Source organism: Brassica napus, chromosome C9, assembly GCF_020379485.1.
Source record: "Brassica napus cultivar Da-Ae chromosome C9, Da-Ae, whole genome shotgun sequence".
Taxonomy (NCBI): domain Eukaryota; kingdom Viridiplantae; phylum Streptophyta; class Magnoliopsida; order Brassicales; family Brassicaceae; genus Brassica; species Brassica napus.
Genome location: NC_063452.1, coordinates 33397921 through 33470009, shown reverse-complemented (window position 1 = coordinate 33470009; position 72089 = coordinate 33397921). Strand labels below are relative to the sequence as shown.

Sequence of the window (72089 nt, the reverse complement as noted above, 5' to 3'; positions counted from 1 at the left end):
CTCCCAGTGGAATCTCGAAGTTCCATCACGATCATAGGCTCTTTTTCCAAACTATGGACGTCTGTTGATCGATGTTGGGTCTCCAATGTCGACAGACGGTCGAGTATGCTGTCGATACATTGGCTTGAAACGATCATCTACTTCACCAGCTGTGTTGTAGAATTCGTTTGTAACTCTCTGTTGGTGCTCTGGAATGCTGCGTTCTGCTCTTGGCTCATGAATTGCAATTTCTACTGCATAGCTCTCGTGATAACGATCATGTGCCCAACTGCCAATTAAGTAGTTTCCTTCTTGTGAACGGTCGAGTCCTTCGTCGATCGATGGGTAGTAGGCAATGTCGGTTGATGCTCGTTTGCGGTTTGTCTGATGATGATGAGTGTCGATCGATGTTGGGATGTTTCTGTCGATCGACGTCGCATTCCTTGACCGATAGGAATGGTGGAGAAGTCTATCTTCCTCAGTACGAATACCTCTATACTCTGTAGCTCGTTCCTCCTCATAATACTCATTATACTCCTCTGTATGCAGGGCATCTTTGATGGGTATCGCAGTGTGTACCGCCATGGTCGGCTAGTAGTATTCATTCTCCCAATCGTCTGGACTACTATCGATCGATTCTTCTAGGTGATTTTCGAGCGATTTCTGATTGCAACCGTCGATCGATGTGTGGGTGTGAGTTTCGATCGACGCGGAATACTCTGTCTCATACTCAGCTCCAAAGTGGCATGCTGGTTTGAGTCCTGGATCATCAATTCTTTTGGAGGAGGTATGTGGCTTCATGACTGGAATAGGATCGTAGTGGACATGTGGGTCTATGAGCGTCAGGCACAACTGGTTGGTTTGAATGTTGTACACTGCTCCTACTATTCACAAGAAGGTTCTTCCAAGCAACAGAGAAGAGTTCCAGTTCAGCATGATATCCAAAACATAGAAATCTACTGGAACTAGGGCATTACCAGTCTGCACCTCTAGGTCTCTGACAATTCCTCCTGAGCTCCGCTGTGAACAATCCAAAAAAGTGAAAGATTCCTTGTAAGGCTCCACCTTCAGACCTAGATGGTCTGCCATAACCCTAGGTAGGATGCTAACTTATGCTCCTGTGTCATACAGTGCATGTGGGAACTCAATACCCTTCACCGTACATGGTATTGCAAACCTCCCAGGATCACTCTTCTTCTTCAGTGTAATCATATTCTTCATCTTCTCTCTGGCCTCATAGAACATTCTCCTAATGTCCTTTCAGTCTTCTTGGTCTCTCTGAAGAACATCCACAATCTGTGGGTAAAGTAGGCCCCCTCGAATGGTTTCTCTAGAGGAATCCTAAAGACTCTCTTTCGAAAACTTTCCATCTCCTTCTCATTAGCTCCCCTCTTCAGATGCTTAGCAACCTTTTCCTTTCTTTTCCTCAAGGTTCTCCCAATAGGAGTTTTATCAACTTCCATAGGCTCTGCTGCATCCTCTGAATGTGTACTGGTGGTCTCTGGTGGGTTAGAAGAAGGTTTGGGTTGTGGCCTGAGTGCATTGATTCGGGCGACGTCTATCTTTGGTAAATACACTCGGTATGTGAGAGGTGCGCGTCACTCGATGGGCGCTGGAGGTTGTCCATCGCCGGTGGTCTCACGTTGTTGATCGATGGCGGGATCAGTTTGTCGATCGATGTTGACATAAACAAGGCTGGGCGGATGTGGGTGTCTTGCTGCAAACTTCTGGTGAGTCATGATCCTCACGGCATTGCATGATGCGGTCGACTCTGTAGGTGTCGTCGATCAATGCTCTGGAGAGGCTGTCGATCAGTTCTTGTTGAAGTCAGTCAATCGATGTTCGAAGTCTGACGTAGATCGACACCAATGCGATCCGCCGGAACTCATTGGTATCACTAAAATTACCCTAAGGAGTGATTTATACTCTCTCAAATAAGAGGTCAAGTGGTAGTACTTAGGGATCGAATCCAGAGGGAGCTAGGGCACACAAAATATCTAATTAGTTATATGATTAAGCTAGGCTAATAAATTATAATGCAATAAATATAAAAAATTGCAGGGGTGAACAAGGTAGTTGTTCTTATGGAACTGAGAGTTGTTTGGTGGAAGGATGGTTTGCTAGATCTAGGGTTTAGGTAATCAGGATTATAGATGTATAGAGACTAAAGCATGTGATACAAAAGAACTCAACTAATAACAATCTATCACCTTTTGTTCGTTTAGTTTATCTATTGATAGGATCTCGGAGTCTCAGCTTTCGCTTGTTGAGCCAAGCAAGCGTCGATTGATGTTACCACTTGGTAATCGATCGATTTGCCTTTTAGAACGTCGATCGATTTATCTATAGGATAATCGATCGATGGCTCCTTCCTATTAAGCTTTACGAGCAGGTTGGACTAATGTTCCCTAGATTGGTAAATCAACTCTCGTTTGTTTCTAACATATCTAGCTCAATAAGGACTTATTTAGGTTTATAACAACCTAGATCAATTTTTTTAGTTAGCTACTCTAGAACAAGCAATAAAAACAATCCTATTGATGAATATCAGAACTTAGCAATTCTGTATTTTGGGCTAATCCCTCATGAACCCTAAATCTAACAAGTGGATCTATTCAGACATGAAGTTTGTCACAAACTCATAGATGAATAGATGAATAACATAAAATATAAATAAAACCAAAACCATTGGAGTTCCAAGAGGATTCTAAAGGAGTTCTTCTCATCTCTCCAATCCTAAAACTAAGAAATAACAATAGAATAAATCTTAGATAGCATAGTCGTCAACAATGGCTTATAAATAATATAAATAGGGTTTCAAGTCGTCCATAGGCATCTTGGTAATTTATGGTTGCTTCTGGGCTTAAGTCGGTCTTTAAATATACTCGGCGCGTATTCTGGCGTCACCGTCGATCAACACCTAGGGTGCACCGTCGATCGACAGTCCTTCATCTTTTCGACAGCTTTATCTCGCGAGGCAGACTGACCACTCTTCAGTAAAACAGACATAACTTATGCTATAGGATGCTGAATGACCTCAAACCGGTGGAATTGGAAAGCTAACTCAAATATATATCTTGTGTAAAAATATGGGCTCAATATTACGGAGAGAAGGTCTCAATCCATAGCTAAACATCTGATGCATCTCTGCAGCTCTACACTCAAAAGGCTCCAAAAGACACCAAAATCACCACATTCCTCCAAATCGTCACTGAACCTGTAAATACTCAAAATAGACTCTATATCGTAGTAAATATATATTAAAACACTTATAAACCATGGCTAAAAGTGGGTAAAATCTATGGCTTATCAACTCCCTCAGACTTACCCTTTTGCTTGTCCTCAAGCAAAACACACAGAACAGTCTTATGAAAGAGGTTTGAAAACAGCAGGGACTCACATAATTTAAAATCACAACTCTCACTTCTGCACATATGATAGGTGGAAGTGAATCATTACTAACCTTGGTTGCTTCCAATATACTACACACTAGCTTAGTCACCATACCATACAATCACACAACACTACTGATACCGCCTGACGTACCCCTCTGCTGACCTAATTTCTGCATAAATATAGATGTGTAAGCTACGTCTTGGGAGCATCGATCAAGGGACATGAAATCTTACTCAAGCAAGTTTTTGAACACCTAGGTAGTCTTCTCTTTTTCCTCTCTTCCCTCTTTTTCTCTCTTCTCTGAATCTTTATAGTTTCAATTTCAATGTATGTTGATGCTGATGCAGTCCATTTTGTTCATCTTATTGACTTGTCTACTTTTCAATGTGGTTTATGGGATCTTCACGAAGAAGACTCTGGAAGGGGTCTTGATCTACCCAATCATACCATTCTCGGCTCAGATAAAAATCATTCATCTCAGCAACAGTAATCAAATCATGGATCACATCACCTTGGGCATTAATCATCTATCATGCGTTGTTGTAAGTGCGACCTTCTTTGTCTCTTAACATCTCATTCTCATCGACCTTAAGTATGAGCACTTCGACCTTCTCTGTCTCCACACAAGTGGTGTCGGTCATCGGATGAACAGTACCATGATGAACAGTACCATGATGAACAGTGCCGTGGTGAATAGTGTGGATGAACAGTGTCACGATGAACAGTGTCGATCGACAGCAGATAATCAATGTCGATCGACGGCGGATGAACAGTGTTGATCAACGGCCGATAAACAATGTCGAGGTGAACAGTACCCAGATGAGCAGTGTCGGGATGAACAGTACCCGGATGAACAGTATCGATCGACACAAGATGAACAGTGCCAATCGAAGTTCGGTAAATAGTGTCGATCGATGTTTGGATTTCTACGCTGCCAATCGCTGCTTGGAGGGTGTCGACTGCCCTCTTAGAATTATGGATCATGCGTTCCAAATCCAGTGGCTCTACTAGTAAGAGCCATATTCCCTTGCTGCTTCAGGTACTCATATGTATGTACGTGAAACAAAAGAAAAAAATTTATGAGTTTTTTTTTAGTACAGTAGTAAAACCTAGAATAAATCTAACTAGACAAGATCTAATGGCGATCAAAACTCCCCGGCAACGACGCCAAATTTGATATCAGTCAAAATACCCTAAGCAGTGATTTATACTCTTTCAAATAAGAGGTCGATTTATAGTACTTAGGGATCGAATCCACAGGGAGCTAGGACACACAAAAGATCTAAATAGTTATATGATTAAGCTAGGCTAATAAATTAGAATGCAGTAAATATAATAAATTCCAGGGGCGAACAAGGTAGTTGTTCTTATGAAACTGAGAGTTTTTTGGTGGAAGGATGGTTTGCTAGATCTAGGGTTTAGGTAATCATGATTATATATGTATAGAGACTAAAGCATGTGATATTAAATAACTCAACTTAATAACAATCTATCAACTTTTGTTTGTTTAGATTATTTATTGATAGGATCTTGGAGTCTCAGCTTTCACTTGTTGAGTCGATCAAGCGTCGATCGATGTTACCACTTGGTAATCGATCGATTTTCCTTTTAGAACGTCGATAGATTTATCTATAGGATAATCGATCGATGGCTCCTTCCTATCACGCTTTACGAGCAGGTTGAAGTAATGTTCACTAGATTGCTAAATCAATTGTCGTATGTTTCTAACAGATCTAGCTCAATAAGGACTTATTCAGGTTTTTAACAACCTGGATCAATATTCTTAGTTAGCTACTCAAGAACAAGAAATAAGAACAATCCTATTGATGAATATCACAACTTAGCAATTCTATATTTTGGGCTAATCCCTCATGAACCCTAAATTTAACGGGTGGATCTATTAAGACATGAAGTTTGTCACAAACTCATAGATGAATAGATGAATAACATAAAATATAAATAAAACCAAAACCAAAAACATTGGAGTTCCAAGAGGACTCTGAAGGAGCTTCTCTTCTCTCCAATCCTAAAACTAAGAAAGAACAATAGAATAAATCTTAGATAGCATAGTCGTCAACAATGGCTTATAAATAATATAAATAGGGTTTTAGGTTGTCCATGGGCATCTTGGTAATTTGTCGTTGCTTCTGGGCTTAAGTCGGTCTTTAAATATACTCGGCCCGCATTCTGGCATCACCGTCGATCGACACCTAGGGTGCACCGTCGATTGACAGTTCTTCATCTCTTCGACAGCTTTATCTCACGAGGCAGACTGACTACTCTTCAGTAAAACGGGCATAACTTATGCTATAGGATGCTGATTGACCTCAAACTGGTGGAATTGGAAAGCTAACTCAAATATATATCTTGTATAAAAAGATGTGCTCAATATTACGGTAGGAAGGTCTCCATCTATAGCTAAACATCTGACGCGTTTCTGCATGTCTACACTCAAAAGGCTCCAAAAGACACCAAAATCACCACATTCCTCCAAATCGTCACTGAACCTGTAAATACTCAAAATAGACTCTATGTCGTAGTAAATATATATTAAAACACTTGTAAACCATGGCTAAAAGTGGGTAAAATCCATGGCTTATCAACTCCCCCAGACTTACCCTTTTGCTTGTCCTCAAGCAAAACACACAGGACAGTCTTATGAAAAAGGTTTGAAAACAGCAGGGACTCACATAATTTAAAATCACAACTCTCACTTCTGCACATATGATAGGTGGAAGTGAATCATTAATAACCTTGGATGCTTTCAATATAATACACACTAGCTTAGTCACCATGCCATACAATCACACAACATTAATGATAGCGCCTGACGTACTCCTCTGCTGACCTCATTTCTGCATAAATATAGATGTGTAAGCTACGTCTTGGGAGCATCGATCAAGGGACATGGAATCTTACTCAAGCAAGTTTTTGAACATCGAGGTAGTCTTCTCTTTTTCCTTTCTTCCCTCTTTTTCTCTCTTCTCTGAATCTTTATAGTTTCAATTTCAATGTATGTTGATGCTGATGCAGTCCATTTTGTTCATCTTATTGACTTGTCTTTTTTTGTAGCTCTATTTGACAAAGTGTAGCGAATACCGGGGTCATAGGAGACACTCCTACCCCTCGTTTCCACAATGTGTGATCATTCCTTTCAGACTTAGAATAATGGGGTCGCAGGAGACACTCCTACCCCTCTGCCTCTTCCAGGAAATCATTTCAATCTTTTGTATCTTAAGATGCCGAAGAGAGAGAGATAGAAGGGAACCAGAAGCACACATACTTTTACCTTCCATACATGCAGGAGGACTCCTATCCAATGTATACCAAACCCCAAAACAAGCAAGTAGAGTAGATTAAGGTTGGAAGTCAGCTTTGGTTTCTCCAGACATTCTCAGCAGGTGTATATGTTAGGATTACGTGATAAACTGCAGTGTTTCTATCTAATACATCCTGCAAAATCTAGATGGTGCTAGAGAGTGATTAGAGTAGCAATCAAATTGTATTTGATCATAATCCCCTTTTTGACTCGATAAAAACTTTTTTTGAAAACATTTGATAAGACTCACAATAAACTAGATATCAGTAAACATCGACAAATTTGATATCACTCAAATTACCCTAAGGAGTGATTTATACTCTCTCAAATAAGAGGTCGAGTTGTAGTACTTAGGGAACGAATCCACATTGAGATATGGCACACAAAAGATCTAAATAGTTATATGATTAAGCTAGGCTAATAAATTTTAATGCAGTAAATATAATAAATTGCAGGGGCAAACAAGGTAGTTGTTCTTATGGAACTGAGAGTTCTTTGGTGGAAGGATGGTTTGCTAGATCTAGGGTTGAGGTAATCAGGATTATAGATGTATAGAGACTAAACCATGTGTTATTAAAGAACTCAACTTAATAACAATCTATCAACTTTCGTTTGTTTAGATTATCTATTGATAGGATCTCGGAGTCTCAACTTTCGCTCGTTGAGCCGAGCAAGCGTAAATCGATGTTACCACTTGGTAATCAATTGATTTGACTTTCAGAATGTCGATCGATTTATCTATAGGATAATCGATCGATGGCTATTTCCTATCAAGCTTTACGAGCAGGTTGAAGTAATGTTCACTAGATTGCTAAATCAATTGTCGTATGTTTCTAACAGATCTAGCTCAATAAGGACTTATTCAGGTTTTTAATAACCTGGATCAATATTCTTAGTTAGCTACTCTAGAACAAGAAATAAGAACAATCCTATTGATGAATATCACAACTTAGCAATTCTATATTTTGGGCTAATCCCTCATGAACCCTAAATTTAACAGGTGGATCGATTCAGACATGAAGTTTGTCACAGAAATCATAGATGAATAACATAAAATATAAATAAAACGAAAACCAATGGAGTTCCAAGAGGACTCTGAAGGAGTTCCTCTCTTCTCTCCAACCCTAAAACTAAGAGAGAACAATAGACTAAATCTTAGATAGCATAGTCGTCAACAATGGCTTATAAATAATATAAATAGGGTTTCAAGTCTTCCATGGGCATCTTGGTAATTTATGGTTGCTTCTGGGCTTAAGTCGGTATTTAAATATATTGGGCCCGCATTCTGGCATCACCGTCTATCGACACCAAAGGTGCACTGTCAATCGACAGTCTTTCATCTACTCGACAGCTTCCTCTCGCGAGACTGACCACGCTTCAGTAAAACGGGAATAACTTCTGCTATAGGATACTGATCGACCTCAAACCGGTTGCATTGGAAAGCTAACGCAAAGCTATTTATTTTTTCAAAAGATGGACTCAATATAACGGTGGTAAGGTCTCCATCAATAGCTAAACATCTGACACGTCTGTCCAGCTCTGCACTCAAATGGGTCCAAAAGACACCATAATCACCACATTCCTCCAAATCGTCCTTGAACCTGTAAATACTCTAAATAGACTCTATATCGTAGTAAATATATATTAAAAAACTTATAAATAATGGCTAAAAGTGGGTAAAATCCATGGCCTATCACTCATCGAACTCTCTTGATACGGCCTTAGTATGGCGGTCTTTGTCCGGATCACTTGAAGATAATGGGATGTCTTTATTTAATATGGAAATGAGGGTTTGTAAGTGATTTGGATGGAATCAAGTTCGTTTGAGCTTGATCGATGGGTGGTTTCTTCACGCAAGGAGTATGGATTTTCCTTGTGTTGTTGCGTCGGCTATCTACCAGTGTAACCTCGCTTGTTGATGCCTGATGGTGGTTCACGTATTCAGAAGGGTAACCTTCCTGGTGATCGAATGGAAGCTCAAGAAAGATGAACTTAAGAGTCGAAGTTGCTCAAGGAGACTTTAGGTTTGCTAAAGCAAAGTTTATAAAATTCAAAGTGTACCTTCGTGCAATTGCACTTACATAAGTATATAAAGAAAACTTAAGCCGACTTAAAACACCAAGTCGATCTAGAAAAAAGGAAAACTAAAAAAGGAAAGTTTTAAACCAAATTAGAATATCTCCTTCATGATTATCTTCTTTTAATCTTCTAGATAATAACAAACCGAAAGGTTGTAGATTATCTTTGGATCCTTCACTTGATGATTATCTTTTTCTTGAATCAGCCTTATCAACACGCCAAGTGACTTTCTCAAGGCTTTGGTTCGAGCCCTTGTAATTGGTCCGGTTGAGTAAACAATCAGATCATCGGTCGAACCTTGGTTGTTTGGTTCGTGACTCCTTGTTTGGTTCATTTGGGTTGTACCGGATCCACCAAGATCACCCGCATGTTGACTCTCATTCGATCATGCATTTGGTTCGTCCAAGCGTCCTGAGCTCTCTCGATCAGACTCGTCTGATGAGTCTTGGTCAATGATGGCCGCATCATCCCCTCCTCCTATAAAAGGATTTGACCTCAAATCCAAGTCACCCGCCACAAAAAGTTCAAGATCAGCAACATTGAGGGAATCACTGATTGGATACTTACCCTGGAGATCAATCTTATAAGCATTGTTGTTGATCTTTTCCAAAACTGTAAATGGTCCATCCTTGCGCGGTAATAACTTGGACTTTCGTTCCTCAGGAAACATCTCTTTACGCATGTGTATCCAAACCTGATCACCCGGGGAAAGAAGCAACTCACGACGCCCTTTGTTTGCCTTCCGTGCATACATCTCAGTTCGTTCTGCAATGTTTCGCCGAACCTGTTCATGTAAAGACACCACAAACTCGGCTTTGCTCTTGCCATCAAGATTAGCTTGTTCTTTCAAAGGTAAAGCAAAGAGATCCAATGGAGACAAAGGATTAAAACCATACACAACTTGAAAAGGAGTTAACTTAGTAGCAGAATGCACAGAATGGTTATAAGCAAATTCTACATGTGGTAAACAATCCTCCCAAGTCTTGATATTGCGTTTTACTAAGGCGTGCAGTAAAGTAGACAAAGTCCTATTTACTACCCCAGTTTTTCCATCAGTTTGTGGATGACAAGCTGTAGAAAATAGTAACTTAGTACCTAGCTTAGCCCATAAAGTTCTCCAAAAGTGACTAAGAAACTTAGTATCTCTATCAGAAACAATGGTTCTAGGTAATCCATGCAACCTAACAACTTCTCTAAAGAATAATTCAGCCACCATTGTAGCATCTTCTGTCTTATGACAGGGTATAAAGTGAGCCATTTTAGGGAATCGATCTACAACCACAAAGATACTATCTCGGCCCTTCCTAGTTCTAGGCAATCCTCAGACAAAGTCCATAGACACATCTACCCATGGTGCAGTAGGAATAGGTAAAGGAGTATACAAACCTTGAGGTTGAACCTTTGATTTGGACTGCTTGCAAACAACACATCGCCCGCAAACACGTTCCACATAAGCCTTCATGCGCGGCCAGAAGAAGTTTTGTTGCAAGGAACTGAGTGTTTTGACGACGCCAAAGTGTCCCATGAGTCCTCCTCCATGGGCCTCACGAACGATGAGTTTGCGTAAGGAACAAGCAGGGATGCACAAACGGTTGTTGTAGAAAAGGAAGCCATCCATCTGATAGAATTTATCAACTGCTTGCCATGTTGTCGCCTGATAGGTATCATGGAAGTCCGGGTCTTGATCATAGTAAGACTTGATCTGCTCGAATCCTAGTTGCTGGGCTTCCATGGATAAGAGCAACGCATATCGCCTGGAGAGAGCATCGGCAACAACATTCTCTTTGCCTTGCTTGAACTTAATAACATAGGGAAAATTTTCAATAAACTCAACCCACCGAGCATGTCTCTTATTCAACTTCTGTTGCCCCTTTAAGTGCTTGAGAGATTGATGATCTGTATGAATAACAAACTCTTTTGGCCATAAGTAATGTTGCAAGGTCTCAAGCGCCCTAACCAACGCATATAGTTCCTTGTCATAGGTCGGATAATTGAGAGTTGCCCCTCCCAGGTTTTCACTAAAGAAGGCAATCGGCCTCTTATCTTGCATAAGCACGGCGCCAATACCAATTCCAGATGCGTCACATTTGACTTCAAACGTTTTGAGAAAATCAGGTAAGAACAACAATGGTGCATTAGTAAGTCTCTTCTTTAGTAACCGGAATGCATGATCTTGAGCTGGTCCCCACGTAAAGCCGACACTCTTCTTGATGATTTCGGTCAGTGAAGCTGCGATAGTACTAAAGTCTTGAACAAACCGCCGGTAGAATCCAGCAAGGCCATGAAATTTCCTTACTTCAGCCACGGTTTTTGGTATAGGCCACTCCTTGATAGCTCGGACCTTTTCTTCGTCCACTTGCACGCCCTGTGAGGTCACTACAAACCCCAAAAAGACGAGACTCTCAATACCAAAAGCACATTTTTTATAGTTAGCATACAACGTCTCTTTGCGGAGACCATCGAGTATCTCCCGAAGGTGGATCAGGTGGACGCCCATTGATTGGCTGTAGATGAGAATGTCATCGAAATACACCACCACAAACTTCCCAATATAGGCTCGAAACACATGGTTCATCAGTCGCATGAAAGTACTAGGAGCATTAGTAAGCCCAAAGGGAATAACAAGCCATTCGTACAGGCCATGTTTAGTCTTGAAAGCAGTCTTCCACTCGTCTCCCTCTTTCATTCGTATCTCGTGATAGCCACTCTTCAAATCGATCTTAGAAAAGATGGTCGATCCATGTAATTCATCAAGCATGTCGTCCAGACGTGTAATGGGATGCCTATATTTCACAGTTATGTTGTTGATTGCCCTGCAGTCGACACACATACGCCAGGTACCATTCTTTTTAGGCACCAAGAGAACAAGAACATCACAAGGGCTCATGCTTTCACGTATATGCCCCTTTTCCAAAAGCTCATTGACTTGCCGTTGGAGTTCATTGGTTTCGTCCGGATTCGTCCTGTAGGCTGGTTGGTTGGGTATTGAAGCTCCTGCAACGAAATCTATCTGATGTTCAATACCTCTGATGGGTGGTAACCCTATACGACTGTCTCCTGGGAAAACATCAATGTATTCTTGCAAAAGCAACTCAATTTCTCTCGGTATGACCGGAACATTGTTAGAAGAGGAAGTCAATAACTCCCTAAAAATTAGTAAAACCATAGATTTTTGATAAAATAGCTTGCTTAATGTCAGATGGTTGAGTAAGGAGACTTAAACCTTTTACCTTAACTTCCTCAGCGGTAGCTTCGGCTCTAGTTGCTCTGTCTGCTTCCCTTCGTTGCTTAAGCTGTATCTGATCTTTGTGAACTTCCGCAGGTGACAATGAAACCAATGTAATCTTCTTGTCATCGTGCAAGAACGTATGCCTGTTGGAGAACCCATCGTGGACGGCTCGTTTATCAAACTGCCAAGGTCTGCCAAGCAGGATGTGGCTGGAATCCATAGGTAGTACATCACAGTCGATTACATCCTTGTATCGTCTAATGGCAATAGGTATCTTACCCTTTCTAGTAACACGTAATTCCCCTTCTTCGTTAAGCCATTGTAGGTGGTAAGGCTTCGGGTGTTTATGAATCTGAAGGCAAAGTTTCTCGACCAGTACTTCGCTGGCTGCATTGGTACAGCTACCTCCGTCTATAATAAGACTGCACACTTTGTCTTGAATGAGACAACGCGTATGAAATAAGTTTTCCCTTTGATCTTTCTCTTGTTCTTCTGTCTTTAGTTGAGCACTAACAATTCTCCCCAGACAGGATAGTCAACAGCATCCTCTTCATCCTCTTCCCAGAGCTCCTCACCGTCGGACACAACCTCCCCACTAGCTAGGACTAGCATTGTCTTTTTGTTGGTACATTCATTAGCATAGTGGCCAAATCACTGGCACTTATAGCACTTGATGTTCCGTGACCTGTTTTCTGTCGCAGGTCCCTTAAGCTTATCATCTTTGACTGGTGCGGTATTGCTCTCCTCCTCTTTATGTTTGTTTTGTGCTCTCTCATCTCGATTAAAAGTGTTCCTGGAGAAACCGAATTGATTCCTAGAGATCCCTTTTCGTTTGTGTTGTTGTTCAATGAGAGAAGCTTTATGAAGCATCCCTTCGATATTGTCAAACTCTTCATCTCCATTCTATCCTGAATATCTCGGTTGATTCCTCCCTGGAAGCGCGCCATAGTAGCTTCTTCATCTTCAACCACGTCAGCTTTGATCATCAAATTGTCCATCTCTTGGTGATACTCGGCCACGCTCTTAGAACCTTGTGTTAATCGCCTGAGTTTCTGATGAAGTTCCCGACCATAGTAAGTAGGTACGAACCTCTTGCACATCACTTCTTTCATCTCATGCCAAGACGAGACTTGGTTCTGATCATGACGCCGCCGAGTGTTGCACACATGTTCCCACCAATTGATAGCATAGTTGTCGAATTCTGTAACTATTATCTTCACCTTACGTTCTTCAGTGTAGTTTTGACACTTGAAAAGATATTCGATCTTCTTTTCCCATTCCAGATAAGCATATGGGTCTATCTTTCCCTGGAACGGAGGTACCCTCAGCTTGAGTTTTCCCGTGATCTCCTCAAATTGATTGCACCTATTATGTCGTTCATATCGTCCATCGTCGTCATCTGAATTGGCTGGGTCATTGTCCACCCTATGCATTGGTCGACGAGCTCTTATTGGCTGTCTAGCAAGGCCATCTCCCTCAGCACCGGCCCCAATAGCTCCGACTTGTTCATCTCTAGCAGCACCTGCAACTTGCATAACATTATGAGGTGGAACGTTAGCATACAACTGTTCATTCTGTCGGGATAACCTTCTCGTGATTTCAGTAATCATTGCTTCTAACTGAAGCGGATTGATGTTCACCACAGCTGGTGCATCCACATGTTCTTCTCCGTCATGTCCGTCCACCATGTTTCATGAAAGTGGTTAGAAAATAAACAGGAACAAGTAAACTCTCAATCTCACGTGTGTCTCTCTTGGTTTTCTGCTGACTCCACAAGCAACTTTTTCTCTATAGGTTCAGCAGTGAGCAAAGTTTCAATCACCTAAGATCTCGAAACCCCAATCCAACGTGAACAAGATAGATAGATTGCAAGATTTTTGTCGTCAGACCGTATTAACCAATCCTGACCGGATTTCTCCTCGGTCGGCCGGATTTCTCTTCAGCCTCTTTCTTGGTTTTCTATTTCTTTTGTGGATTTTTTTTTTTTGATTATAGGATGGCCGGATCTGACTAACGCACGAGATAGAGAGAAAAGAAAAGATGGATGTGATGAGCACGAAACACAAACCCTAAACCCCCTTCAAGTAGCTCTGATACCACTTGATACGGCCTTAGTATGGAGGTCTTTGTCCGGATCACTTGAAGATAATGGGATGTCTTTATTTAAGATGGAAATGAGGGTTTGTAAGTGATTTTGATGGAATCAAGTTCGTTTGAGCTTGATCGATGGGTGGTTTCTTCACATAGGGAGTGTGGATTTTCCTTGTGCTGCTGCGTCGGCTATCTACGAGTGTAACCTCGCTTGTTGATGCCTGATGGTGGTTCACGTATTCATAAGGGTAACCTTCTTGGTGATCGAATGGAAGCTCAAGAAAGATGAACTTAAGAGTCGAAGTTGCTCAAGGAGACTTTAGGTTTGCTAAAGCAAAGTTTATAAAATTCAAAGTGTACCTTCGTGCAATTGCACTTACATATGTATATAAAGAAAACTTAAGGCGACTTAAAATACCAAGTCGATCTAGAAAAAAAGTAAAACTAAAAAAAGGAAAGTTTAAAACCAAATTAGAATATCTCCTTCATGATTATTTTCTTTTAATCTTCTAGATAATAACAAACCGAAAGGTTGTAGATTATCTTTGGATCCTTCACTTGATGATTATCTTCTTCTTGAATCAACCTTATCAACACGCCAAGTGACTTTCTCAAGGCTTTGGTTCAAGCTCTTGTAATTGGTCCGGTTGAGTAAACAATTGGATCATCGGTAGAACCTTGGTTGTTTGGTTCGTGACTCCTTGATTGGTTCATTTGGGTTGTACCGGATCCACCAAGATCACCCGCAGGTTGACTCTCATTCGATCCTGCATTTGGTTCGTCCAAGCGTCCTGAGCTCTCTCGATCAGACTCTTCCGATGAGTCTTGGTCAATGATGGCTGCATCATCTCTACTTCCAAAATCTCCTTCTTGCAGCTTCTCATGGTTCACCACTTGCCAGAAATCATCATCTATGATAGCATTAACGTGGTGCTTCATTACATCATCTCCCACCCCCCTTTTTAAGGCTTTTTGCCTCTTAACAGCTTCTCCTGTCTGAACTACAAGAGATGTTGTTTACATAAGTGCTCAAAGTTTCAAACTTTGTATTCAGGTTGTTGTAGACAGAATCAATCTTCCCATTGCTTCAATCTTGATTTGCTGTCCTTCAAGAGCTCTATCAAACATTGCTTCAATCTTGTTCTCCTGAGTAGGTGGTGGCGGCTTCTTGTAAGATGAGTTTCCATAACTTTTGTTGTTGTTGCTACTGTAGTTCTGGCTGTAGGGTTTCTGGTACTGCAAACTCTGGTTGAAATTACTCCTCTGCCCATTGCAATAGAAGTTTCCACCCTGGTTTCCAGACATCTGAAATCCAGTTCCACCGATGAAGTTCACATCCTCCTCTACTCTATCCTCTGTGTCTATAACATCTTCATCCAAGCAAGTCTGCTTCCTGAGAAGATTGTGAACACTGTCCAGCTTTGCTTTCATCTTATCCATCTGGTCCTTCCCAAGGATGGCTGCAGATCTCTTTCTCTCAAAATCAATGTTCTTGGTGCTATTGTTGGATGCCAAGTTCTCAATAACTCTCACAGCCTCTTCTGGATTCCTTGTGTTGAAGTTCCCATCGTTGGAAGCATCAAGATCCATCTGATACTGCACTGCGATGCCTCAGAAGAAAGTACTTAGCAGCTGTACTTCATTGAATCCATGGTGTGGACAGTCTCTCTGGGAAGACTTGAATATGATCCAGGATCTATTGAAGGATTCTGTAGGCTCCTGGGCGAATGTAGCAATCTTGCTCCTCAAGTCTTCAGCACGCGCCTCATAAAAGAAGTTACGCAGGAATGCGTTCTTGATGTCGGCCCAGGATGTGAGAGATCCTGGTGGTAGCTGGGTAAGCCAATGCGAAGCCTCTCCAGCAAGTGAGTACTTGAAGAGCTTGCAGAGTAGGTAGTCCTCAGGGACTCCATTGTCTTTAATAGCAGATATACGATCCTCGAACCTTTCCAGATGGTCCAAAGGATGCTTATGAGATAACCCACAGTAGGGTGTCTGTCCCACGAGTGTGTAGTACTGCGGCTTCAACTCAAAATCGCCTCTCTGGATAGATGGAGGATGAATAGCTGATCTGTTGGCATTGAACTAATCTGGACGGTTGTAATCAGCCAACGTTCTGGGTCGATCAGCCTTATCGATAGGTTGAGCAGCTCATGTATCATCAGTATTGGGCTCAACGATTACAGCCCCCTGAGAATCTATCCTCTGACCTGCTGCATTACGCAGATGACCCTCATGGTCATGCAGGTCTCCATTATTATCTCGTACAAGAATCAAGGTCGCAACCATGTCTCGCGGTTCAGTATCAATCGATGTTCGGACTGAAATATTGATCGAAGTCGGATGGAAGATATCGGTCGACGAAAGGGTAGCTTTGGTCGATGGTGGTGAGCGAGTGTCGAGAGACAGAATCGGTGTATGGGTCGACGGTGGTTGGTAAGAATCGAGCAACGAATTAGTGTTGTTGTCGATCGATGAGGAACGTCTTTCTTTGCGGATTGAACGTTCCAAACTTGTAGGAACTGATGAGAATAGTAGTTGAGTTTCCTTGTTGCTTCTGGTACTGTTGTGCATGCACCTGAAAAGACAAGAAAAAAAATTGTGTCAGAAAGTGGTTTTAAGAAGTAACCTAGACTAAATCTATAGGCGATCAAAGCTCCCCGGCAACGGCGCCAAATTTGATCTCACTCAAATTACCCGAAAGAGTGAATTACTCTCTCAAATAAGTGGTTCAATTGTAGTACTTAGGGATCGGATTCACAGGGAGCTAGGGAACCTAATAAATCTAATCAGAGTGATTAAGGTAGGTTGATTATAATTAAATGTAAATAGCAGGTTTGTGAGCAATTCAATTGCTCGATTGATTTGATTGGGTTTTTGGTGTTTTAGATGAAATAGCTAGACTTAGGGTTTCTATTCAGGTAATCAGGATTATAATCCTATAGATGCCTAACAAGTTGTATGCATGATATTATAGAGCTCAAATACTTATAAACAAACCGATCAGCGTTCACTTTCTAGGTTTTTCTATTGACCAGATATAAGTGTCGAGCAATGATTCTATAGGAATATCGATCGATACACTTGTTGTACCGTCGATCAACTATTCGATTGGAATGTCAATCGATGCGTTTAGTCAAGCTTTATGCGCGGGTTGAATTGTGCTCACTAGGCTTCCTAGACCAGCTCTCGCCTTACTCTAGCAATCCTAGCTCAATTAGGATGGATTCAGGGTGAGATGCAAGTTCTAGCTAGCTACAACTCCTAGATCAAGTTCTAGCTAGCTAAACTAGAAATAAGGTTTAATGACAATCCTAATGATGAATATAACAACTTAGCAATCTATAGTTGGGGCTAATCCCTCATAACCTATTTAAACCATAAACCTAATAATAGAACTACTCAGACATGGCTAAACAATTCATAACAACAATCAAGTATAAAAACTGCATAGATAAATAGATAGATATTATTGGAGTTCCAATCACAAATCTTTTTGGATCTTCTCTCGAATCTACTAAAAATCCTAGAAAACTTTTTCTGTGAAAAAAAAAAAACAAGAAAGCCCACTTTGCCTCTGATATATGGGCAAGCTATATATATTTGGTTACAACTCGTCAGGGGTAATCTGGTAAATTGGTGAAGTTTTGGGCTTTAAGTCGGCTGGAACCAAACATGCTTTTGTGCGCTTTGCCATCGATCGAGTATGAAACCATGACTAAAAGTGAGTAAAATTCATGGTCTATCAGATGGTCTGAATAATACTTAAAATTAAATGAGTATGAAAATGTAACAAGACAAAGTAGAGAAATAAGGGAGTTCAAAATGTTCTCTGTTATGAGGTTCATATCTCTCTTTTTGATATACCAAGGATTTTATCCATTATTAGCCATGATATATAGGTGTTTTAAGATATACTAGATTTTGATCCGCGCTTTAAAAACGTTGGTTTGTTTATATTTAAAAAACTATTTTCATGTAAATATTTATGTTGTTGATAATTTAAGATTAAAATAATTTGAAGAATAATTGTGTTAGTTGATTTTCTTTTTATACATATATTATGTACTTTCTAAAAATACTTACTTTAACATAAAGACCGTTTATTTTTTTCCAATAAGACTCAGAAAGAGAAAGTTGAAAAAAAAAACATGATAATCGAGATCTGTTAATTTGAACTTATATTCTGATCAGAAAATATGCTCTCTGGCATCTCACCGGATTGTTCTGTGTTATGCTTCCAAGTATAAAAGAGTCCAAGATTTGATTGTCTACCCAGTTTTAAACGGCTTGACTTTGTTGACGCTAGTAAATGTCATGGCCATTGATTTTCTTAGATCTAGCTTGAACGGGATCTAATATTCCCATATTTATCATTTGTTTTCTAGTAATTAAGATTTGCAGTATATGTTTCACTATGCGTGGAGGATAAATAATTAGGATTTGCAATATATATTTGTATTATTATTTAAGAAGTGATTTTGCTTATTTGTCAGCTTCTCCACGATATTAGGTGATTTTGCTTATTTGTCATTGCTTATTGTTTATTTGTCATATTTTTCATAATTTTAGGTAATTTATTTATTTGTATGTTTTAATGATTTTAGCTTTGCTTATTTGTCATATTTTCCATAATATAGGTTATTTATTTATTTTTCATGTTCTTCTTAATTTTAATTGGTAATTTTATTTATATTTTTATATTTTTAAATAATTTAAGGTGGTAATTTTAATTTTGCTTACTTGTCATGTTCTCTATGATTTTAGGTTGTTTTGCTTATTTGCATATTTTATTATTTTTAGAAGCTTATTTGTCATATTCCATGATTTAGGTTGAGTCATTATTTTTAATAAAAACTTTTTGAATTGTTAGTTTTTAAACATTTTTAATGATTATTTAATAAATATTTTTATTATATTCAGAGATAATTATTATTAACAAGTATTATCAAATTATTGCAATAGTTTTATAGTTTTGTTCATCTTATGTTTACTTTTGTAATATTAAATAGTTTAATTTTTTATCTATCATTTTTAAAAGAAATATTTTTCTCTTTTATGTCACCGAATTATCTTACCAATAAAAAATAGAGCAAATTACATTTTTACCACATTTACGCTACCACTTTTCATTTTTACCACTTTTCATTTTTACCACAACTAAAGTGACATTTTCAAAAACACATTCTTCATTAAGTGGCAAAAGACTCTTATGCCCTTGTTCTTTTTTATATATAATAAATAAATATATAAATAAATAAAAATCTAAAAAATTAAAAAAAAAAATTTTAATTTTTTTCGAATTATGTTATTTCGAAATTCAAACCCTAAACCCTAAAACTCAACTCTAAACCCTAAACCATCAATTTTAAACCCTATTTTTTTTAGAAATATGAATCCTAAACCCTGAAACATCAACTCTAAACCCTAAACTCCGAAACATCAACTCTAAACCCTAAACCCTAAACCATGAACTCTAAGCCCTAAACTATCAACCCTAAACCCTAAACCCCGAACTTCAACTCTAAACCCCTAAACTATCAACACTATACCCTAAACTATCAACACTAAACCGTAAACTCTTAAAAGTAAACTCAAAACCCTAAACCCTAAAAAATTAACCCTAGACCCTAAAACATCAACTCCAAACCCTAAACCCCAAACCTTCAACTCTAAACCCTAAACCCTAAAATCTAAATCCTAAACCCTAAACTCTAAATCCTAAATCCTAAATCCTAAACACTAAACCCTAAACCTTAAACCCAAAAACCGTAGAGTTGATGTTTTAGAGTTTAGATTTGAATGTTTAGGATTTTAGGGTTTATGGTTTACGTTTAGTGTTTAGAGTTGATTTTTTAGGGTTTAGATTTGAATGTTTTAGGGTTTAGAGTTCGAATTTCAGAAAAATCTAGGGTTTAGGGTTTACGTTTAGGGTTTAGAGTTGATGTTTTAGGGTTTAGATTTGAAGGTTTAAAGTTTAGGGTTTAGAGTTGCTGTTTCGGGGTTTATGGTTTAGAGTTGATGTTTCATAGTTTAGGGTTTAGAGTTGATGATTTAGGGTTTAAAGTTGATGTTTTAAGCTTAGATTTATGGTTTAAGGTTTACATCTAGGGTTTTAGAGTTGATGTTTTAGGGTTTAGATTTGAAGGTTTAGGGTTTAGGGTTTAGGATTTAGAGTTGATGTTTCTTGGTTTAGGGTTTAGAGTTGATGATTTAGGGTTTAGAGTTGATGTTTTAAGTTTAGATTAGTCAACCATATGTTTTTTTTTGTCAAAGTTAATCAAAAGGTTGTTAATGTATTTTACCCTTCATTAAAGATGAGAGTAAAAATGATTAATATAAACATGAAAAATGGTATTTTGAAAATGATATTTTTGGCAATTTCCCTAAAAATATATGATTCTAAAGAATACAATATCTCGCCATTATAACTAAAAAATTCAATTTTACTAGAAATATATAATCTATCACTTTTAGTTTATAAAATTATAGTTAAATAAAAGTATTTTTTTTAATTATTATGGATAATAGGTGTAACTATAAACTCCGAAAAAGAAAATTCATAAATACAATTAAGACTTCGACGAAGAGAGGTTTGATTTCATAGTTTTCCGTGAAAATTGGTAATTGTGGTTTCTTTTGTAAATTTATCTTTGAAGTTATTTTAAAATATTTATAAAATCTTATTAGGTTATTATGAAAATATACTTTTACATGTGTGGTTTAGTGATATAATAAATAAATATTTTTGCAAGTAGTAATGATGTGTTGTAATAAAAAAGATAAATTATATCTTCTGTCTAATTTAATATTTAAAACTAATTAGATAATATAGATTGAAATTAAACATTATGTTAAAATTTGAATTAGTTTGATGTATATTAGTCGGTACAAATGTGCAGGCCATAATCTAGTTTTTAATCTAATTAAGATACCCTTTTTTTTTGTAACAAATGATAATATAATCAAGATACTCATATCCCGTAAAATGCTAAAAGTTATTAAAGTTCCTATATTTGGTGGATAGCAATATTTTGAAAGTTAAATACAAATGTTAAGTAATTAATGATCCCCTATATATTAATTGAGAAGCATTTGAAAAATTAGAACCTTAATTTTGTATTAATTAAAAAAAACCTCAAATCCTAGGTGGCACTCTAAATGCCTTCTAAATTCCATTTCAAAGAATTCTAGAGCATCTAATATAAAGTATAGTTTAATCTAATGGTGTCACATTATTTCATAATTATATAACACTAGAGAACATTATATTAACTTAAAATATATATGAAGTGTGTATTCTTTCCTTAAATAAAAGCTACGGAATTACCTAATATGATTTACATATATACGGAAATTAATGATTATGAATAATAGAGATTTGATAACAATTTTTGCATCCTTCTTCATTTTTGTTTAAATTTATATTATTAAAAAAACTCAAACAATCACATTAACCATATAATAAAAAAATTAGATTTTTTTTTATATGTTATATTTTGAATTTTTTAAAATGACTTTAAATTACAAAAAAGAAAAAACCTTTATATGTTATATATTTTTTTAAACGACTTTAAAATACAAAAAATAGGACACTTTATATGTTATATTTTTCTTATATGTTAGAATTTTCTTATATATTATATTTTGAATTTTTTTAAAACGACTTTAAATTACAAAAATGTAAGTTTTCCTTAAGTATACGACTAAAAACATTAAAATGACATGTATCAATTCGATGGTTGATTTGAAAGTTTTCAAAACCATATAGAAGATAAAAGTCAAAATAATTCAACTGTGAAAACAATACTGTTCACTTTTTTCAAGAATGTGTTCTCTGGAAAAAATAAGGTTTTTATGTCATAATTTGTTCAATGTCCACTAGAGAACATTATATTAACCTAAAATATAAGAAGTGTGTATTCTTTCCTTAAATAAAAGCTACAGAATTACCCAATGTTCTAAAACGCGGCCGTCTTGGCGAGTACGCGTCCGACTATATGGTGATCGGAGACTCACCGCCGCGAAGAGGGGCAAATCGGAGGCTTGAGGTGGTGCGACGAGTTTCTTCCGCCTTTACCGTAGAATAGGAAAAAGCGCCGAGTAATAGCTCCGAACCGAGTCAACCCAATCTCAAAAATCTAGCATTTCAGATCTTAATCTCACATCCGAGCTAGCTCCGACCACCGTAATACCGGATTACGGTGTTCACACTGCGTTTGGGCAATAGAGAGAGGATAGGTCGAAGAAATTTACAGATGTGTAGAAACTGTAATAAATATTTGAGGAAGAAGAAGACTTATTTACAAGTCTACCATCCATTAAGAACAAAAATGAACATAACACAATTCGAAGTTAGAATGAATTGAAACCAAATCTCTTTATTGTCCACTACGCCACGTTTACAAATTAGTTATCTAACCAAATTTAAATTGATTAATTATATAATTATACATTATATCGAAATGCACCTGTAAAAAGCTTAAAAACTAGGTTCCGCGTATACGCCGCTTAATCCCCGATTTTTTAGTAACTCGCTAGGCCCGAAGTTGCCGCCCGACTAACGCCTAGCGTAATTCCGAACAGGGGAATTACCTAATATGATTTACATATATATGACAATTAATGATTATGAATAATAAAGATTTGATAACAATTTTTGCATTCTTCTTCATTTTTGTTTAATTTTATATTATTAGAAAAATAAACAATCACATTAACCATATAATAACAAATTAGATTTTTTCTTATATGTTATATTTTGAATTTTTTAAAATGACTTTAAATTACAAAAATGAGGAAACCTTATATGTTATTTTTTTTTTAAAAAAACGACTTTAAAATACAAAAATGAGGGCACCTTATATGTTAGATTTTTTCTTATATGTTATATTTTGAATTTTTTTAAAACAACTTTAAATTACAAAAATGTAAGTTTTCCTTAAGTATACGACTAAAAACATTAAAATGACATGTATCAGTTCGATGGTTGATTTGAAAGCTTTCAAAACCATATGTAAGTTAAAAGTCAAAATAATTCAACTGTGAAAACAATACTATTCACTTTTTCAAAATTGTGTTCGAGGAAAAAAATAAGGTTTTTATGTCATAATTTGTTTAATGTTCACTAGAGAACATTATATTAACCTAAAATATAAGAAGTGTGCATTCGTTCCCTAAATAAAAGCTACGAAATTACCTAATATGATTTACATATATATGGCAATTAATGATTATGAATAATAAAAATTTGATAGCAATTTTTTGCATCCTTCTTCATTTTGTTTAATTTTATATTATTAAAAAAAAACAATCACATTAACCATATAATAAAAAATTAGATTTTTTCTTATATGTTATATTTTGAATTTTTTAAAATGACTTTAAATTACAAAAATGAGGAAACTTTATATGTTATTTTTTTTTTAAAAACGACTTTAAAATACAAAAATGAGGACACCTTATATGTTAGATTTTTCTTATATGTTAGATTTTTTCTTAGATGTTATATTTTGAATTTTTTAAAACGACTTTAAATTACAAAAATGTAAGTTTTCCTTATGTATTCGACTAAAAACATTAAAATGACATGTATCCATTCGATGGTTGATTCGAAAGCTTTCAAAACCATACGGAAGATAAAAGTCAAAATAATTCAACTGTAAAAATAATACTGTTCACTTTTTTCAAAAATGTGTTCGATGGAAAAAATAAGGTTTTTATGTCATAATTTGTTTAATGTCCAATCCGATCAACCCATGATGTATGAATTATAGTTTTATTCCATTATTTTTAATAAAAATTGATCCGATCCATCGGAAAGAAATTATATAATACCAACAAAAAATATTTTATATATATAAATAAAATGATCACATATATAAAAAAAACTATCAATAATATATACAAATAAACTCACCCTGCGCAAGGCACAGGTCTTATCCTAGTTAATTTAGTGTTACACAAGTTATTTCTAGGAATATAAGTTAAAGAATGTCCAATATTTTCGGAATGAAAATTTAATATACTACATCGTGAGTATTAACGAAACCTTCCTAATATCAAATTTGTTAGAAAGATGATAAGAGTTACCATGAAAGTATATCTCGTATAATTTGGGAAAAAATATTTTTCTAACGATTTGGTTAGTCTTCAAAATAAGATAAAAGTTAACACTAAATGGAGAATATTAATAGAAATTATATCATCTCTTCCAATTGAAAATTAATTCTATCAAAATACTGTAACAAAATACCTAAAATTCAAAATCAATCATAAATATCGTATTTTTTTTAACAAATTAATGTTTTCGAGAACTATTTTATTTTTATGGAATTTAAACAGATGTGATGATTTTTGACTAAATACATGGTATATGGTTTATGTTTTAGGGGTTGGAGTTTGATTTTACGGTTTACAAAAAGTCTTGTTTTTTTTTTTTGACGTCAAACGGCCATTCTATTACTCAAGCTTGAGGTGGTCTGGGTAACCAGACCGGAATAGAACAACCAATGAAAAGTAGCTCCCTATGAAAGCTCCTAGCAGTCTTAGCTAAAAAATCAGGAAACTGATTGCACAGACGTGGTACATGGGTGATTTTGAAATCCGGAAAACAAATCTGCAGCGTCTCTATCTTCTCCAGCTCTGTCGCAAATCTTGGCCACTTCTGGGGTTCATTTATCATTGCAATCAGCTCTTTGCAGTCCGTTCCAAAGCTCTGGCACGGCGAGTGTTGAAGCATGTTCTCCATCGCCCATCGCAGCGCTTCTACCTCCGAATGCAACGCTGATTCACATCGAGTAAAGTTTCGTGTTCCCATAAGTTGTATGTCCTTCCTACTATCCATCCAGACCCATCCACATCCACTAAAGCGATCAGAAGCTGTCCAAGATCCATCTAGCAAGCAGATATTACCCAAGCTTAAGACTTGGTTTACATCATTATTGCTGTCCCGGACTTGTGGCGGTATCATCTCATTTGCGTTAAACCAGGCTTGGCATTCACTCTCTGCGTATCGAACGAGTTCCAAAGCGTCTCTATCTATACCCCTGAAAAGCTTATCATTGCGAGCCTTCCAAATATACCATATTATCCAGGGATAAGGATCCCTGTCTTGGTCTGGTACAAAGATATTATTTTTCCTCCAGAAAAGATAGTCCATGTTTGTGTAGACGCTCGCCACTGGGAATATACCTGGACTTGTAGGAGTTACCGATAAAGACCATACTTGCAAGGCTGGAGGGCATTCAAATATTGCATGAGTTACAGATTCCTCTATTTCCCCACACCTTGGGCAATAATTATCGCACCTCATATTACGCCTTACTAGATTCCTCGTTACTGCTACCTGACCCGTGATCAATTGCCATATAGGATGGCACATCTTCCTTGGCGCTTTCAACTTCCAAGCAAATGCTTGAAGTTTAGTGATACTTGGCTCTAATATTTCCTTTTCCTCTTCTTGCTTCAACAGGTTCTGAGCAACCCAGTATCCAGACTTGACTGTGTATTGGCCATTTCTCGTGTAGTTCCAACAAAAAGTATCTCGACGGTGAGTAGAGCTTATAGCCATACTGCGGATGAGAGGTATATCATCAGGATGTACATAATCATCTAGTAATCCTACATCCCACTCCTTTGATTCCTGATTAATGATGTCACTGACTCTCATGTTTAGGTTCATCACAGGGGCTATAGGTCTAGCCGGTCTAGCAGGTGTCGTTGGAATCCACGGATCCTCCCACACCCTGACGTCGTAACCAGAGTGAATCTTCTGTCTGATTCCTAGCAGTAAAAGCTTCCTTGCTGCGGAGATGCTTGTCCACACATATGATGGGCTGCTAGTAGAGGTTGCCCTCAATGGCGAGGTCATCCTATAATATCGCCCCCTTAATACTCGGGCAACCAGTGAATCAGGGTATTGGACCAGTCTCGATAATTGCTTTGCCAGTAGTGCTAAATTGAACTCATGAATTAGCCGGAAGCCAATACCGCCCTCTTCTTTGGGTAAACAAACCTTGTCCCATTTCGCCCAGTGTATCCCTCTTTTTGGAGGATTCGAGCTCCTCCAGAATTGTGCAATGGCACTAGCGAGGTTTTCACAGTTCTCCAATGGGAGCAGAAACGTCGACATAACGTATGTCGGAAGAGCTAGTAAAATGGATTTGATCATTACTTCCTTTCCTCCTTTTGAGAGCCATCGACCAGTCCATCCATTGACTCTGTGCATCTGATTATCCTTTAGAAATGCAAAAAGTTTACATTTAGAGCCACTAATATCCTCTGGGATCCCCAAATACTTTCCCATCCCTCCATCATTGTGTATTCCAAGTGTATCTTAAACCTCTTGCCGGGTGGCTGCATTAATCCTCTTACCAAAGAGTAAGGAAGACTTGTCAAAGTTTATATATTGGCCAGATGCTTTACCATATTTCCTGACTACTTTCATTACTTCTTCACATTCACGGGGCTCCGCCTTACAGAAGAAAAGGCTATCATCAGCAAAGAGAAGGTGGGATACCGAAGGACATGCGCGTGTAATACGCATCCCCGTTATCTTCCCTTGGTTCTCTGCATGATTGAGACGGCTAACGAGCGCTTCCGTGCACAGAATAAAAATGAAAGGAGACAAAGGATCTCCTTGACGCAGACCTCTACCTGGAACAATATGTCCTCTTGGCTGCCCATTCATGAGAACTTTGTATTTGACCGACGTAATGCACCTCATAATCCAGGTTATCCATGTCTCAGAAAATCCCATCTTACGCATCACAGCTTCGATAAACGACCATTCCATCCTATCATATGCTTTACTCATATCTGTCTTGATGGCCATCCTCTTATTACGTCCACTCGGCTTTCTTCGTAGGGCATGAAACATCTCTTGAGCAATCATGATATTATCTGAAATCTGTCTTCCAGCAACAAAGGCTGACTGGGTTTCTGATATCAAACCTGGCAAGACTTTCTTTAGTCTCTGGCATAAGACCTTCGAGACGATCTTGTAGCTAACATTGCACAAGCTTATGGGTCGGAACTGAGCCATATCATTAGGCTTAGTTGTTTTCGGGATAAGGCATATGTTTGTATCATTCAGACTATTGGCTACATGTCCTTCAAACAAGAATTTATTCACCATAAGAGTTAAATCCTGTTTGACTATATCCCAAAACTGTTGGTAAAAAAGCGAAGTCATCCCATCTGGTCCCGGTGCCTTATCTGGATGCATAGCAAAGAGAGCTAATTTAACCTCCCATTCTGAAACAGGAGCTGTGAGGCTGTCATTCATTGTTCCTGTAATCGTCGTAGGAACTTCAGATAGCGCCTCTTCAATGTCTTCTGGTGTAGATGACTCAAAGATTTGTCGAAAATAACTAGTAGCAATGGCTACCAGTCCTTCCTCATCCTCAACTATATTACCATTAACATCCAGAAGCTACGTGATTTTGTTCCTTGCTCTCCTTTGCTTCGTTAAGGCATGAAAATTTTTGGTATTTTTATCTCCCTCTCTCAGCCAAAACACTCTACTCTTTTGTTTCCAGAACATTTCTTCTGCCTTAAGAGCATCAGATAGTTCCTTCAACGCTGCTGCAATTTCCTCCGTCGTCGCATTGTCGTCTGCATATAAACCCTCAACTTTCTCCTTTAACTCTTCCACTAGCTTTGCCGAATTGATGTTGTGTTGTTTCCTCCACTCACTCAAAGATTTTCGACAACTAGAGATATGTTCCATTATATTCGCATTGGGGGGTAAATCAGGAGATTCCATCCCTCAAGAATGACTTGCCTCAGTTCCTCATTGTCTAGCCATCTCCTATCAAATTTGAATTTCATTGATCTTCTCGTTGGCTTTGTCAGTATATCTGCAAGAATCGGACGATGATCCGATCCCCATAATCTCAAGTACTTGACATTAGAGTGTGGGAACTTCTCATGCCAATCAGCATTACCTACTGCTCTGTCTAGACGACATCGAACAGTTACACGTCCTGCTCTCTTCCCTACCCATGAAAGCATGTCCCCCGTAAAAGAAAACTCTAACATCCCACAATCTGTAAGCATTTGCTTAAAGGATAGGAACGAACTATCTGAACGCTGTCTCCCTCCTTCCTTCTCATTGTGACCCGTGATTTCATTGAAGTCTCAAATCATGAACCAAGGTCCAGTTCTAGTTGTTGAGAAACGCGTAAGACGTTCCCAAACTTGATCTCTTCGTTCCAAAACAGGGCCACCATAAACAAACGTCATAAAAACTTTTAGTCCATCAATGACTGCCTCAATGTCAATCATTCTGTTATTCGAAAATAAAACATTAACTTGAAATTCATCCATAAAAAATAAAGCTAAACCTCCGCTGAGACCAAGTGGCTCAACAGTAAATAAATGATCAAATCCTAAATTGGCCTGAATGTTCTGCAACAGCGGCCTTTTATTCTTCGTCTCAGAAAGAAACACAAATCCTGGGTGATGCTTCTGACACATCTCCGTAAGGCGTCGAACTGTGAGGTCGTTTCCAATCCCCCGACAGTTCCAACTGAGCGTCTTCATCTACTCATAACAAGACAAAAAGTCTTGTTATGCGTAGTATCAATTCATTAAAAATATATAGCATAAATTTTGTAGGGGTGAATGTTATTATAAGCTCAGAACTTTGTATTTGTAAATATATGAATGATGTTATACGAGTTTTATGTAGAAACCTAACCCACTAAGAAAAAATGCTTGCAAATTCAAAAATCTGATTAACGTGAGTAAATAATCAAAATGAACTTAAGCGTTAGGGTTATGATTTTATGGGCCTTGAGTTTTTTCAATATAACTTGATTCGATGGTCTTCAGTTCGTTGGGATTTTTAAATGGTCTAATTAGATTTCATGATTGGTTGATTAATAGGTGGCAAAAACAATTAAAAAAATTAAAATAAAAAAATGGTATTCTTTTGTAAATAACTTCAAAACTAAGGGCAGAATCCTAGTAGTGATTCTGCTTTAATAGTATAGATTTACTACGATATAAAGTCTAATTAGAGTGTTTACAGGTTCATGGACGATTCAGAGGAAAGTGCTGATTTTGGTGTCTTTTGGAGCTTTTTCTGTGCATAACTGCACAGACGCGTCAGATATCTAGCTATGGAAGGAGACCTTCCCACCTTTAGATTGATCCCATCTTTTGACAGAAGATAGAGTTTTGAGTAAGCTTTCCAATTCCACTGGTTTGAGGTCAATCAGCATCCTATAGCGGAAGTTATGCTTATTTTACTGAAGATTGGTTAGTCTGCCTTTTCGAGAGGAAGCTGTCGAAGAGATGAAAAACTGTCGATCGATGGTGCACCCTTGGTGTCGATCGACGGTGAAGCCAGAATACGACCGAGCATATTTTATGACCGATTGAAGCCCATAAGCAACAAAAAATTACCAGAATACCCTTGGACGACCTAAAACCCTATTTATGTATTTTCTAAGCCATTATTGACGGCTAAACTTTATTTTATTCATAGTTCAAGGTTAGGAGAGAAGAGAGGAACTCTTTCAGAGTCCTCTTGGAACTCCTTCAGAGTACTCTTGGAACTCCATTGGTTTTATAATTTATATCTATTGCAGTTTCTTATCTATTCAACTATGATTTCTGTGACAACTATCATGTCTGAGGAGATCCACCTGTTAGGTTTAGGGTTCTATATGGTTCTGATGAATTAGCTCCAAAAAAGGATTATTAGAAAATTGATACCCATTGACTAGAACTATTCTTAATGCATGGTTCTAGAGTAATTAACTAGATCTTGAACTTAGGACATAGGATACTGCGAAAGTAGATTCTTTGCCTGATAATATTCTGATTGAGTTAGGTTTGTTAAAAATACGCGAGAGTTGATCGACCATTGTTAGTGGTAATCAACTCGCCACAACCATCGATCGGCATCAACACTCGACCGTCGATCGATAGTGTTATAAAGTGAGCGGTTGAGTCCTAGCGTATCAGCTCACCTAGCATCTTATCTATTATAATTCATCTGCCTAAACCCTAGATCTAGCAATCATCCTTCCATCAAACAACTCATAAATTTATTGAACAACTACCTTGTTCACCTTGCTTAGCTTTATTTACTGCTTTATTATACATTCGTTAGTACATTGTTTGACCTAGCATAGTCTAAAACTAAAGTCTATTGTGTGAGATATTGAGTCTCTGTGGATTCGATCCTCAAGAACTACATCGAACCTCTTATTTGAGAGAGTAGCTTGAAGGTTAATTTGAGCATATAAAATTTGGTTCTGTTGCCGGGGACTCTGATCACCATTAGACTAGGTGTAGAATTTTGTCTAGGTTTTTTATTTATAGTCTATTTACAGAAAAATTTTTCTTGTGTTTCAGGTACATGCATATGAGTACCAGAAGCAACAAGGGGATATGACTCTTACTAGCAAAGCCACTGGATTTAGAACGCGTGATCCATAAGTCTAAGAGGGCAGTCAACACCCTCCAAGCAGCGATCAACAGCGTAGAAATCCGACTGTCGAACAATACTGTTCATCCACCGTCAATCGATACTGTTCATCTCGCGTCAATCGATACTGTTCATCCGGCTACTGTTCATCCTGACATTGTTCATCCGTGTACTGTTCACCTCGACACTGTTCATCATGTGTCGATCGACACTGTTCATCCCACGTCGATCGTCATTGTTCATCTGTTGTTGATCGACACTATTCATCCCGCATAGATCGATACTATTCATCCTGCATCCATCGACGCTGTTCATCCGGGTACTGTTTAACACGACACTGTTCATCACGACACTGTTCATCGCGACACTGTTCATCACGACACTGTTCGTCCCGACACTGTTTATCACAACACTTTTCATCAGGTGTCGACCGACACTACTTGCGTGGAGACATAGAAGGTCGAAGTGCTCATACTTAAGGTCGATGAGATTGAGATGTTAAGAGACGAAGAAGGTCGCACTCGCAACAGCGCATGACAGTTGGTTAATGCTCAGGGTTCTGTGATCCCTGATATTATTGCTGTTGATGAAATGAATGATTTTGATCTGAGCCGAGAATGGTATGATTGGGTAGGTCAAGACCCCTTCCAGGGTCTTCTTCGTGAAGATCCCAGAAACCACATCGAAGAACTCGAGGATCTAGTTTCAAGGACTGAGCAGGATGAAATATCTGTAGACCACATACTCTGTAAGATCTTCCCTTATTCTCTCTCTGGAGATTCATTCCGCTAGTTCACACAGGTGCAACTAAGATCTCTAACCTGCTGGGAGGACATTACAACCGCCTTCTTCAACAAATTTATCTATGAAGCAGCAGTAAATTTAGAGACTGAGATGAGATCTATGCTGGAATATATGGTAGAAGAAGATGAACAATATCGATCTGGAGAGCCGAGCAGAATTGAAGAAGCTGATACAAGGGATCCAGCCTCACAATCGATCGACATCACGACTTCACCATCGATCGACACCAGCACCTCAACATCGATCGACCCAATATCCTGTTGTCGATCGACACCTCTTGAAATCCATGACAGATCGAGTTGTTTTCGGGACAGTGCAGACTCGACACAGAAGAGCACCGATGTATCAAGTTTTGATATTGTCTCATATGTAGACAAAGAGATCACTATGGAAGATTTCTTGGAGCTAGAGGATGAAGCACAACCTGAGAATCTAGATCAGAACTTGGAGAAGAAGCTTGATGACGATCAGCTCACTTCGGGAAGAGATCTGGGAACTTCACTAAAAGTTGGCATCGATCGAGAACCACCCTACATCATCGATCAACACCCACCCTACATCATCGATCGACATGCAACATATACCATCGATCTACACTTAACCGACTGCATCGATCGACACTCACCTAATGATATCGATCGACACCCATCGTTGGACGAGCTGCAAGGATACATAATTGAGCTTGAACCAGTTGAGGAAAAAGAATACAAGTCTGAGGCCTCACACCTTGCTGTCACCAAACATCTGAGATCACCTGTCTGTGCAGAAGTAGCTGCTGGGTTTCACAAAAGAGTAAAGAGGATACATGACCCTATGAAGTTTGTGGTTCCCTGCGCTGTATTTGAAGCTGACTTTCCTGACCCACCAGATAAAAGTATGCATCTTGGTTCCTACAATGGAGTATTTGATGATCATATGTATGCAGTAGCTTCTCAGAGAGGGTTGAGATTTAGAGGTGACTTCGACAAAGGCCCCACAGAAGCAGTATCAAATGACATCAACAAACCGGCATCGATCGACACTACCTCTTCATCATCGATCGACATCCATCGCGTATCAGAGCGTATTGAATTTAAAGTATATCAAAATCTTTGTGATGGAGGCACAGCCACGCGATCAGACAAGTCTGGGGGAAAGATAAGAAGAATTGGAAGAAGAGAAAAAGGACTAAGGGCAGTCCTCAGTTATCAGTGATTCATAACTTCTCATATGGAATCAGGAAAACCAGAGTACGCATCAGATGCTTCTCACAGCCATTTGCAAAGCTTCGAGCACTCCTTATTGCTGAGATGATAGACAAAGGAGAAGAGTTTATGGAGGAGGCTTTCACAAAAGAATGATAAAGCTTCGGAGAGTATACATTGAGACTTGTTTGGAGCGAGTTCTCATTCTCATACAGACTGAATCAGATCTCCAGAAGTCAAGCTAAAGGTCTATAACAAAGCGCTGAGTAAAAAAAAATGAACAGTAACGGCTACACTGTAGCAGTAGCGCCGAACGACACTGTAGCAGCAGCGCCGAACGATACTGTAGCAAGAAAATCAAGCGACAGTGTAGCAGCACCATTGACCGACACTGTAGCAGAAAATCGAGAGTTACTGTAGCTGCAATACTGTAGCAGGGCTACTGTAGCAGAGTCACTGTTCATCGAAAAAAAGTAGATAATTGGTTTATTTTCATTCAGTACTGATTTTTCATGTTTTATTTATTTCTGGTAAAAAAAAAAAGAGGATCCGTGGAATACGAGTTAACCGAAGAATCGACGATGGCTACGCATCATTGATCGACAGAGTATCAAGAGTATCGATCGCCACTTAACTATGTTGGTCGACACTCACATCCAAGTCAGGTATACTGTTTTTCCTTGTTAAATTTAGTACTTATGGTTTATTTCCCCACCAATCTTAGACTGTATAACATTGGAGACAGTGTTGTTTAAGTCCGAGGGAGGTTCTACTAATATTGTGTTTTAGTTAGCTATTTTTTTAAAAAAAGATCCAAGTAGATGATTGCCCAGCACAACGACCGATGAGAGAATGTTGATATCGATCGACGGTACATTACTTGCAGCGACCGATGGTAACTCCTTTCCATCGATCGACACTTAATTCGGTCAGGTATATCGTTCTAACTTGTTAAATTGAGTACTTATGATTTATTTATCACCAAAAATTCGACTAGAATACATTGGGGACAATCGAATTTAAGTCTTGGGGGGGGGGAGGTTTACTGATATCTAGTTTATTGTGAGTATTATCAAATGTTTTCAAAAAAGTTTTAATCGAGTCAAGAAGGGGATTATGATCAAATTCAATTTGATTGCTACTCTAATCACTCTCTAGCACCATCTAGATTTAGTAATTGCATGATGTATTAGATAGAAACACTACAGTGTATCACGTAATGCTAACATCCACACCTCTGAAAATGTCTGGAGAAACTAAAGCTGACTTCCAACCTTAATCTACTCCACTTGCTTGTTTTGGGGCTTGATATACATTGGATAAGAGTCCTTCTGAAAGTCTGGAAGGTAAAACTCTGTGTGTTTCCGATTCCCTTCTCTCTCTCTCTCGTCGGCATCTTAAGATATAAAAGATTGAAATGATTTCCTGGAAGAAGCAGAGAGGGTAGAAGTGTTTCCTGTGACCCCAGTATTCTAAGTCTCACATTGTGGAAACGAGGGATAGGAGTGTCTCATGTGACTTCGGTATTCGCTACACGTTGTCAAATAGAGCTACAAAAGTAGACAAGTCAATAAGATGAACAAGATGGACTGTATCAGCATCAACATTCATTGAAATCGAAACTATAGAGATTCAGAGAAGAGAGAAATAAGGGAAGAAAGGGATCAGAGAAGACTACCTGTGTGTTCAGAAACTTGCTTGAGTAAGATTTCATATCCCTTGATCGATACTCCCAAGACGTAGCCTACACATCTACTTTTATGCAGAAATGAGATCATTAGAGGGGTACGTTAGGCGTTATCAGTGGTGTTGTGTGATTGTATGGTATGGTGACTACGCTAGTGTGTAGTATATTGAAAGCATCCAAGGTTAGTAATGATTCACTTCCACCTATCATATTTGCAGAAGCAAGAGTAGTGATTTTAAATTAAGTGGGTCCCTGCTATTTTCAAACCTCTTTCATAAGATTGCCCTGTGTTTTCCTTGAGGACAAGCAAAAGGGTAAGTCTAGGGGAGTTGACATACCATAGATTTTAACCATTATTAGCCATGGTATATAGGTGTTTTAAGATATATTTACTACGATATAAAGTCTATTTAGAGTGTTTACAGGTTCAAGGACGATTTGGAGAGTGGTGATTTGTTATCTTTTTGAGCCTTTTGAGTGCATAAATGAACAGACGCGTCAGATGTCTAGCTACGACTGCTTCGAGTCTTGAAGGATCTATCTGAGCAACTGCACTTTCCTCCTTCAAGTCTCTATCTCTACTATCTTCGAGGCTTCGACGACTGCTCTAGCTTCTTTTTTCCCCAACAGTTTAAAACAGTTACCCAACGACTGCTTCGAGTCTTGAAGGATCTATCTGAGCAACAGTTTAAAACTGTTGGAGAAAAATTCTCAGGTATTGAATTCCTCCAGACCCCAGGCAGGACACCGGCCTCTGGGTCCCCGCTAGAAGACACCCCGGGTCTCCGCTAGGAAGTACACCGGGTCCGGTCCCAGGGACAACCCCCTTTCCTCCGAGAAAAAGGAAAACTTCCGATAAGGAGAACCTTCCATATTTTCAAATATGGAAGAGGTTAACCTACTCCAACATACTAAGGCTGAACTAAAACAACTATATAAGGGGAGCCTAAACCCTAGAGTAAGGGATCGACACTTCAAGACTTAGAGGCTAGAGCTAGACGGCTAGAATTAGGGTTCTTACTCAAATCATTGTAATCCTAGTTTGTTTACTCAATAAAATGTCTCTTCAAGTCTCTATCTCTACTATCTCTCTCAAATTCATACGAGATCAAAGCCTTATCCATCGCTCTGTGGTACTCACAAAGATCCTACACAAAAATTCCCTAACAGTTTGGCGCTAGAAGGAGGGGAGTAATCTAAACTGCGTGATAATGGCGGTGGATGAGCATAATGAGCTACCCGAAGCTACTCCAAGAGAAGCAAAGCTCCAAAGGTAACTCGACGGATACAAAGTGATATACCATGGATTTTACCCACTATCAGCCATGGTATATAAGTGTTTTAAGATATAATTATTATGTTTTGGAGTCTTTTTAGAGTATTTACAAGTTTAGATATGTTCTGGAGAAATATGGTGATTTTGGAGCCTTTTGAGGTGCAGAACTGCACAGACGCGTCAGATGTTTAGATATGGATGAAGACCTTCCCACCGTTAGATTGAGACCATATTTTGACACAGGATATAGATTTGCGTTAGGTTTCCAATGCCTCCGGTTTGAGGTCAATCAGCATCCTGTAGCAGATGTTATGTCCGTTGTACTGAAGAGTCGTCAGTCTGCCTCGAGAGAGGAAGTTGTCGAGGAGATGAAGGACTGTCGATCGATGAAACAACATTGGTGTCGATCGACGGTTATGCCAGAATATGGGCTGAGCATATTTTATGACCGACTGAAGCCCAGAAGCAACCACAAATTACCAAAATACCCTTGGATGACTATAAACCCTATTTATGCTATTTATAAGCCTTTGTTGACGGCTACACTATCTAAGCTTCTTTAATTGATATTTCAAAGTTAGGAGAGAAAGGAGAAACTCCTTCACATTCCTCCTAGAACTCCTTTGGTTTTTATATTTTACTCTATTGCAATTTCATCTATTCATCTATGATTTCTGTGACAGACTTCATGCTTGAATAGATCCACCTGGGTAATATATGTATGATTGATGGCTCTTGGACATCTACATCACAGTTCAGCGGGCGTGGATGGGCTTGGATGGACAGCTTGGGGGAGGCTCAACTTATGGGAACACGAAACTACATTCGACGGGAATCTCCTCTGCATTCAGAACTAGAAGCACTAAGATAGGCGATGGAGAGCATGCTGCAATACTCGACATTACAATTTCATATATTCATCTATGATTTCTATGACAAACTTCATGCTTGAATAGATCCACCTGTTAGGTTTAAGGTTTAAATAGGTTATGAGGGATTAGCCCCAACTATAGATTGCTAAGTTGTAATATTAATCATCAGGATTGTCATTAAAGCCTGTTTCTAGCTTAGCTACCTAGAACTTGATCTACGAGTTTGAGGTAAAGAACATCACTTGCATCTCACCCTGAATCCATCCTTATTGAGCTAAGATTGCTAGAGTAAGCAAGAGCTGATCTAGGAATCTTAGTGAGCACAATAAGCATGTGCATTAACGCTTGACCAAAACCGTCGATCAATATTCTAATCGAATAATCGGCCGACAGTTCAACAATTATATCGATCGATATTCCTATAGAATCATCGATCGACACTGGTCAATGGACAAACCTAGAAAGCGAAAGCCTAATGGTTTGTTTATAAGTGTTGAGCTCTATAATATCATGCATACAACTTGTTAGGCATCTGTAGGATTATAGTCCTGAGTATCTAAATAGAAACACTAAGTCTAGCAACCATCTTTCCATCAAACCCCAATCAAATCAATCGAGCAATTACTTTTCTCACAAACTTGCAAGTTTACATTTAAAATCATTAAATCAGCCTAGCTAAATCAATCTGATTAGATTTATTTGGTTCCCTAGCTCCCTGTGAATTCGAACCCTAAGTACTACAACCCGACCTCTTATTTGAGAGGGTATAAATCACTCCTTAGGGTAATTTGAGTGATATCAAATTTGGCGCCATTTCCGGTGAGCTTTGATCGCCATTAGATCTTGCCAACGACTGCTTCGAGTCTTGAAGGATCTACCAGAAGCAACAAGGAAATATGGCTCTTACTAGTAGAGCCACTAGATTTGGAACGCGTGATCCATAAGTCTAAGAGGTCAGTCGACACCCTCCAAGCAGCGATTTGCAGCGTAGAAATGCAAGCATCGATCGAAACTATTCATCCCGCATCGATCGACACTGTTTACTCGACGTCGATCGACACTGTTCACTCGACGTCGATCGACACTGTTCATCTCCCGTCGATCGACGCTGTTTATCCCGCGGCAATCGATATTTTTCACCGCGACACTGTTCACTCAGACACTGTTCATCATGGTACTGTTCATCATGGTACTGTTCATCCGATGACCGACACCACTTGTGTGGAGACAGAGAAGGTCGAAGTCCTAATACTTAAAGTTGGCGAGACTGTGATGTTAAGAGACGAAGAAGTCACACTCGTAACAGCGCAGGACAATTGATTAATGCTCAGGGTGCTGTGATCCCTGATGTGATTGTTGTTGCTTAGATGAATGACTTTGACCTGAGCCGAGAGTGGTATGATTGGGTAGGTCAAGACCTCTTCCAGGGTCTTCCTCACCAAGATCCCAGAAGCCAAATCGAAGAGCTTGAGGATCTCGTGTCAAGGAGTGAGCAGAATGAAGTGTCTGAATACCACATGCTCTGTAAGATCTTCCCCTATTCTATCTCTGGGATGCATTCAGCTGGTTCAGTCAACTACAGACAGGATCTCTAACCAGCTGGGAGGACATTGAAAGAGCCTTCCTTTACAAATTTCTTGATGATTCTAAAGCAACTCGAGAAAAGGAGAAGAATTATAAGTGGGACAGGCTTGTTGAAAGTTGGCAGATAAAGATGGAAGATCAGATTCCGAGACAGTTGCTCGACTACATTATGATAGAGGGTGATGAACAACATGTATCTGGAGAGCTGAGCAGAGTAGAAGAAGCCGACATTAGTGACACAATCTCAGCATCGATCGCCATTACAACCATAACGTCGACCAACGGTACGACTTCAACGTCTACCGATGACACGACCTCAACATCTACAGACGGCACGACCTCAACGTCTACCGATGGCACGACCTCAGCATCTACCGACGGTACGACCACAATGTCTATCGACGGCAGGACTTCAACGTCTACCGACAGCAGGACTTCAACGTCTACCGACAGCAGGACTTCAACGTCTACCGACGGTATGACCATCACGTCTACCAACGATAGGATCTCAACGTCCATCGACGACTCGACATTGAAGAGAATTGATATATCAAGTTGTGATCCTACCTCAGATGGAGACAGAGAAATCACCATGGAAAATTTCTTGGAGCTAGAAGAGTTCTTGGAGTTGGAGGATGGAGAAAAGCTTGAAGACTTGGATTCGAGTAGAGAAGTCACTATGGAAGACTTTTTAGAGCTGGAAAAATGGCTTGAAGATATGGATCAAAATTCGAAGAAGAAGCTTGATGACGATCAACATACTTCGAGAGGAGATCTGGAAACTTCACCAAAGGCTAGCATCGATCGACACCAACCTGATGAGATCGATCGACAACCACCCTACATCATCGATCAACTCCCACCCTATATCATCGATCGACACCCATGGTTGGATGAACTGCCAGGATACATAGTCGAGCTGGAACAAGTTGAGGAAATGATGTCAACGTTTAAGGCCTCACACCCTGCTGTCCACGGACATCAGAGACCACCTATCTGTGCCAAAGAAGGTGCTAGGTTTCACAAAAGAGTGAAAAAGATACATGACCCTGTGAAGATTGTGGTGCCTTGCGTAGTATTTGAAGTTGAATTTCCTATCTCACCAGATACAGGTGCGCATCTGAGTTCTTACGTTGAGGTGTTGGATGATCATCAGCAAGTAGAAGCTTCTCAAAGAGGGTTGTGATTGAGAGATGAAGTCAATAAGGGCCAATCAGAAGCATCATCGATCGACACCGACCGGATACTGTTTGATCGGGAAACGGTAAATAATAAGATGTGGGTTTAAACAAAGACGTCTTATTAATGGTCGGAGAAAAAACGTTCGGTCGGTTACAAGGGAAAAGAAGAGAGTGCGACAGAAAGGAATCCGGTGGCTCGACGAGCTACCGGAAAAGTACAACTAACGGCGAGATGAAGCAAATGTGAAAACCCTAATCTAGCCGTCAAGTGTTAGTCAGTGATTTCGGATCCTTTTCTCGTTGTCTCCCCTTTCCCTTATATAGACGTCCTGATACCTCGTCCTTGACCTAATTTACGCCATCTTGGTGGGCCTCCTCTGCTGGGCCGAGAAGCCCGTAGGCGTCCGAGCAGCCGCTGAGCCGAACGTACTTCAGTCGATGATGATCAACTAAAAGTACTCAAGAGTCAAGCCGAGAGACCTGACTCTTGAGCCGACCAATCGAGCCGTCGCTCTTCCTAATCCGGGCCAGGCCTTCCTATTCCTCGGGCCTTGTGGGATGGTCAAATCCATCCTCTACAGTAAGTCCCCCCCAGTCCATTAGCGAGCGAAGTGCTTTCCAGCTCGTGATGGATTCTAAGGTTTGAAGGTTTGAGGGAATAGGAGGCCTGTCGGAAGGTTGGAGCGGTTGGCCGATGAGTCGCACGGCGTCGTTCTCTCGAAAGCAAGCAGCAGAGGCTTTTATCTCTTCTTTTGGTCGTCGTGTCGCAGGAAAAGTTCTGGAATATTTCCACTCAAGGCCGATTAGTCGCGAATATTCAGATCCCGACTGACATATCTAGATTAACCGTTGGTTTATTCTAATTTTAAGATGACCGACATCCGATTCAGACGAGAAGCCGAACCGTCGCGAGGGTCCGCTGGACATTTGGGAGAGTTTCAAGGCCCATTTGGGCCCGTTTAGGCTTAATGACGACACCTCGAATTCCCCCCCCCTTATTTTTTAAATGTACCGAGAAGTCAAAACGTCGCGAGGGTCCGCTGGATTTTTAGGGAGAGTTTTGAGGCCCACCTAGGCCCGAATAGACCTAATAATGATGCCTCGAGTTCCCCCCTTCTCTTTTCCTTATAAATACGCCGATCCCCTCTCATTTCTTCAAGTTTCCTCCGCGATCAAAGGTACTTTCTCTCTCTTCTCCTTTTATCTCTCTAAGTGTTATTGTCTTCACTCGACGCGTTCTCCGCCGCCTTGTCCTATCATGTCGTCGGCTCAGGGGTTATCGAGGCAGCAAAAAGGGAAATCGGTTGCGGCGGCATCAGCCCCGGCAAGGGGTTCTGGCGGAGGTTGTATCGGGGGTCTCGAGTCGACCCATCACGAGGCGATGATGGACACGGTTGATTTATCTCGCTCCCAGAGACTTTTGGTCGCAGATGCCACACGGCTTGCGAGGGAAGGGAGCGAGAACGTCGTCGTGAGGGACGCGACGGAGTGTGCTAGAGACGGGCAGAGCGGGGCGGTGCCCGTTGATTCGATTATCTTGAGAGCTCGTGCTGTGGAGGGCGATCCTTCAGAAGACCACGACTCTAAAGCCGAGTTGCTTCCGACGACCTTCTATCCCGAAGGGATTTTCGAAGAGCTTCCATGACTACATCCCGACTTATTGCGCCCTGCTTTCGTGGTTGGTCAAGATTGGGACGGTGTGGAGGAGACTAAGTCGACCCTGAGAAGCGTGAAGAGGGTTCTTCGGGCCCAGAACGCCACAGGCGTGACTTTCCTCATTCCTACAAAGGAGCAAAGACCTTGGTCTCCTCCGATCGGGTACCAAACAGTTTACGAATCTTATTTCCAGGACGACACTCGCTGTTGGTTCCCCATCCCGCGACTGACCACCGCGTACGCTAGGCGGCGAGATCTCGCGATTAGTCAGTTACTGAACGGCTCGCTGCGATTAGCCGTCACTCTATCAGTTCTGGCGGAAGAGATCGACATGCCGATGAGCGTCAGGTCGTTCGAGGAGATGACCTCGATAACCGATATGAAGGACGGAACCTACTCGGTAAAGATGCGACCAAACTGCAACGTGTGCGCCGGTCATCCAAACAAAACGCAGAATTGGCAGCGCTCCTACTTTGTTGATTTTAACGAAACTTTCTTTTTGTTGTGCTCGCAGTTGGCCATCCCACTTCTCCAGTCTATCCTGAGGATTTCCTAAAGAGCGTTCGAGCCGTCGCTTTGCTTCGGATCTACCGTTGGTCCGAGATTACCGTCGAGAAGATTCGCGAGTTTAAGGATCGGATAGCTCGAAGTGCGTTCTCTCGCCGTTTCTAGTTATTCTTTCGATCGCAAAGTTCATTTATCGCGTCCTGACCTTTTTGCTTTATGTTTTCAAGAGAGTGGAGATCTGACCTTCCGACCGTGCTTCCTATTCGCACCAAGCGACTAGATATCTTCCCGAAGGACATCCAGAAGCAAATTTCTGAAGCAAAGAGGATGGGAACTCTTCCCGATTTGAGCGCGATGTTAGCCGCCCAGCTGGGACTGGCTAGCGAGGAAGGACCCTCAGCGACGGTTCCTCGCACGGTTTCTCCTTCTGGCGCTAGTAGCGCGGGGAAGGGTAAGAAAAGGAAGAGGGGCGACTCGGGAGTCGAGGGGAGCGCCGAGGAGGCGAGCGACGTTCCTCCTTCTGGCGAACCCCAGAAGAAAAAGATGAAGAAGAAGAAGAGGACGAAGAGGCCCGTCGACGAGCAGTTGGAGAATCCCGAGGAGCCGACTGAGATCGAGGAGGGTGATGTTCAAGAAGAAGAACTTCAACCCGAAGAGGAGGCTCCTGAGGCTGAAATCTCGGGAGAACGGGACGACGCGGCGGAAGCTGGCGAAGGGGAGGAATCTGAAATTCCTCTTAATGTCGCTCGTCCCGACGGTTCTGAAGATGACAGCGGGGAGTCGCCGCTTTTGATCAGGAGACGCAACGACGAGGTCGGCGATGAGGGGCGATCTACTATTCTGGCGTCTTCTCGCAAGGGAACTCCGGTTCCCATTGGGGAAGGGGTCGCTCAGATCGGCACTTCTTCTCGCGGCTCCGCTAGCTTGAGGAGGGTGCCCAGAGTCAACTTTCCAGACAAGGTTTCGTTTCACTACGAGGGACCGGCCCCTCTAGCGTACGTCCCCGAGAAGTGTGGAGAGTTCCTTCGCCAATTATGGAGCGAAACCTTCCCGTTGAGTCTCATGAAAGAGAGATGAGGCGCCTCAGAGATTCCAGGATCCTGGAAGTGACGAGGAAAAGAGGAAGAGTCGAGGCCGAGATGGCCGCAAAAGCCAATCGTCGCTTCGCTAGGATTTGCTCCCAAGAAGAGCGACGAGGTCCCTATGAGGAGGCCCGGTTGCTTCATAGCCAAGCCTTCGGAACCAGGAAATGCCTCGAGGCTTTGAGGAGGGCTGGGAGCGACATCTCGCAAGCTACTATCGAGATATTCGCCGAGCAAGAGAAGAAATACGAGGAGGAAGCCGAGAAGCTTAGGGTGGGTGAGATACCCGAGGAAGATCTCACACTTTCTCCTCTCGTATTGGACTCTCAGTTTGTGGATGCTCGAATCTTGGCGAGTCTCGATCCATATGGGTCCAACGCCGGCTTGATCGATCCGGAGACTGCAGCGAGTCTTCACGTTCCGCCTACTCATCCGACTGAAGAACGGCGCGAAGACCCAGCGCCTCTTCTTGAAGGTCCTTTGGCTGATCCAGAGGTCGTCCCGAGACCAGTTGAAGCGCAAGTTTTTCCGGCTGCTCGTGAGTCGAGCGTCAGGGCTTCGGAGCTCTCCGTCCTCAACGAACGCGAGAGTGATCAGGAAGCTTAGTCTTTTTTGTTTGTTGTTTTTTTTAGTCTCGTAGGACTTGTGTTGTTGCCTTTAGATTTTTGCCTTTCGAGGCTTCTAATTTGTTGTTTTTCTTCTGTTTTGTTCCAACTCATCGAATTGCATTAACTGTTTTCCTTTAATTGTACTTGTCTATCAAATACATGATTTCTCAAGATTCGAAGTGACTGTTTGCTTGGTATAAACGTTGTTCAAGATATTGAATCGTCGTAGTGTTTAGCTCGTCATGACTTTGTCTCGGTCGATTTCTTTGACTCGCGTTCGTTCGTCATTTGAGTTTGGTTGTTAATTATGAGTTTTCGACGTTTTTGGTTCCAAATCGACCCTAACGTAATTTTCAAGCGTTCGGCGGACCAAATCTTACTTAGCAAATTACAGGGTGAGTTGGAGTCATTGTCTCGGCCGTGTTGGTTTAAATCGCAACACGGTCGACTCCCTTGAACGCGTGTCTGATCAAGACATATTCAACGTGGGATGCGAGTATCAATACGCTTGTTCGGGAAGCCGGGGCATGCTCGTGTTGGCATCGCTTAAGTGATCGTCTGCTTCGGAGATCGATTCCTCGGGGAGGAGTTTTTTTTTTTTTTTTTTTTTTTTTTTATTTCGGCTGGACCCCTTTTTCTTTTGGGCTGCCTACGTATCCCTTTGTGGGAATCAAGCCATTCGTAGTTCTTAGATTGCGAGTAAAAGTGGCTTTTGAGGCGCATTTACTCGGTTTTTTTTTTTTTTTTTTTTTAGCGAGAGAATGTGACCGTTGGTCGTTCTTTCGCCCCCCCTTTTTTTTTTTTTTTTTTTTTTTAAAGAGACCGAGTAAAAGTGGCCTTAGTGGCGCATTTACTCGGTAAAGTGTTCGTCTTGACTAAGGATGGAAGAGGCGGAGATGTTTGGAGTTCCAAGCTCTCGGTACTGCTTCGCCTGTTGAAGTCTCGAGGCGGTATACTCCTGGTTTGATGACTTCGACTATCTTGTATGGTCCTTCCCAGTTGGCTCCAAGCTTGCCGTCTTTCCACTCCTTAGTATTTTCGAAGACCTTTCTTAAAACAAGGTTGCCTATTTCGAGGGGACGCGACTTAACCTTTTGGTTGTAGTAGCTCTCGATTTGATGCTGGTAATTTTGGATACGGAGTAGTGCTTGGTCGCGCTTTTCCTCGATGTCGTCGAGTGCGTCGAGCAGCATGTCACAGTTGAGTTCGACGTTTTGTGGCATTCGTGATCGGCGCAAACTCGTCACATTCACTTCTGCGGGAGCCATTGCCTCTACGCCGTAGGCCATTGAGAAGGGCGTAGCCTTCGTCGCTCCGCGAGGAGTTGTTCTGTGGGACCACAGGACACCATCTAGTTCATCCGCCCAGCAACCCTTCTTTAAGTCGAGTCGTTTCTTCAGACCGTCGATGATGGTCTTGTACGTCGACTCAGCTTGGCCGTTACTCTGCGGGTTTCTCGGGGTCGACATGTTGAGTCGAATGTGCCATCTGTCGCAGAATCCCTTGAAATGATGCGAGATGAATTGTGAACCGTTGTTTGTGATGATCTCGTATGGGAGCCCGTGTCAGCAGATTATGTTATTCCAGACGAAGTTTTGCACCTCCTTGTCGGTGATGCTGGCATAGGCTTCGGCTTCAACCCACTTGGTGAAGTAGTCTGTGAGGACCAGGATGAACTTCTTTTGGCGAGATGCCGGCATTGGACCGATGATGTCCATTCCCCATCGCATGAATGGGTATGGAGCAGTTAGGGTATGCAGGAACTGCGTTGGGCTGTGTAAGGTGAGAGCATGACGCTGGCATTTGTCGCACTTGCGCACATATCTCTCGCAGTCGGCGTTCATGGTTGGCCAGTAGAATCCGAGATTCTTCACTTTTAATGCAAGAGCTCGTCCGCCCGAGTGATTGTCTGCTGCTCCTTCATGTGTTTCGGCCATGACTAGTCTCGTTTCTTCGCCGGAGATACATTTGAGTAGCACCTTCATCGCGGTCCATCGGTGTAGTTCCCCGTCCATGACAACGTAGTGTGCCCTACGTCGCTTCAGTCGCCGCGCGTCCCATTTCTCGGTGGGCAATAAACCTTCAGCGAGATAATCGATGAGTTCCTTGCGCCAGTCTGTTGGCTGATCATCCTGCGAAGGAGGTTCTGCTTCGTCGATGTCCATCGCTTCGCTAATCGCTGCTGCAATTGCAGTCTGTTCCGCCTTCATGTCGATGCTCGGTTTCTCGATTTTATGGATTGGGATTGTCCTCTTGACTTGATCGTGTAGCTTGCTTCCTAGAGCAGCGAGGGCGTCGACACAGATATTTTCTCCGCGAGGAACCTTCGTGAGTTCGAATAACTCGAAGTCTCGCGTGAGGTCTTGGACGAGTTTGAGATAGGCGTCCATCCTTTCATTGCGGACGTCGTAATCGCCGAGGTACTGGCTCACAACAAGTTGAGAGTCGCAGTAAGCGCTGATTCTTTTGGCCTTTACTGCCTTGGCGAGGCGGAGCCCTGCGATGAGGGACTCGTACTCAGCTTCGTTGTTTGACGCCGCAAAACCATAACTGAATGACTGCCGGATGAGTTCTCCTGTTGGTGATTGCAGTTGCACTCCTGCCCCCGCCCTTTACTTGTGGATGAACCGTCGCGTGGAGGATCTAGTTTAAACTTGGTAGGATGAGGTCTTGCTCCAGCTCTGGTGTTAACTCGATCAAGAAGTCTGCAAGGACCTGTGACTTTGCTGCTGTGCGATTCTTGTACACGATGTCATGTTCGCTCAGCTCCATCGCCCATTTAGTCAACCGTCCTGACTGGTTGGTATTCTGCATAACCGTTCGGAGTGGTTGGTTGGAGAGCACTTCAATCGTGTGCGACTGAAAGTAGGGTCGCAGTTTCCTGGCCGAGGTGACGACAGCTAAGGCCATCTTTTCGAGTGTTGGGTATCTCGTCTCCGGCTCGGTCATTCTTTTACTTGTGTAAAAGATTGGTTTCTGTTCTCCCCGATCTTCTCGAATGAGCACGCTGCTGACAGCGGAGGATGTGACGGCTATGTAGAGAGACAATGTGTCGCCGGCTTCTGGCTTTGATAGTACTGGGGGGGGGGGTTGTGAGGTAGTGCTTGAGTTGATTGAACGCCTCTTCGCACTTTTCGTCCCAGACGAACCTCTTGTTACCCCTTAGTAGCTCGTAGAAGGGAAGACACTTATCGGTTGATCGCGAGATGAACCTGTTGAGAGCTGCTATGCGTCCGGTTAGTCGCTGTACTTCGCGGCTGTTCTTTGGGCTTGGAAGATCGAGGATCGCCGAGATCTGCTTGGGGTTAGCCTCGATTCCTCGTTGAGTGACAATGTAGCCGAGGAATTCTCCCGAAGTGACACCGAAGGTACACTTGGCTGGGTTGAGCTTCATCCCGTAGTCATTCAAGATCTTGAAGCAGTCGCGTAAGTTGTTTAGGTGATCGTCGGCCTTGAGCGATTTGACTAGCATGTCGTCGATGTACACTTCCATGGTGTTGCCTAGCTGATCAGCGAACATTCGGTTGACGAGTCGCTGATAAGTCGCGCCGGCATTCTTTAGCCCGAAGGGCATCACCTTGTAGCAGTAGGTCCCTCTGTCGGTGATGAATGCCGTCTTCTCGCGATCGTCGGGATGCATCAAGATCTGGTTGTATCCCGAGAAAGCGTCCATGAAGGTTAGGAGTTCGTTACCAGCAGTTGATTCGACGAGACGATCGATATGAGGGAGTGGGTAACTGTCTTTTGGGCACGCCTTGTTGAGGTCCGTGAAGTCGACGCATATGCGCCATTTGCCGTTTTTCTTTTTGACGACAACTGGGTTAGCCAACCATTCGGGGTATCGGACTTCGGTTATGAAACCCGCGTCGAGGAGCCTGTCGACTTCTTCGTTTACGGCTTTAGATCGTTCTGGACCGAGTTTTCGTCGCTTCTGTCGGATGGGTTTGAACGTCGGATCGACGTGCAGTTCATGAGAGGTAACTGCGGGGTCGATCCCCTTCATGTCGGAAGTCTTCCAGGCGAACGTCGAGGCGTTGTCTTTGATGAAAGAGATGATCCTTGAACATACGTCGTCGGACAGGTAGACGCCAACTCGGATGATTTTCGTCGGGTCGGATTCATCGATTGCGACTTCGCGAACTTCTTCCTTCTGAGGGTATATCTTGTTGAGTGGTTTACTGACGGAGTTGACAAGGGAAGCTTGTTGCTGCATCTTTACAGTTGCGATCAGTAGTTCTCTTGCGGCTTGTTGATCTCCCCGAATCGTCTGAGTTTTGCCGTCTTTTCCGGGAAATTTGATGCATTGATGATAAGTCGAAGGGACGGCTTTCATGGAATGCAGCCATGGTGTTCCGAGTATGGCATTATAGGGTGCTTTGGCGCGGATGACGGAGAACTTGACGGCGCGGGTTATACCACCTGCGTAAACTGGAAGGCGAATTGTCCCGATCATTTGCTCCGAGGCTCCGTTGAAGCCGGTGAGCGTGCGAGAGGAAGGCTTCATATCCCTTAAATCAACTTCCATTTTGTCGAGTGTGTCGCGAAAGATGAGATCGACTGAGCTGCCGGTATCAATAAGGACTTTTGCGACCAGACATTCCCCGATGTCAAGGTCGACGAGGAGAGGATCGTTATGTGGCATGTGGACGCCCTTGGTGTCTAGTGCCGAAAAAGTGATCTGGTGATCATTTTCGACTGAAGAAGGCCACTTCTGAGAGGTGGTTGCTTGACGTTTGTAATCTTTGACGGCTCGAACCGAGTCACCGCAAGGTGGTGATCCGCCCATTATGACACTAATGTGCGGGGCTCGGTTAGCTCGCATTGATTCGAGTTGCTTCCTCAAATCGTCAGTTGTGTTCTCGAATGTAGGAATTTCTGTGGGCTGTTTCTTTTTTGACTCAAGACGTCGTCGCAGATCGGACCCTTTCGAACGGTTGAGTTGGATTCGCAGGTCGTCGGCCTTCGAATTGAGCTGGTCACGAAGGTCGCCAGTTTGACCGACTCTCCGAGCGTTGCATTTTGAGATGGTCGCACGGAGGTCGGTGGTTCCTGTGTTTTCGTTCGTGGCGCTTTTTCGCTTCAATAGAATGCGTAGGTCTTTATCTGCTTTCGAGGGAGCGAGGGACTGCTTATCCTTGCTGTCCAATTTATCGCGCAGATCTGGTTGCGCTGTCGGGACGTCGTCATCAGAGGAGTCGCAGGGGCGAGAGAGTATGACTTCCACTCGTCGCCGGCGACGCGGGTGTTCGTCTTCTGACGAATCGTTGGCGGGGCCGACGTTGTTGACGGGAGTGCGCTCAGGGCTTGCTCTTTCCTCGCTCGGGGCCGTGTTCTTTTGGGACTTCTGTGCCTTCTTCTCCTTATTCTTACTCCAGCTTTTAGTGTTTTTCGGTGTCGTAGGAGAAGTGGGCATTTGGATTGTCCCATTAGTGATCCCGTCGAAAAACTGCCCGATGAGGACCTTGCATTCCTTCGTGTCATGGGAATCCCTTTTGTGGTAGAGGCACCATTTTTTCGGCTCCTCGGAGTTTGAACTCGCTGGTTCGGTTTGGGTTGATTGCTTCGGAGCGGAGTCTCGATCCCAGTGGTTCCAGCCTTTCTCTCGCGTGATGGCTGCTGATTTTGGAGATTCCTCATCATCGACCGAGCTAACGTAGCTTCGCTTCTGGGTCGTATTTCCACCGGAGGAGTGCTGGCGAGGCTCGGGGCGGGTGTCGTTCGTTCGGGAGGATCGCTGTCTTGCTGCTTCTTCTTTTGCGAACTTTACTCTGGTGTCTTCTTCCATGCGGATAAAGTTGTGCGAGCGAGCGATGGCGTCGGAGACAGATTTTGTCGGATATCGGTAAAGATCCTGGCGGAATGTGGAGTCGACGTGCAAGGTGTTCATCAAAGATTCGACGGCGATATGGTCGGGAATATCAATCTTCGAGACAATAGCTTTGAATTTTTCCATGAAGTCACGGAGACTTTGGTCGCTGGCGTGAGTGAGGTTCCACAAATCTGACACGTTCGCTTCCTGGTGGACATTATTCTCTTATAGGACATAACCCACTTTTTATATTCTCTTACAACCTAACATCTTTGGCATGACTCCAATGAAAGAAAATTACTATAAGGGCCTTAATGAATGGATGATCTACACCATTGAATCAAAACAAAATGAGCCACACGATTTGTCCTTCCTCTCTCTCCTCCTTATACGGGACCCACCCTTCTTCTTCCTCTCTTCAATTAACGTAACAACCACCATTCTTCCTCACTTCAATTCTTCACTTCAATTCTACACCAAACAATATCTCTTTTGAGAGATTGGACGAAGAACAGCATAAACATCCACAACAAATCGTGTATCTTCCTCCATAGATGAACTTGGGTAATGTTTTGTCTCTCTCCTCTCTCTCTCTCTCTCTCTCTCTCTCAAATTAGATACAGTACGTTGAATCATGTTTGAACCAAAGACATAACAATAGTAAAAGTGATTTGAAATTGAATATAATGTAAATCTAATTATAATCATGAAATTGTGGAAGGAAAATTGTTTATATAATATGGTATAACTGGTACAACTAATGTTACTGTGATTGTTCATAAGAACTATACGACTAGTTAAACACGTACAACTATTAGTCACGTATACAATATGATACTGGTACAACTAGTACAAATGTCATCACTGCTACGTGTGTAACTAGAATAACCGGAACAACTACTAAGTGGTGATGTTGTTTATTATATTTTTTCAGGTAACTATGGATAACAACAGACGCGTGGTGATATATTTTGATCAAGGGGGTAGTTATTCAGATGTGGGAGATGAAGTTCGATGGAAGCGGAAAGACCGACATATTTCTACTTTAGTGTTTACGATGAGAAGTGATGAGGAGGTGACTTACTCTCAGTTGGTTGATAGAGTATGCAGGAAAATGAAGATTGATGTAGCTTCGTCCAAGATTCAGCTGAGTTACTTTCCGTTTGGAATGGATGATAAGAGGCCATGTTACATCTTCGATGATGAAGATGTTTTAGGATATTTATTGGAAGTCGAAAAAAATCAGAGGCGTACTGTCTTGCACGTGGAGCTCATAGAATATGTCTCACAAAACCAAAGTAACGAGATGTTTTCTAGGGATGAGGAAATTATTAGTGATGCAAGAGCAAATGATGATATGGTTGGTCTTAAGGAGTTGACGACTATTCCTCATATTCAAGAGGATGAGAATGAGAAAGGCGATGAAGTGGGTACTGAAAGAGATGATATGGAGAAGTTGGCGGTTGTTAAACCAGCTGAAACACCAGTTGTACATTTCGAGTGGGATGACGGTATTGACATGGCTTTGCACCAAGAATTTGAAACTAAGAATGAAGTGAGAGATTTAGTGGACAAAGCTGTGCATAAGAATTGTTTTGAGGTTGATATAGTGAAGTCGATGCCTCGAGTTTACGTATTAAAGTGTCGTGGGGTTGGTTGCAAATGGTATTTACGTGCTGCAAAGCTGAAAAACTCGGATTTTTTCACTATAAGGACGTATCGGAAGATGAATACTTGCGTTAGGATAGAGGGAAGTGCAACCAAGAAGGGGAAAAGAGGCACACCAAGCTTGGTCGCATCTGTGTTGCAAGCTGATTATCCAGGAAAATACAAGACTCCAGCACCAAAGGATCTCATAGATTTGGTTGAGAACAAATTGGGTGTTAGGGTTTCATATGCTACGGCTTGGAGAGGAAAATACAAAGCTATCAATGATCTGCGTGGGAACCCAACAGAGAGCTTTGCTAGACTGCCGTCTTACTTGTACATGTTGGAAATGTTGAATCCTCGTACTGTCACCCGCTTAGTAGTGGATGAGAAGAACCAGTTTTAGTATGTGTTCTTCGCGCTCGGAGCTTGCATTGAAGGGTTTAATTCCATGCGGAAAGTGATAATTATGGATGGAACTCATCTGAAAGGTGTGTATAAAGGAGTGCTTCTTATTGCCACTGCTCAAGATCCAGATCATCATCATTATCCCCTCGCTTTTGCTGTAGTAGATGGTGAAAAAAATGCAAATTGGAGTTGGTTTTTGACTACATTGAAAACCTTGATACCAGATGATCCCCAACTTGTATTCTGCACTGATAGAAACCAAAGCATCATCAAGACAGTACACGAGATCTACCCATTGGCGATCCATGGATATTGCATATATCACTTGGCTAATAATGTGAAAGGAGCATGCAGCCATGTTAGGAAAGATGTGGTTGCCCATGAGTTCAAAAAAATTGCTGGTATTTACACAGAAAAAGAGTTTAAAAGAAAATATATTGATTTGAGAAGAAGGTATCCTCAGGCCGCTGAGTATCTGGATGAGAGTGTACATGAGAGAAAATGGGCAAGATGTCAATTTCCAGGAGCAAGGTACAACATAGATACAACCAACACTGCTGAATCTATGAATGGTGTTTTCAAGGAACAAAGGAATTATGCACTGCTGCCAATGATTGATGAGACCGTGGGGAAGATTATAGAATGGTTTAATAGATACCGACAAATTTCTATAGTGGTTCCACAGAGGCAGCTACTTGTCCCACGTGTGCATGTTGAATTGCATGAGAACTGTCCGATTGCAAGAACACTTCACGTGGAGGTGCTAAACACATTTGAACGTCAGTACAATGTTACTGGTACGGATGGGAAAGGTTATTTGGTTGATTTGATCAACAAAACATGTGACTGTCGGCATTTTGAAATTGACCGGTATCCTTGTGTGCATTCGCTTGCTGCGATCATGAAGTATTGCAGAACTACAACAGATGATACGCTAGAGCAGTTGGTTGAAAATTATTGTTCTAAGTATTATTGGATGGAGCAGTGGACATTGGCATATTGTAGGACAATATATCCAGTGCCTCATCATTCATCCTGGCAAGTTCCTGAGGAAATACAATCTCAGGTTGTGTTCCCGCCGTATGTGGAGAAAAAAAAGGAAGATTACAAACTACTAGATTCCCATCTGCGGGAGAATATCGAAGGAAGAGAAAGAAAAAGTATGCACCATTCTCGGAGTGGCTTGGTGACAGTAGTGACAAAGATGACAACGACAACGATGACATCGATTACGAAGAAAGCAGCAATGAGGGAAGTGACAGCGAAGGAAGTGGTGACGAGAGAAGTGACAACGAAGGAAATGATGAATGACTCTAACTTATGTGTTATGGAACTTGCTTATATATTGTGAGTCTTACTTATGTGTTATGGAACTTATTTATGTATTGTGGAACTTATTTAAGTGTTGTGGAACTTATGTATTGTGTTGTTTCTGTTAGGTACGACATGTACAACTGGTAAAATTTCATATAACATAACAATCATGTTTATGTGTTGTCGTACTGGTACAACTAGTATAACTATATGATGTAATACTAGTACAATTAGTACAACTACATTATATACACGAGGAAGGAAATACTGGTACAACTGGTACACCTTCTTAAAATATGACATTTAAAAACTCCATTTGGCTTTCAATAATTAAATAACAATAGAATATAAAAGTTGGAGTGTCCTAAGAGTGGTCCATTCTAATTTTTTGAAGTTTTACCAAAAAAAAATTCAATTATTACACAATCACATAAGTTTGAATGATCTACCTTATTCTTTAAAGGTTTGTTTACTAGTTTGTTCACTATATTTTCGGAAAACATACACAAAATATATTTTAACAAAATTAATTGTTAATTTGTATGTGGTTCAATGCATTAAAGAATGAAAAGGTTGTACAACTGAGGTATATATATTTTAACTGTGGTACAACTACACAATTCAAATTCTCTACCAAAATACAACTATGAACAAACTTGTACAACTCAAAACCTGGTACAACTATGTATTGGATTGTACAACTAAAATCCTGGTACGACTACTTGTTAATAACCTTATTATGTTTTAGCTGATTATCACGTTTTAAATGTGCAACACATTTTAAGAACAATAGTTGTACCAGTTGTATCCGTTAGAGAAATTTTGCCATAGTTTACTCGGTAGTATTAGTTATACCAATAATTTGTCAAGTTCAAACAAGTTCAACAACAGTATGACAAACACAAGTTCACTACTAAATCAGAAACACACAAGTTCTATGTTTCACAAAAGCAACACCAAGTCTTAAGTTTCACAATAGCAACACAAGTCTTATGTTTGGCAAAAGCAACATAAAGTTATATGTTCCAAATACAAGAAACACATAGATTACTTCTCAACATATGGAGACTGCTTCATACGAGAAGGCTTTGGCACCCTCTTCGTCTTCTTCGGTGAATCTTCTTCAGCATCTCCATCCTTTTCATCCGTAGATTCTTTCTCCCAAGCTTTCTTCTCCACAACTTCTTTCTCTGCAGCTTTCTTCTCCACAACTTCTTTCTCAAACTTCTCTGCAGCCGCCACCATCACTTCAAGATCCTCTGCAAAATATATTAAAATCAAATCACAGCTAAGTTACAATAAAAATTATGATAAAATACATTACCTTGCAGTGCGTGCTCAGGGTCATTCTCAACCTCCTTCGTGGCCTCCTTATCAGTATCATCTTCTGCCATCTGCTCGGGTTCATTCTCACCTTCTTTTGTGGCCTCCTTATCAGCATCAACATGGCTATCTTTCTCATGCTCATTTTCTCCATCCTCTGTGGCCTCCTTATCAGCATCATCTTCTGCCATCTCCTCGAGTTCATTATCACCCTCCTTTGTGGCCTCCTTATCAGCATCAACCTTACTTTCTTTCTCAGGCTCATTCTCTCCATCCTTCGTGGCCTCCTTATCAGCATCATCTTCTGCCATTTGCTCGGTTTCAGTCTCACCCTCCTTTGTGGCATCTTTATCATTATCATCTAAAATAAAAATATATAAAGGTTAATCATTTGTCTTAAAAACAGACCCTAATGAATAAAATCATAATTTATACCATTTTCTTGGCCTCCACCAGTGTCAAAACGATCATGATCAAACAAGTCTTCCATGTTCCCAAATCTGTCCCTCGGGTTGCGGTCATTTTCCATACTCTTTATTCTTGCTTCCAACTGACCAATTATGTCATCTCTCACCTTAATGCTTGCTTCCAACTGAGCAACTCTTGTTTTCAAACTCTCACATCCTGCCTCAGTTTCCTCACACACCCTCGGACCCTCAAGTTCTTCACAAATCCTCTCAGGCTCGTGTTCTATCTTTCGAGTTTTGACATCCATCTTGTACAGATCCTCCCAAAGAATTTTTACTTGGTCATGGATAATAATCTTGTTCCAACCATCAACAATTGGGTCATCTATATCCCCATCATCTCCCAGCTCAACATCATCCCATAACCCATCATCAAAGATCTCAACTGATAGATCTGACTCGCTTCCAGTTGGTTTCAAAATATTAGAAATTTCCTGAAAAATTAACCAAAATATCACACATTAAGGTAAAAATATGAAGGCTTGAAAAAATGACACAGAAATTCACTTCAAGTGTATCACCTTTGTTTCTCCGAGCTTCTCATATATCTCGCTCAACGCATATCCTGACGACCCATTCGCTAGGAATCTCGACTTGCACATTCTTGGACAGCTATCATCAAATTCTTCAACATCTTCTCTAAAATTTTCCTTCAGCACTTGTATACTTTCAAATGCCAATATCTGCACACCATTTTAAACTAACATATTAGTAACAAATTATACATGTTATATGCCATTCAGTTAACAATTATTACCTCCAGTGGGTTGATAAACCCAGGAAATGTCCAAGAAGCCTTTACAGTTGGGATCTTTCCTCGAAAATGCTTCACCATATGCTTTATCTCCTTCAAGGAGTCATCAAAAGTGTAACGCCCCCATGGAAACGTGTGGCACACCCGAAGATCATTAACCATTCGGAGAAGAAAATGGTCTATAGGGGTTCCATACCTTGATCTTTGAAAAATGACTGTGGCCAAGAAATAAAGCACAGCCATCCTCAACCGTTCATGACTACCATCATATTTCATCTTCTTTAGCTTCTTTAGGACATCAGCTGCAGTCACTTTTAGTTCAGGAGGATCGTCACCCTTCTTCTTTGGTGGTTGCTGAAAGTACTTCTTAGCAAACTTCAAACTCCCAATGCTCTCATAGTTTTCTGGATATGTGTGGCAGTATAGTCCTGATATAAGACCATGTTCTCTGATGGAGTAACGAATGGGAACCCCATTTACCACAAACCAAGCCTGTCTCTTCTTGTCGACTTTTATGGTGTGAATCAGTAACATCCACAATCCCATCACCTTTCTCCTTGAGGAGCACTCCATATGGATAATATGCTTGAACTGTGGGTGCGCGTAAAACCACTTCTTCTCGGTTGCATGAAAATTGTCAATCAACTTGATGAACTTCGTTTGATGACACCTTGAGGAGAGCTTACAGGGTTTCCCATATTCAGCTGGTTTGAAGTAAAACTTGTGTGGTTTGATTGCTCCTCCAGCCATCTCCTTTACCTACACAATAAAAAACATTAATACAACTGAAAACTAAGGAGTTGTGCTGGTAATACAAGTTATATTGGTTACACAACATCTAGTTGTATGAGTAACACAAGTTATACATATACGAGTTATACTAGTAATACACAAGTTCTGCTACAGTCGTAGTTGTACGAGTATTACAAGTTGTATACTTAAATTTGTTTAAGTGGTACGAGTTATACAAGTAATACAAAAAACAGTAGTACAAGTTATACTACTTAGATTTGTTTTACTTGTAGATACATATGTTCTAGTTGTACGAGTTATACACGTAAACGTAGGACAGTTGTACGAGTTATACTAGTTACATATGTTCTACAAGTTATACATATAATAGTTGTACAAATATTACTTATTAGATAGGTTCTAGTTGTACGAGTAATACTAGTTATACAAATAACAGTTGTACAAGTTTCACTAGTTAGATAATTACAAGATGTATGAGTGATACTTGTTTTACATATTACAGTTGTATTAATAAAACGAGTAAAATTGTCTTGTTCTAGTTAGTTAAATTTTTAAGAAGTTGTACTAGTTATACAATTTTACATTTCATTTCATATTGTATTAGTAAAACAATTTAAACTTCTTCATTTGTACAAGTCACACTTATCTTTAAGTACTACTAGGTTTACTAGTACATCTATATACAATATATCTACGTTCTAACATATTACAAAAACTGACTTCAAAATGATTTCTTACCATTATTTGCTCTTCTGTAGCATTAGGTTCTCGTGATCTGGTAGGCTCACCATGCGATCCCATTTCCTCATTGTCTCCTTGTTCCGAATAAGGTGTCCCGCCCTTCGTGGAAGACCGGGAAATAGATGCATCCGGAGGATCTTGTTGGTGTGACGGATTTTGTCTCTTCGTTGGTGGAGGATCTTCTGATGTGGCTGGTGGTACTATAGGTGTCTCCTCATTGTCAGGTTGAGTAGGAGAAGCAGAGGCAGCAGCCGGATTAGGTTGAAGATTTTTAGGGTTACGGTTTGAAGTAAGACGCGGCCGCTTCGTGGGTTGAGACGACGACCCGCCGTCGTCTGCTTCGTGTTCCTCTGCTGAAGACGATCTACCCCGTTTCTTCTTTCCCGTGGACAAAGTCATCTCCTTCTTAGCCGGTTCAATCTCCTTCTTTTTTGTCGGTGAGGATTTCTTTTTCTTCTTTGGTGGGGATTCTTTCTTTTTCTTGGTGAATCTTAGTTTAGATGTCATTTTCGCTGGTGGAATTGATGAGTGAAGAACAAAATGTTCAGAGATCGTGAAATGAAGAAAGTGGGGAAGTTTTGTTACGATTTAGGGATTTAGGATCCGAGTTTTAGATGGGTCGGGTTTATGGGTGGAGCTAGTAAGGGCATGAATTGTAAATAAATCAAAATCGTTTGGGATTTTAGCTATTTCCCCTTGTTTTGTATTTCAATTTTAATGAAAACTAAAAACAAATTAAAACAGGGTCACGAGAGAATTTTTGAAATCCATGTGTCTCATGACAGAATTTGATCCCTTCCTGGTTGGTGAACATGATATAGTTCTTAAGGAAAGCCGTCGAGAGGTCATGGAAACAGTCAACGGAGTTCTCTCTGAGGCCCGTGAACAAAGTAAGGGCCGGTCCTTCTAGGGTTTCGACGAAGAGTTGGCAAAAGGCGGCGTCTTTGTCTTCGTCGGTCAGGTTTGCGCGTCGCATCGCTATGTTGAAAGACGTGACGTGAGTAGAAGGGTCAGAGAGACCTTTGAAGGTTGGAAGACGGAGTTTCTCCATCTTCTGTAGCCGCACGCCGGTAACCTTTTGCGTGAAGGGTGTACGAAGAGATTCCGCGAGTACATGCTCGATTTGGGGCGCGGACGTCGTCACCTGGTGGATCTTCGAATTGATATCGAGGACCGACTGTTTCAACGCGGCTAGTTCGCTTGCTGTGTGCGCGTTGGTGTTGTTACCGGCGCTTTGGTTATCGTTATCCCGCGTAGGTGCCAAGTCGGTGGTTCATTCTGTGGCGAACAGGTGTCGACGATACTGCGCCATTGAAGCTTCGGCGTTTGCAGCGAGAGGAGCAAGGATCTTTGCTATCGCCGTGATTTGGTCAACTGCCGCCTTCTGCGCCACTTCTTGTAGGGCGAGGCGTGCCAGGATAGTTTCCATAGATGCAGGATGGGGAAGTGGAGTTACTGGTGTAGGCGTAGGTGTCACCTCTGGAGCCGGTGTCACCTCGAGAGCTTCACGCTCCTCGCCTGACGAAGAACTGTCGTTGCTAACGACCATAGTTCTGACGTTACTTTGCTAGTGGCCCCACGGTGGGCGCCAACTGTTTGATCGGAAAACGGTAAATAATAAGATGTGGGTTTAAACAAAGACGTCTTATTAATGGTGGGAGAAAAAACGTTCGGTCGGTTACAAGGGAAAAGAAGAGAGTGCGACAGAACGGAATCCGGTGGCTCGACGAGCTACCGGAAAAGTACAACTAACGGCGAGATGAAGCAAAGGTGAAAACCCTAATCTAGCCGTCAAGTGTTAGTAAGTGATTTCGGATCCTTTTCTCGTTGTCTCCCGTTTCCCTTATATAAACGTCATGATACCTCGTCCTTGACCTAATTTACGCCATCTTGGTGGGCCTCCTCTGCTGGGCCGAGAAGCCCGTAGGCGTCCGAGCAGCCGCTGAGCCGAACGTACTTCATTCGATGATGATCAACTAAAAGTACTCAAGAGTCAAGCCGAGAGACCTGACTCTTGAGCCGACCGATCGAGCCGTCGCTCTTCCTAATCTGGGCCAGGCCTTCCTATTCCTCGGGCCTTGTGGGATGGTCAAATCCATCCTCTACAGATACCATCGAACGAGACCAACAAACCAGCATCGATCGACGCCACCACTTCTACATCGATCGACACTGGACGTGTATCAGAGCAGAAGGAGTTTGATTTGTGTGGAAATCTTTTTGATGAAGAAACCACCACGCGATCAGACAAGTATGGGGAAAGAAGAGGAGGAATTGGAAGAAGAGGAAAATGACCAAGGGAGGTTCTCAGCTATCATTGATCCCTCTCTTCGCAAATGGTGTCAGGAAATCCAGAGTGCGCAACATATACTTCTCACAGCCATTCGCAAAGCTTCGAGCATTGCTTATTGCTGAGATGATAGACAAAGTAGAAGGGTATATGGAGGATGCTTTCACACAAGAATGATAAAGCTTCAGAGAGTAGACATTGAGACTTGTTTGGAGCGAGTTCTCATTCTCATCCGGATTAAATCAGATCTCCAAAGTCAAGCTTAATGACTATAACAAACCGCTGAGTGGGAGGCAACCCACTATTAGGTAATTTCATTCAGTTTATGTTAGATTGTTACTGATTTTTGTTTTTATTTTTACGCAGGTAAAAAAAAAAGTGATCTGTAACGACGGTACTGTAGCAGCACCGAGCGACAGTGTAGCAAGAAAATCGAGCAACACCGTAGCAAGAAAATCGAGTGACACTGTAGCAAGAACATTGACCGATACAGTAGCAGAAAATCAGGAGTCCTGTAGCAGCGATGCTGTAGTAGAGCTACTGTAGCAGTCATTGTTCATCGAAACAAAATTCGATATTTGTTTTATTAGTTATCTATTACTGACTTTTTGTATTTTATTTATATTATGTGAAAGGAAACAATACAAGGATGACGAGTTCTGCATCAGCATCGTCCAACACTTGATCACTGTCGCTCGACAGAGCATCACAAGTATCGATCGCAACTTAACTATGTTGATCGATACTCACATCAGTGGCAGGTATACTCGTGAAACCTTGTTAATATTGTCCTTATGATTTATTTTCCCACCAATCTTAAACTATATAACACTGGTCACGGTGTTGTTTAAGTCTGGAGGAGGTTCTACAAATATTGTGTTTTAGTTAGCTATTCAAAAAAAAAAAAACACACAGATCCGAGTAAACGATTCCTCATCACATCGACCGATGAGACCAGCTTGATATCGATCGACATCACTTCAGATCCAACGATCGATTGTCACTTCATTGTGTCGATCGACACTGAGCAGATCATCGTTCTTATTTGTTAAATTATGTACTTATGATTATTTCTCACCATAATTCCGACTAGATATACACTGGGAACAGTGTAATTTTTCTGAGGGGGATGTTTACTAATATTAGTGTGTTCATGAGTCTTATCAAAATGTTTTCAAAAGAGTTTTATTGAGTCAAGAAGGAGATAATGAACTTATTAGATTTTTGCTTGTTATCTAACCACTCTTTACTACAATTCTAGACTTACTGATTTCAGATAGTACTAAAGATACTAAAGTGGATCTACCTGTCAACTATTCACACTTGCTGAGATTCTTTGAAGGAACCAAAGCTGAGTTCCAACACTAAACTTGACACAACTGCTTGTCTTTGGGCTTGGTATACATGGGATCGGATTCTTCAAAGAAGTCTGGAAGGTAAAGCCTTGTGTAGATTTATCACATTTTCTCTCTCTATTTCGACCCTAGATTTATAGGTAGAGATATTTATTTAAAAAAAAAATAAAAAAAAAAAGAAATAAAGAAAAAAAAAAAAAAATATATATATATATATATATATATATATATATAATAGGTGTTAGTTAGGTGGAATCCTAACATGACTTGGTGGCTACAACCATTAAAGCTTGCTTCATAAGGATTTCATAGGTAAAGGATTAGAACAGGACTTGGTGGCTACAACCATTAAGGCTTTCTTCACAAATAACCCTAGGATATAGGTCAAAAAGAAGTGAAGGCAACCACCATTATGTGTTATAGGCTTCCATGAATCAAGGCTTAATGGTGGCTGCCTTCACTTCTTTTTGACCTATATCCTAGGGTTATTTGTAAAGAAAGCCTTAATGGTTGTAGCCACCAGGTCCTGTTCTAATCCTTTACCTATGAAATTCTTATGAAGCAAGCCTTAATGGTTGTAGCCACCAAGTCATGTTCGAATTCCTTCTTAATAATTCTCTATTATAATAATAATTATATATATATATATATATATATTATTCTATATATAATCTATATTTCGAAAATAGAGAGAGAAAGGGTGATAAATCTATATACACAAGGCTTTACCTTCCAGACTTATTTGAAAAATCCGATCCCATGTATACCAAGCCCCAAGACAAGCAGTTGTGTCAAGTTTAGTGTTGGAGGTCAGCTTTGGTTCCTTCAAAACAATCTTAGCAAGAGTGGATAGTTGACAGGTTGATCCACTTTAGTATCTTTAGTAGTATCTGCAATCAGTAAGTCTAGAATGATGATAAAGAGTAGGTAGATATTTAGCAAAATCTATAAGTTCATAATCTTCTTCTTGACTCAATAATAACTTAATTTGAAAACATTTTAATAAGACTAATAAGTAAATAAATATCAGTAAACCTCCCCCCAGACTTAAACTACACTGTCCCCAGTGTAAATTCAGTCGGAGCTATGGTTAGAAATAAATCATAAGGACTCAATGTAACAAGTAAGAACTATATACCAGACCGGAATGAATGTCGACCGATTTAAGGATGTTGATATCGGTCGACGCAGGTAAGACAATGTCGATCGATGTCGACATGTTCGCGTCAATCGATACAGATGGCAATCGTCTACTCGGATCTTCTTTTTTTTTTATGACCTGCAATAATTAAAAACCAATATAAATAGTATATCAATAAAAACTGAATAAATATTACCTAATAGTGGGAGGTGTTTTCGCTAGTAATTTTGAGAACTGAGACTTGTTGGAAAGCAAGTATCCATCTCTTCTTTGCGCTTGTTGAACCATGTACCAGTGAAGTCTCTCATTGCTTCATCTCCTATGCGCCATTTGTCCTTCATTGTTGCAGTTGTGTTTTCAATCCTCTGCAATCTTTCATCAAGACTCTCAAGGTTGAACTTATGTTTGGTAAGTGCGGCGTAAGTGTCAGCTGAGATCTCCTCTCCATGGTAATGTGTGCTGGACATGTCGGATGTCATCTTTGGTACTAGTCGGCCTCGGTTTGTATCACTGTCGATCGATGTTTGATTGTGAATGTCGATCGATTTGTTGTTGCGTCTGTCGATCGATAGCGATGCTTCTGGTCGACGGGCAAGGTAGCTCTGAATCTCCACCAACTCCCCTTGTATAGCTTCAACCTTGGAGGTCAAATCACTAATGCTAAGATCCATTGGGAAATAGATGTCATCACATCTCCCATCAAGCTTCTCCTCTGTAGTTTCCAGAGCTCTATAGATCCCTTCTATCAACTGATCTATCTCTTCTCTGGTGTTGAAATCTGGTTGAGACTTCATCATGTGTGGGCGTGGCGGATTGTTATCGATCGATGCGTGATGGTGCTGGTCGATTGATGTGTGATGTTGCCTGTCGATCGATGGAGGTGGTCTGATATCGATCGATGGTGGTTGTCTTCTGTCGATCGATGGAGGTGGTGTAACACCCCCAAACCGTTCTAGGCATAGGTCGAACCACCGGCCAACAATTAAACAAGAACATGACCGACGGCCAGACCGTCTACCGAGGTTCGGGAGCGCTACATGACGGGTTAACGGGCAATCCAGCCAAAGTTACAAAAAGTGCAATTCGTAACTAGGCCAGGCCGCCCACTAACCCGTCCCGTCAGACCAAAGCCTAAGGCTTCTCAACCCGTACTCCAATCTGACGTTGTGTTAGCTCGGACAAGCTAATATCAGAACGACAAGGCATTTTGCACAAAACATTCGCTTTATTAATCTTATATAATATCTGGTTTACAATACACAAAATATTATACAAGTGGTGGCATGCCATGAAAGCGAAAGTACATACTTATAGTCTGAAAGCGTCTTAAGCAAAAAGATGCAAATCTACACCAGCCAGCCTAGTCTCCCGCGACCTCTACAAGCTCGCTACTGGTCACCTGAAACAACAACGAGTGAGGAGTGAGTAATCTAGATTTACTCAGCGAGTTACAATCCCCGACTAACAAATACAACCCCTCGCTATCCCACCCCAAACAAACTATAGCGAGAGGTTCACCTAATAACACAATTCAATAACATAAGCAATATCATAAATATTCAGCGGTAAACGATAGCAAGATAACTAACATTATGCTAATTACTAGCTCATCACCAAACTCCTGCTCGACTTAAACCAGGGTTCAACAACCCGAAACACGATATAATATATATAACAAACTCGGGCCCTGGTGACGTTAGGTTCCTCCTTCACTATCGGCAATATCATACCTTCCTACCACAAAGGCCAGAAGAAGGAACTTTCAACCGACCGCGGCCCACAGTCCTTCGGGTCACCGCGCGACAGCCCACAGTCCTTCGGGTCACTGCCACATTACACCGTCGTGTAATCACTCAGCCATAGGCCATGACCCCATCTATCTGAGTCTTCCCGATCCAGCGAATAAGGGGTTTCCTTGAACCCGCTGGGTACGAGGTCTGAAATAACACTAATTCACCCCAATATGCCTAGCATTGTGGGTTACATAAATGCAATCGGCCAATATATGATTAATACTAAACCCGGTAAAAATAACACAAGGTTCCTAGTATTAATCGCCACACAATCAACACATTCCACCTCAAACATGCCTAGCATTGTGAGTTAAACAAATGCTATATGGCAAAAATATTACTAATACTAAACCCGGTAAAATAACCCAAGGTTCCTAGTATTAATCGCAAATTAACACAATCAATCATATTCCAGAATCTAACATAAAGACTAATTCCAGAATACCTAACTATCCATAACTTTGCGATATCATCTAAGCATTCCGCATTTGCTAACTAACCAATCAACCTAACGATTAGCATGCTACTATGGTTCTCAACCAATAACAAGCATGCTATCAACTCAATCAACAAAACCTTAATTATTCAAACCGTTACTCAGTTAGACCCGACCTCCTGCCATGATCCAACTTCAAAGTAACGGGATCCTGCATGAAAACAACTCAGCAATCAATTGATTATAACTCACAGTTTTTGGTTGACCGTGGCCTTGACCCCAAACCCGACTTCTGCGATCCGAACCTTCTCAAGTAGACCCACGTCCAGACTGATCTTGAAATGGTCTCCACTAGAACTGATCTCTCTTCACTTGAACAGAACCTTCTCCAGGTGCTGACTCAAAATCGGCAGAGTAACTGTTCTCGAAAACTGTCTAAATCGCTCGAAAACTATCGAAACTCGATCTTTCTTTCTTTGGTTTCTCTCTCACGTTTTGAACTGACATTCATGTGTTCTAGATGTGTTCAAATGAGAGGGGGTCGTGGGCTATTTATAGACATAAGCAGCCAATTAGATTCAAGCTGTGTGGCAGCCCGTGTGTCTCTTCGCATGGCTCCGGACGCATGCACGGCGACACCTCGTGCTCCACATGGCTGGCTGCATGTCTCAGTATCATGCAGGATGACACCACGCCCTCTACATGTCTGGATTCATGGCCTGGCTCCATGAAAGGAGACACTACGTCCTCCACATGTTTGGCCGCATGGCCTGGTTGCATGCATAGCAACACCTCGTGCTTGGCCGATCCACCTCGTGCTCCACAAGTCTACTTGCATGTACAGGTTGCATGTACTGCAGCCCCTCCTGCTTCCCTTGACACACACACTGCCAGGAAGTTGCCACCACGTCCTGAACACACACATCAAGCCACCTCGAGTTTCTCGTTCAATTCGGCCGATTTCGGCCTTTCCGGTGAATTTTTGTCCCGCAATCAATCCCAAATATTTTTCTACGCCCGTTCTGATGGCCTGAGTATTTTTAATAAACCCCACTTGGACTCTGATCTTGAGGAAAAATATTTCTCGAGCTTTCGGCTTCTTCGAAAAATTCCATAATACCGAACTAGGGTTTTTCGCCCAATTTCGGGTCTTCCCGTTGTGCTTCCAAAAGTGTCATTCTTCAAAAGTCCTTTGAATCAATCCACCACATTGTCTAACCATTGTCTAGTGGCATAGTTGACTCATGGTTCAGACGACAACAATCTGATCGTCCGTGACTCGACCACCTAAAAGATACTCGACCATTCTCTTTTGTTTTTTTTATGGGTTTCTACAGGTGGTCTGATATCGATCGATGGTGGTTGTCTTCTGTCGATCGATGTAGGTCAAGCAACGTCGGTCGCGTTCTGAATTCTGGCTATGTCTTGCTTCATCTCTTCCATGCAAGTAGTTAGCCAACTGATACTTGTTAACTTGAAGAAAGAAATGGAGCCAAAGGAGGAGTTGAGTTGAGTTTGGGTCTTGTGCAAGAATAGGGCAAGTCTTCCAGAGATTGTCTGATAGGCTTCAGGAGTGTTATAGAAGGGCTTCAGAGGAGTCTAAGACACTATGAAGCTGGTGCAAAGATAGGGTCAAGTCCAGGAGGGACATAGACACCATTTGGAGATAGTTGGGTGATGGTGCGAAAATAGGGCGAGGTACGGACAGGTGGTCCGTACCATCGACCGTACTTGTTCCGGATCAACCCGAAGTGAAGAAGTGCAAAGATAGGGCGCCGGTTCAGCAAGAAGAGAGGCGACCTGAGCTGTAGCAGCTTGTGGACGTTTGTGGATAAGGCCAGGCTGTCATGAGCTGAAGTGAGCTGTAAAGTTAAAGGAGCATGGACCATGTATCTTGTCTGATACATGGGAAGGTTCATAGGAGCCTATAAGCAGCCAATCAGAAGCCAGCCCTTGCCTTGACCAGATTTGAATTAACCAATCAGACACCATCATCTATCATCCAATCACAAGACATCACACAGATTGCAAACTCACCCTCCATCCTATCCATCCATTCATCTCAAGTTATTTCTATCCATTAGATTAAGGGTTTATGTACTTGCAAAGTGTAAAGCCTATATAAAGGCTATGTAGTGGCGATTTGTAACCTTAAGGGAGTAAGGGGGAGTTCCCCTGTCCACTTCATGAATGATATACTTGTTCTTAAATCTGAAACCCTAATATCTAATCTCTTATTCTCCTAATCTCTCAGTCTCTTAATCTCTGTTCCTAAGTCTCTTATTCTCTCATAAACACTCTCATCAATCTCTCTTTCTAAATCACCTAGAGCAAGCTCTCATCTTTCTCCATTGGAGTTTATACACACACACATACAACCATAGAAGAGAACTCTACAAATCTCATATGGTATCAGAGCCAGGTTCATCAGAACCTGAGCTGAAGCTTCCGCAAGTCCACAGCTCACGCCTCAGCTCAAAACCAAACCATTGAAGCTTTCCCATCCAGTTTAGTCCCTTGTGAAGAAGAAGGCTGAAGCTTGGATAGTTCCCTTGGTTCCTCATCCTGTTCTCTACCTGCTCAGATGGAGATTATCCTTGGAGGCAAATGTGTATGGAGAGGCCTAACTAACCTGACTCCAAAGCTCCTTGTCCAAGAGAAGTTTCACATCATGCTACAAGAGTATGGTGTCAAGAGTTTGGCACCTAGATGTTCTGAAGAAAGGAGGGGTCTTTTGAGTTGATGGTACAAGATGGTGGCCATGAACTGAAGGAGAAGGAGGTGGGTGATGATCCAGACTCTCAGTTTCAACAACAGTCATGGCCGGTTTCACAAAATGCAAAAGGAATCAACCTGGTTCCTTGTTGTAAGTGATTCTATAAACCATCTTGATAATGAGCTTGTGTTGTTGACTGGTTGTGATGTTGTGATGTGATTGAAAACCTGAGGATTGTTTAAAAGATTACTAAATGAAATAAAATGAATTTAGAATCTGTCCCAGGATCCTTAAAGAGCTTGGTTTCCTAGTAATCCTTACATCGTACTAGTTATACTAGGCTTACTAGCAGCAGTGTAAGTGCTTTTAAAATATCTAGTAACTTATCAGTATTACTAGGATTATTAGATATGTTAATATGCTTAGCTCCGGTTCATAATGATGCTTATTGTGATTGAATGAATCTGCTTGCATACATGGATTGAAACCGAATTGAAAGCTGTTGCATATAGTTTTGTGGCTGTCTTACATTGAAGCATTAGATTCATGTCTAAATGCTGAGTAAAGAAGCTTTAAAAATGCCTAAGTAGCTTGCATAAATCTGGAAAAGAAAGTGCTTGTGCTTAGAGAGGTTGCTTGCGAAGATAGAACTTGAAAATAACTTGTTTAATCTGTTGCAATGCTTGTGAGATTGGGAATCAAACTTGATGATTAATCAAGGATTTATCCTAATACTCTTGTGTCTTATCTTTGCTGGAGTTTGAGGGTTGTTTCAGGTTCACAAGAAGTGTTCTTGGCTCACCACCTATCCAAGACAAGAGGAAGACTTGATCCATTGTGTGGAGCAATGGGAAGGTACTTGTGTGTAGAAGCTGGTTTAAAAAGCACAGGCCACGAGGTTGTTGAGCTCCTGGTTCAAGACACACAAGAGGAAGACTTGATCTATTGTGTGGAGCAATGGGAAGGTGCTTGTGTGTAGAAGCCGGTTTAAGAAGCGCAGGCCACGAGGTTGTTGAGCTCCTGGTTCAAGACACACAAGAAGAAGAAGGTCACCACCTAAGTCATGAGGAAGGCCGGTGATCTGAGGGTACTTGAAGCTGAAGGCAAAAGGGTGGATCAGTGATTTAAGGGCAGCTGTTAGGGTGGTGTGCTCCTGGTCTTGAAGTTCATTGAGGTTCATTTCTAGCTTGGATCTTCCCTATACTCGGTCTCAAGCTTGCGGTGGGGATTCAAATGAGCAACCTGAAGAGCCAAAGTTCAAGACCTGTTTCCTCCTTATCATTACAAGAGAATGATAAGATGAAGCCTATTGCCAACATTCTGTGAAGAAGTCCACAGCCTGCTCCAAAGAGGGTAGAGAGGATGTTGTGATAATGGAGAAATGAAACCTATTGCCAACATTCTGTGGAGAATTCCACAGCCTGCTCCAAAGAGGGTAGAGAGGATGTTGTGACAATGGATTAATGAAGCCTATTGCCAACATTCTTTGGAGAAGTCCACAGCCTGCTCCAAAGAGGGTAGAGAGGATGTTGTGACAATGGAGAGATGAAGCATATTGCCAACATTCTGTGGAGAAGTCCGCAGCCTGCTCCAAAGAGGGTAGAAAAGATGTTGTGACAATGGAGAGGTGACTTGCGGTTATGTCCATGGTGGTTTAGTCACCATAGCCTACACATCAGATGAGTGTAGAGAGGACAGTAGACATGCAAGGAAGAGCATCACCAGGAGGGTGATGCAATTAAGACCAAGACCATTGCAAGCTGATCATGGAGAAGTGGGGCTGTAAGCATCAAGTCTGAAGAAGATGGAGGTGTTCCCACAAGAATGATCATAGAGCTTAGTATGCGCTCACCTTCAAGCTTGGACCTTCCCTATACTCGGTCTCAAGCTTGAGGGGGAGTGTTGGTGAGCTTGCATGATAAGAGAAGGAGCTGATAAGCTCAGAAAGTGAGGGACTCAAGTGGTGTGTGAAGAGCAGCCACTCCTCTCCAAAGCAAAAGGAGCTAGGCATGTCTAACCTGATGGAGATGGCAAGAAGCCACGAGAGAAGGGAAGACTCAGGCCGGTCCAGTCACTCCTCACCAAAACAAAAGGGAAGTTTCCCCGTACTCAATTTCAATTCATCATTTTCAATCATATCTTGTAATCTATTAGGAATACAAGTTTTACTAGACGGCAACATATCTAGTAATCTATAAGGAATACTAGTCTTACTAAGACGGTCTATAAGCATGAATTGATTGAGTTATGTTACTTGATAAGTACTGATACACTTGTGGAATAATGTATCAGGTACCTTACTTGGAGACTCAATGGAGAGGATCAGGTCGCTCCTAGCCTTTCAAGATGGCATGAAGTCCGGTGAAAGGGGGAGACACTAAACCGGTTCTATAAAAGAGTTCAAGAAGGTGTGGTGAAGTGTGCGTAAAACTTGAAGTGTTGCTGCACCTGTTTAGGCCGTGATCTAGAGCTTCTTGTGTCCAACCACACTGGGTTTAAGACACAAGAGCTCACTGGCCAATCCCTAGGCCTTGTTGGCTCTACTCTTGTTCCCTCATCAAGGTTTTGTCCCAAAGGGTTTTCCTTGGCGAGGTTTTTAATGAGGGAGTTCTTCAAGGTTCCAAGCTTGACTTAGGATCGCCTAGAGTCAAGCTTGGAGGGGAGTGTTAAATTGAAGAAAGAAATGGAGCCAAAGGAGGAGTTGAGTTGAGTTTGGGTCTTGAGCAAGAATAGGGTAAGTCTTCCAGAGATTGTCTGATAGGCTTCAGGAGTGTTATAGAAGGGCTTCAGGAGTGTTATAGAAGGGCTTCAGAGGAGTCTAAGACACTATGAAGCTGGTCCAAAGATAGGGTCAAGTCCAGGAGGGACTTAGACACCATTTGGAGATAGTTGGGTGATGGTGCGAAAATAGGGCGAGGTACGGGCAGGTGGTCCGTACCATCGACCGTACTTGTTCCGGATCAACCCGAAGTGAAGAAGTGCAAAGATAGGGCGCCGGTTCAGCAAGAAGAGAGGCGACCTGAGCTGTAGCAGCTTGTGGACGTTTGTGGATAAGGCCAGGCTGTCATGAGCTGAAGTGAGCTGTAAAGTTAAAGGAGCATGGACCATGTATCTGGTCTGATACATGGGAAGGTTCATAGGAGCCTATAAGCAGCCAATCAGAAGCCACCACATTGTCTAACCATTGTCTAGTGGCATTGTTGACTCATGGTTCAGACAACAACAATCTGATCGTCCGCGACTCGACCACCCAAAAGATACTCGACCATTCTCTTTTGTTTTTGTTTTTTATTGGTTTCTACAGGTGGTCTAATATCGATTGATGGTGGTTGTCTTCTGTCGATCGATGGAGGTCAAGCAACGTCGGTCGCGTTCTGAATTCTGGCTATGTCTTGCTTCATCTCCTCCATGCAAGTAGTTTGCCAACTGATACTATCATTCAATGGATAGTAGACACCATCAAGCTTCATCTAGAAAGCTTTTTTGTTCCTCTCATGTTCACCACAGCCTCCATAGAACATCTCATTGATCTCGTCCTTGGTGTAGATCTCTGGTACCAACTTTGTCTGTGTGAATGAGCTAGCATGTTCAGGAAGACATATGTTGGCTGGCTCATCTCTTGAAGCTCTTTCCAGAAGTCTTCTGATATCCTTGTTGTGAACAGGAATGGTGTGTCCATCTAGATCTCTGGCAAATTCCCTGTCGTCTCTGTAGACTCCATACTCATCTTTCTTTTTCCAGTAGAGTTTCATGTTACCATAGAGATCATAAGCTCTCCTGCCGAATTCTGGCTGTCTGGCGACCAATGTTGGGGCGTCAACGTCGATCGATGGATGAGTTGTATGGCGAGATCGCTGTATGAAGCCATTGTCTATGCCACCAGCTGTGTCATAGAACTCATTTGTAGCCTTCTGTTCTGGATTGCTGCGTTGCTGCATGAACAGATTGTTTGCTCCATTGGCTGTCTGAAGGATATCTGCGATATCGTTTCGAGATACGTGTAGTGCGCGGCCGTCTATTGCTTTTGCGTAGCCATGAGGGTCCCTAAAAATACCAAATTCGTCTGGAGTTAGATACTGGTTATCTAATTTATATTTTTCGCGTACAGTGGTTTTCGGTATTGGATGGTTGTCGATCGACGTGGTATTGTTGGTGTCGATCGATTGTTGAGGACGAGTGTTGATCAATTGTTGATGACGAGTGTCGATCGACTGGCTGAAACGAGTTCTTTCCCAAGGAGCTTCTGCTTGAATTTGATCTGTATCATCGCGTCTTTGAATGTCGAGTAGCTCCTTGTCTGTGAAACTATCTTGTAGTTTATCTGCTTCTGGGGCGTAGGTTGCTGTTTCTACTGCAAAGCTTTCGTGGTGGTGTTCATCTGCCCAACTGCTAAACGAGTAGTCTCCATCTCGCACACGGTTGACGTTTGTGTCGACCGATTTGTAGTAGGCAGTGTCGGTCGATGCTTGTTTCCGACATCGTTGTTGCGGTTGAGTGTCGATCGATGGCAAGCTTGTCATGTCGATAGATGGTGCATTCCTTTTCCAAGAGGAATGGTGTAAGAGTTTATCTTCCTCATCAAGGATGAATCTGTACTCAGTGGCCCATTCCTCCTCATAGTCTTCATCATACTCGTCCGTATAAATATTTTGTCTGGTGTAAGCGTCAATAGTGGGATTGTAGTAGTCGTTCTCCCACTCGTCTAGATAAGTGGCGACTGATTTATCTCCTTCTATGTCGGTCGATTTTCTGTCGGCACTGTCGATCGATGTAACCGGATGGGTGTCGATCGATTCTGAGTAGTCCGTCTCGTACTCGTCTCCACAGTGGCATGCTGCAATGATTCCTGGATCATTGATTCTTCTGGAGATCGTCTGTGGCTTTTTGACTGGGATAGGGTCGGAGTGGGAATTAGGATCGATGAATGTTGGACGCAACTGGTTAGTTTGCGAGTTGCACACTGCTTCCACTGTTGACAAGAAAGCTCTCCCAAGTAGTAGAGAAGAGTTCCAATTTAACTTGATGTCCAAGACATGGAAATAAACTGGAACTAGGGCATTACCAATTTGTACCTCTAGATCTCTCACAATTCCTCTTGAGTTCTTCTGGGAACAATCCACAAAAGTGAACAATTCCTGCAAAGGCTCCACTTTCAGACCCAGATGGTCTGCCATAACCCTAAGTAGGATGCTGACTGATGCTCCTGTGTCGCACAAGGCATGTGGGAATTCAATACCCTTCACCGTGCATGGTATTGGAAATTGCCCAGGATCACTCTTCTTCTCTAATGTAATCCTCATCCTCATCTTTTCTCTAGCTTCACATAACATTCTCCTGATGTCTTCTTCTTTCTCTCTGGTTTCTTTGAAGAACATCCACAATTTGTGGGTGTAATAAGCTTCCTCGAATGACTTATGTAGAGGTATCCTGAAGACTCTCTTTTGGAAATTTTCCGTTTCCTTTTCATTAGCCCCCCTCTGCAGATGTTTCGCCACATTTTCCTTTCTTCTCCTTAGGGTTCTTCCAGTAGAAATCCTATCCTCTACCATAGGATCTTCTCCATCATCTGGAGGTGTCCTGACAGGCTCTGGTGGGTGTTCTGAAGGTTTGGGTTTGGGCCTGAGTGCATTAAGTCGTGCAACATCTATCTTCGGCATCTGCACTCGGTAGGTAATAGGGGCTCGTCGATCGATAGGCAGTAATGGTTGTCGATCGATATTTGCCTCTGTGTGTCGATCAATGTTGATGTTGGCATGTCGATCGATTCAGACGTTATCAGGGCTGGGCGGATGTGGGTGTTTTGCTGCGAACTCCTCGTGAGTTAGAATCTTCACAGCATTTCAAGACGCGGTTGACCCCGAAGGCGTTGTCGATCGATGCTCTGGAGTTCCTGTCGATCGATTTGGGTTGGTGTATGTCGATCGATGTTCGGTGTCTGGCGTCGATCGACACCAATGTGATCCGCCGAAACTCATCAAACTCTCTACTTCGAAATTACCTTCTTGCAGCTTCTCTTCCTTCACCACTTGCCAAAAGTCATCCTCCATGATGGCATTCTCGTGGTGCTTCATCACATCATCTCCTACTCTTGTTGAAGCTTCCTGCCTCCTCATAGCATCTCTTGTCTGCACAACCTGCATCTCCATCTTCTTCACATGGGTGCT

The 72089-nt window shown here is 41.4% G+C and overlaps 4 protein-coding genes across 4 annotated transcripts; 1 reads left to right on the top strand and 3 right to left on the bottom strand.

Annotated features, from left to right (window-relative positions):
• Positions 1-24766: 24766 nt before the first annotated feature.
• Positions 24767-28154, bottom strand: LOC125592615. The gene is made up of 5 exons (XM_048767933.1): positions 27880-28154; positions 27621-27808; positions 26791-27503; positions 25082-26331; positions 24767-24878 (listed from the first exon to the last, which is right to left on the bottom strand). Exons 1-5 carry the CDS (start codon positions 28152-28154, stop codon positions 24767-24769), a joined length of 2538 nt encoding a protein of 845 aa, XP_048623890.1.
• A 16389-nt stretch (positions 28155-44543) lies between these two features.
• Positions 44544-45888, bottom strand: LOC125592614. The gene is made up of 3 exons (XM_048767932.1): positions 45633-45888; positions 45348-45553; positions 44544-45302 (listed from the first exon to the last, which is right to left on the bottom strand). The coding sequence occupies exons 1-3, from the start codon at positions 45886-45888 to the stop codon at positions 44544-44546; spliced, it is 1221 nt and encodes a 406-aa protein (XP_048623889.1).
• A 3917-nt stretch (positions 45889-49805) lies between these two features.
• Positions 49806-56993, bottom strand: LOC125593018 (uncharacterized protein At3g43530-like). The gene is made up of 6 exons (XM_048768915.1): positions 56192-56993; positions 54704-55459; positions 54468-54629; positions 53915-54380; positions 53481-53840; positions 49806-53415 (listed from the first exon to the last, which is right to left on the bottom strand). The coding sequence occupies exons 1-6, from the start codon at positions 56699-56701 to the stop codon at positions 53204-53206; spliced, it is 2466 nt and encodes an 821-aa protein (XP_048624872.1). The 5' UTR covers positions 56702-56993; the 3' UTR covers positions 49806-53203.
• On the top strand, positions 50904-52193 carry LOC125592613. Its single transcript, XM_048767931.1, has one exon. The coding sequence runs from the start codon at positions 50904-50906 to the stop codon at positions 52191-52193; it is 1290 nt and encodes a 429-aa protein (XP_048623888.1).
• Positions 56994-72089: the final 15096 nt, after the last annotated feature.

Coding starts and splice junctions, on each gene's coding strand:
- LOC125592615 (XM_048767933.1), bottom strand. CDS start 28,154: ATGCTTACAGATTGTGGGATGTTAGAGTTTTCTTTTACGGGGGACATG. Junction 27,504..27,620: donor AATGTTCTGGAAACAAAAGA/GTAGAGTGTTTT, acceptor ATGGTAATATAG/TTGAGGATGAGGAAGGACTG. Junction 26,332..26,790: donor TTACGTCGGTCAAATACAAA/GTTCTCATGAAT, acceptor GCATTTCTAAAG/GATAATCAGATGCACAGAGT.
- LOC125592613 (XM_048767931.1), top strand. CDS start 50,904: ATGGATGGAACTCATCTGAAAGGTGTGTATAAAGGAGTGCTTCTTATT.
- LOC125592614 (XM_048767932.1), bottom strand. CDS start 45,888: ATGGCCTTAGCTGTCGTCACCTCGGCCAGGAAACTGCGACCCTACTTT. Junction 45,554..45,632: donor GCAAGACCTCATCCTACCAA/GTTTAAACTAGA, acceptor AATCACCAACAG/GAGAACTCATCCGGCAGTCA. Junction 45,303..45,347: donor TGGACGCCTATCTCAAACTC/GTCCAAGACCTC, acceptor GAACTCACGAAG/GTTCCTCGCGGAGAAAATAT.
- LOC125593018 (XM_048768915.1), bottom strand. CDS start 56,701: ATGACATCTAAACTAAGATTCACCAAGAAAAAGAAAGAATCCCCACCA. Junction 54,381..54,467: donor AGAAGCTCGGAGAAACAAAG/GTGATACACTTG, acceptor TTAATTTTTCAG/GAAATTTCTAATATTTTGAA. Junction 53,416..53,480: donor CCCTGAGCACGCACTGCAAG/GTAATGTATTTT, acceptor TATATTTTGCAG/AGGATCTTGAAGTGATGGTG.